Source organism: Lytechinus variegatus, chromosome 4 (assembly GCF_018143015.1).
Source record: "Lytechinus variegatus isolate NC3 chromosome 4, Lvar_3.0, whole genome shotgun sequence".
Classification (NCBI taxonomy): Eukaryota; Metazoa; Echinodermata; class Echinoidea; order Temnopleuroida; family Toxopneustidae; genus Lytechinus; species Lytechinus variegatus.
This window is the reverse complement of record NC_054743.1, coordinates 13,054,598-13,119,125: the sequence shown is the minus strand read 5'-3', so window position 1 is coordinate 13,119,125 and position 64,528 is coordinate 13,054,598. Positions and strand designations below refer to the sequence as shown.

General features: G+C 36.5%; 2 protein-coding genes across 3 annotated transcripts; both read left to right on the top strand.

Moving 5' to 3' along the window:
• The first annotated feature begins 2,764 nt into the window (after positions 1-2,764).
• On the top strand, positions 2,765-24,121 carry LOC121412809 (transient receptor potential cation channel subfamily A member 1 homolog). The gene is made up of 13 exons (XM_041605570.1): positions 2,765-3,052; positions 6,523-6,668; positions 8,089-8,237; positions 9,017-9,133; positions 11,630-11,697; positions 12,365-12,688; positions 14,336-14,470; positions 16,517-16,625; positions 18,970-19,061; positions 20,504-20,725; positions 21,149-21,217; positions 21,565-21,795; positions 23,891-24,121. Exons 1-13 carry the CDS (start codon positions 2,765-2,767, stop codon positions 24,014-24,016), a joined length of 2,076 nt encoding a protein of 691 aa, XP_041461504.1. The 3' UTR covers positions 24,017-24,121.
• Positions 24,122-33,409: 9,288 nt separating this feature from the next.
• Positions 33,410-64,147, top strand: LOC121413427 (transient receptor potential cation channel subfamily A member 1 homolog). Of its 2 annotated transcripts, XM_041606239.1 has the most exons (17): positions 33,410-33,611; positions 36,884-36,980; positions 38,792-38,948; positions 41,142-41,218; positions 42,340-42,485; positions 44,941-45,089; positions 46,400-46,516; positions 47,810-47,884; positions 48,734-48,831; positions 49,576-49,899; positions 56,358-56,492; positions 57,742-57,850; positions 60,564-60,655; positions 61,137-61,358; positions 61,835-61,903; positions 62,248-62,481; positions 64,007-64,147. In XM_041606239.1, exons 2-17 carry the CDS (start codon positions 36,909-36,911, stop codon positions 64,130-64,132), a joined length of 2,202 nt encoding a protein of 733 aa, XP_041462173.1. In that variant the 5' UTR covers positions 33,410-33,611; positions 36,884-36,908; the 3' UTR covers positions 64,133-64,147. The 2 variants fall into 2 exon arrangements, with proteins under 2 accessions (XP_041462173.1, XP_041462174.1); XM_041606240.1 differs by lacking the exon at positions 47,810-47,884 and having other exon boundaries at positions 33,411-33,611.
• The last annotated feature ends 381 nt before the right edge of the window (positions 64,148-64,528 follow it).

Sequence of the window (64,528 nt, the reverse complement as noted above, 5' to 3'; positions counted from 1 at the left end):
AATACTCAAATGTGAAGAGATAAAATATATTTTTTCAATACCCTCTTAATGCTTAAACTGTAATAACGTTTTACATTCGATAACATTACTTGGGAGGGAATTCCATATAATAGGTAAACTATGACGGACAGACTTCTGAGACAGTGTATTCTGAACTTTCCACAAATGTATCGAATTACTACGAGTATTATAAATATGTATTTGATAATTGAGAGAGAAATATGAAGATATAGAATTTGGAAGAAGACCCTGAGAGTGCATAAAACCAATCAATGCAGTATGATATTCATGGAGATAATATATATTCAATGTTTTCAACTTGTAAAATAGGGGGGCTAATTGAGAAAGAAAGTGACTGCCTGTGCAAATGCGTACACATTTCTTTTGAACTTTATGCAGAGAATCTAATTTAGTATGGCTGCTGTTACTCCGAAGTACAATACAATATGAAAGATGTGATAATATTAAAGCATTATACAAAGTGAATAATATAGATAAAGGGAGATAAAATCTTAACCTGTACATAATGCCTCAGAATTTGGAAACTTTAGACAAAATATTATCAATATGTACATCCCAGCGTAAAGTACTATGTATATAAACTCCAAGAAAATTTGCCACATCTACTTTATCAATAACAACAGAATTAATCTTTAATGAAATATTTGAGAAAGATATATCAAATGCCTTAGTATGAAAAAAAATATAAAATGTGTTTTGCTCAAGTTTACAATTAATCTGTTGGCCTTAAACCAGTTCGAAAGATGGGATATTTCAATATTAATATTTCGTTCTAGATCTGCAATTTCAGGCTGAGTATGAAATAAGGTAGTGTAACCAGCATACATGATGAATTCATACTTATTTGATGAATGTATTATGTCGTTGATAGATATTAAATACAATAACGGGTCCAGTATGGAACCCTGTGGAACACCTCTAGTTACGACAAAATAATCTGACGAGAAACAGTCATAAACAGTATATTGAAACCTATTTGATAAATAATTAACAAACCATTGTAAAAGAATCCCATGGATACCATAATATTTTAGTTTAGAAAGGAGTATTTTGTGATCAACGATGTCGAATGCCTTAGAAAGATCAATCAATATACAAATCCCAAAATTGTTATCAATCATTGCAGAAATGATCTTACTTTGCAAATCAATAACAGCATGGGACGTTGAATGGTTACACCTAAAGTCATATTGGCTATCTGTAAGAATTTAATGTTGTAAAAGAAATGAATAAACACGACTATATACACATTTTTCAAGCAACTTGGATAAACTAGTCAAGATTGAAATTGGCCTGTAATTTCTAATTATATGTGGGTCGCCCTTTTTAAACACTGTAATTATTTTCGCAATCTTGAAATTATCAGGGACAATACCAGTGGACAATGATATATTAAAAATGTAAACTAACGGCTTAACAATAGAATGAATGATTTTCTTAAGAAGAGTGCTACTTGCACCATCATGACCACATGCTCTGCTGTTATTCAAAGATTTTGAAATTTCAAGTATTTCACTCTCAGTAATTGTCTTAAAGAATACTGAATTTGGATATAAATCTTTAAGGTAATCAGAATGTGAATTGGGGGCTACAAAAGAATCGCCCATAGATGATTCGGTACAATATTAAGAAAAGTGCGAACTAAAATCTTGTACAATATGTTCAGAATTTTCAATCCTCTCATCGTCCAGAAAATACTGAGGTAAAGATTTTTTTTGGTTTATTCAAATTAATAACAGACCATGTACCTTTCGGATCGTTTTTCGTTTGCTTAAATTTATGACAATAATAGTCTTTTAGCATTACGTAGCCAATTATTAACTTTATTTTGATATATTTTTAATTTCTTCTCTCTAGAAACAGAAGCATTACACGAAAATTTGTTATATAATCTATTTTTTCGTTTGATACATAGTAATAAAGAAGGTGATATCCAGGGTTTACGAATTTGTGGTCTATTTTTATTGTTTTTTTATCATAGTAAAGTGTTTGTCACACAGCCTTGTTAAAATATCAGTAAATATGTCATAAAATGAATTTGCATCATTTTTATTGTCATTATATAAAACAGACCAATCAGTTTGTAAAAGTTCAACTTGTAATGTTTTTATTCTATCCTTAATAATATTCCTATAAGTATTGCAATTGAGCTGAAAAAAAGACATTTTAATCATTCTCTTTATTTCTACATGATTTTATCAAGACGGTTTTCAAAAAAAGTATACAGTGATGTGCTACGAAGAAACACGTTAAGATTTATTGACTTTGTATGTCTATATCAATGATTTTAATCTTTTATACGATCTCGCTCTCTCCCCTTCTCTTTCCTCTTCTCTCTCTATATATAATATCCCGATGTCGTTAGTTTCCTCACCTGTTCACTGTAATATTTCTCATATATTTATTCACCAGACGTGAATATGATGGCTGGATCAAGCCTGGTTGCGACAGGACCGTCGGACGATGCAAGGACACAAGCTCACGCTGAGGTGACTATCATTCTTGAGAATATAATGGGTAAAATGATGACTCTGGCTAGATCAAGCCTGGTTGTGACAGCACCGTCGGACGATGCAAGGACACTAGCTTACTCTGGGGTGACTATCATTCTTGAGAATATATTGGGTAAAATGATGACTCTCTGGCTAGATCAAGCCTGGTTGTGACAGGACCGTCGGACGATGCAAGGACACTAGCTTACTCTGGGGTGACTATCATTCTTGAGAATATAATGAGTAAAATGATGACTCTGGCTAGATCAAGCCTGGTTGTGACAGCACCGTCGGACGATGCAAGGACACTAGCTTACTCTGGGGTGACTATCATTCTTGAGAATATAATGAGTAAAATGATGACTCTGGCTAGATCAAGCCTGGTTGTGACAGGACCGTCGGACGATGCAAGGACACAAGCTTACTCTGAGGTGACTATCATTCTTGACAATATAATGGGTAAAATGATGACTCTGGCTAGATCAAGCCTGTTTGTGACAGCACCGTCGGACGATGCAAGGACACTAGCTTACTCTGGGGTAACTGTCATTCTTGAGAATATATTGAGTAAAATGATGACTCTCTGGCTAGATCAAGCCTGGTTGTGACAGGACCGTCGGACGATGCAAGGACACAAGCTTACTCTGAGGTGACTATCATTCTTGAGAATATATTGAGTAAAATGATGACTCTCTGGCTAGATCAAGCCTGGTTGTGACAGGACCGTCGGACGATGCAAGGACACTAGCTTACTCTGGGGTGACTATCATTCTTGAGAATATAATGAGTAAAATGATGACTCTGGCTAGATCAAGCCTGGTTGTGACAGGACCGTCGGACGATGCAAGGACACAAGCTTACTCTGAGGTGACTATCATTCTTGAGAATATAATGGGTAAAATGATGACTCTCTGGCTAGATCAAGCCTGGTTGTGACAGCACCGTCGGACGATGCAAGGACACTAGCTTACTCTGGGGTGACTATCATTCTTGAGAATATATTGAGTAAAATGATGACTCTCTGGCTAGATCAAGCCTGGTTGTGACAGGACCGTCGGACGATGCAAGGACACTAGCTTACTCTGGGGTGACTATCATTCTTGAGAATATAATGAGTAAAATGATGACTCTGGCTAGATCAAGCCTGGTTGTGACAGGACCGTCGGACGATGCAAGGACACAAGCTTACTCTGAGGTGACTATCATTCTTGAGAATATAATGGGTAAAATGATGACTCTCTGGCTAGATCAAGCCTGGTTGTGACAACACCGTCGGACGATGCAAGGACACTAGCTTACTCTGGGGTGACTATCATTCTTGAGAATATATTGAGTAAAATGATGACTCTCTGGCTAGATCAAGCCTGGTTGTGACAGCACCGTCGGACGATGCAAGGACACTAGCTTACTCTGGGGTGACTATCATTCTTGAGAATATAATGAGTAAAATGATGACTCTGGCTAGATCAAGCCTGGTTGTGACAGCACCGTCGGACGATGCAAGGACACTAGCTTACTCTGGGGTGACTATCATTCTTGAGAATATATTGAGTAAAATGATGACTCTCTGGCTAGATCAAGCCTGGTTGTGACAGCACCGTCGGACGATGCAAGTACACAAGCTTACTCTGGGGTGACTATCATTCTTGAGAATATAATGAGTAAAATGATGACTCTGGCTAGATCAAGCCTGGTTGTGACAGCACCGTCGGACGATGCAAGGACACTAGCTTACTCTGGGGTGACTATCATTCTTGAGAATATAATGAGTAAAATGATGACTCTGGCTAGATCAAGCCTGGTTGTGACAGGACCGTCGGACGATGCAAGGACACTAGCTTACTCTGGGGTGACTATCATTCTTGAGAATATAATGAGTAAAATGATGACTCTGGCTAGATCAAGCCTGGTTGTGACAGGACCGTCGGACGATGCAAGGACACAAGCTTACTCTGAGGTGACTATCATTCTTGAGAATATAATGGGTAAAATGATGACTCTCTGGCTAGATCAAGCCTGGTTGTAACAGGACCGTCGGACGATGCAAGGACACAAGCTTACTCTGGGGTGACTATCATTCTTGAGAATATATTGAGTAAAATGATGACTCTCTGGCTAGATCAAGCCTGGTTGTGACAGGACCGTCGGACGATGCAAGGACACAAGCTTACTCTGGGGTGACTATCATTCTTGAGAATATAATGGGTAAAATGATGACTCTGGCTAGATCAAGTCTGTTTGTGACAGCACCGTCGCACGATGCAAGGACACTAGCTTACATGTACTCTGAGGTGACTATCATTCTTGAGAATATATTGAGTAAAATGATGACTCTCTGGCTAGATCAAGCCTGGTTGTGACAGGACCGTCGGACGATGCAAGGACACTAGCTTACTCTGGGGTGACTATCATTCTTGAGAATATAATGAGTAAAATGATGACTCTGGCTAGATCAAGCCTGGTTGTGACAGGACCGTCGGACGATGCAAGGACACAAGCTTACTCTGAGGTGACTATCATTCTTGAGAATATAATGGGTAAAATGATGACTCTCTGGCTAGATCAAGCCTGGTTGTGACAGCACCGTCGGACGATGCAAGGACACTAGCTTTCTCTGGGGTGACTATCATTCTTGAGAATATATTGAGTAAAATGATGACTCTCTGGCTAGATCAAGCCTGGTTGTGACAGGACCGTCGGACGATGCAAGGACACTAGCTTACTCTGGGGTGACTATCATTCTTGAGAATATGAGGAGTAAAATGATGACTCTGGCTAGATCAAGCCTGGTTGTGAAAGCACCGTCGGACGATGCAAGGACACTAGCTTACTCTGGGGTGACTATCATTCTTGAGAATATATTGGGTAAAATGATGACTCTCTGGCTAGATCAAGCCTGGTTGTGACAGCACCGTCGGACGATGCAAGGACACTAGCTTACTCTGGGGTGACTATCATTCTTGAGAATATATTGAGTAAAATGATGACTCTCTGGCTAGATCAAGCCTGGTTGTGACAGCACTGTCGGACGATGCAAGGACACTAGCTTACTCTGGGGTGACTATCATTCTTGTGAATATATTGAGTAAAATGATGACTCTGGAACTTTGAAATATCATGGTGTATGATTTCAGGTTTCTATAAATGCGCGTATCCTAGCAGACTGAATTTCGACAGATCCAGGGCCCCGTTGTAGAAAAGTTACTATTATGGTAACTTTGCCATCCGATGGTAACTACCGTGGCAATGCTGATTAACAGCCAATCACAATCAAGAATTCTATGCAAGTTATCATTGGATGGCAAAGTTAAGAGAGCGGTGTTGGCTCAGTCGGTAACGCGTCTGCCCGTCGAACCAAAGATCGGGCTCGAGTCCACCCCGGGCGATTGACTGAAGCCAGTGCCTTGTGTGTAAACGTCTCTCCCATTTTTCATAGGTGCAGGCTATGGAAATGGAAAACACTCCGTCCCTCGGATAGGACGTTAAACGGAGGCCCCGTGTAGAGGAGAGTCACCACCTTTGCACGTTAAGAACCCACTGCACTATTCGTATAAGAGTAGGGGGAAACCCCGGTATAGTGGTACACCTGCATTCCCCCCAATATCGGGAGGAGAGACCTGCGGGTCATAGTGATTCAATTCGCTTTTAGCCTCCCAGGCACAGGTGACGTCGAAACGAATAATAATGATAATAATTATATAATGGTATTTTTTATGTAAACGGGCCCAGATGGCCAGATCGAACAGGCCTATATTCTAAATCGTATCTAAAATGATGACATCTCCTTAAGGAGTGTTCCATTTTCGTCCAACAGGTTGTCAGATCTTAAAAATTTTCTTTGATTTGATTGGTTGAGAAGGACGGTTCCCATGGTCACTTCCAGATAAAACGTCTGAAAACTCCTTTCATAAAACACTCCCATGTCAGACCAATCGTAAAAAACGTAGTCTACATTATGCATTTTTATTTTCAGCAACATATTAATTCTGTACCCTTTTATCTGATGCAGTGTGCATTATCACCATTCCTTCTTGCCTGTCGACTCGGCCACCAGTCGATAGTCGAGTTCCTGTTTTACAACGGTGCTGATCTACGCCAGACCAGTGCCGATGATGATCTCAATTGCTTATCCTTGGCCATCATGTATAACCGGGAGTAAGTTCATTAATAAATTTAAAAAATCAGATCAATACCTTCATGACTTATTCTGATTCGTTGCCCCCTCCCTTCTGGGTCATGCTCACTAAAAAAACTTAATAGTGGCAAAATGCTCAATTTCTTTAACAAGTTTACATAAATCAGTCAGTACAATTCAACTTTTAACGACTATTGTAGTTTCATCATTATGAAATAATTTGTGAAACGGGACTCAGTTCTGGACTGAAGCCATGTGAAATGTCCTTTGAAACAAAAACAACAACAGTGACAATAAATTGAAAATAATGTTGATGGTGAAATATACACTCTCTTAAAAAGGTTGGGCAGTAAAGGCCAATTATTTTACCATCACTGAGCAACATAATGTCCACACAAGTATTGTTTAAGATCTGTCCGAATTGGGTAATAAAACACTAATTATTTTGGTAATAAAATTGCCCAATTGGATAATAATTGCCCAGAATATATACATCTTTTCACCAACATACATTACCCAACAGAGTAGACAGTATGTTGCCCAACGTTTTAAGTGTGCATGTAAGATGATAATATCAAATTCGAGGATTCTGAACGTTAAACGATATCAAATACTAGAACGAAATGGATAGGTTCCGAATTTTTCTTTATTCAGTGTTGATATTCAATATCATGACAGTACTATAAAATATGGTTGATATCTTTAATGTATTTTGAGGACATGCATAAGCTCTGATCATGCAGAAAACACAAAGTATAGATCCCTCACAGCTGGTATGTGTATGATGTAACAAAAGGGGAAGTAGCACTTTGCACAGCGATCATGTTCATGTTAAAACCACGTCCTCTTCGACTTCGATAAGTACTCCTTGTCGGTGTAGCATGTATAAATAAAGTAGAAATATCAATCTTTATTTACATACATTACAAAGATCTATCTGTCTTTCTGCTTAGTGCATCTATCTCTGATGTGTGCACACGACAAGACCCAATTACCTCTGGGTCTCCTTCTGTTACTAACATGAAAATGATGGATTGAAAACCAATACATATTCAAAAGCAACTCATCATGATACCAATTAGAGTTTAGTATCAATGTCTATTAAGGCATAATATTTCAAGCTGTTCTATTACGAAAAAAAACTTATGCAATGATCACGCCGCCATCTTTAATAGAGGCTGAGGCCATAGCATGCGTGATCTACAGCCGGTGCATCTTATTCATATATCCTCTGAGGGAGGGCGCTATGAGATTACGATATCATATGCGTATGAAGGTGCTTTCACAGTCGCTCTTGCGATCGCTTGCGATCATTTGGTTTTAGTACATGTTGCACACAATTGAAACGGTTGTAAGCAGTCTCATAACCAATTGTGAAAGGGGCTTAAGGTTTATCAATTCATCGAAATTGCTATAATCATTGTGTACCTCTTTTCATAGGGATATTTCGAAGTTTTTGGTGACGCATACCGATTTCGATACACTCTTGGTCCTTATGAAGACGAAATCACATGACCTCACTTTGGGCCCGGGACGTCGAGCACCCAAAACGTCCACGCCTATGAGACAGCTGATACAATACATGCCCGGTTTGTGAAAAAAGTTGCTACGGCAGTCTCTATTAACATTCTATAAGTTGAAATATGGTACAGATATTAAACATACATGCACCCGATTTTGCATATTTCGACAAGTTCAAAGGTTTGATGTACATGTAGTAAGTAACTCAGGAGTGTGCATTCGAAATGTGTTTAGGCAGGGGTGACCAATCCCTTTGATTTCTTAAGTAGTGAAAATGAAAATGGAAAGAAGCAGAAAAAAGATGACCGAAGAAAAAGAAGAAAGGAGAGCATGAAAGGAGAAATCTAGGCTGTATAACTCTTTGATACCCTCTATGATGTATTATGGGTCTTCATTTGGTATTCATTTGGGTCTTCTTGCGCCACCTTCGGACCAACTTTGAAGATTGTACAACAAACTAATCGTTCATATTTGTTTTTAAAGGAAGAACGAGTATTTCTATACTTTGTTATTATAAGTTTCCACAAAGAATGATAACTGAGAGGAAAACAAGAAAACTTCCGGTACAAGGTTCGTTCTCTGATTGACAAGAATTTATTTTTATTCCACACAAAGATCCTATGTATTCATGATTCGGTTTGTATGCTCGTTATACAAAATGAAATTATTGTAACTTATAATACTTATTCAATATCGGCTAAATAGAAAAACCATGGACACCGATAATGCGTATAATAAAAACACTACTTGACATGCACCAAAGTAATAAATATATGCCTTCAATTTGAAATTGTATTATTAATGCAGTCACATAAACATTGTCCGTCTATTAACTAAATGTAAATAGATGTAGCTGAGATTGTAATGGATAGATGCATCACATTAAATGAAAATGGCGATGAAGTCACGTGCTACCTGGAACTTCTCGATGACTACTTTTCTCTTTGGGCGCAGCAGAACAAAGGTATGTATAATTGTAATCGTGTTATTTTCATTGTTTTGTTTCTTTTATTCTATAGTGATTAAACTATGATAATGGCAATAATGTCATTAATGACGTTATTATTCAAACTATGATAATGACATTTTAAATATTATTAATAATAATAATCATTATTAATATTATTAATATTAAAATTATTATTATTGCTGTTATTTATTATTATTATAGGTTTTCCCGTCTAATTTCGTCAAAATTTCAACCGATTTAATGATGTAATAGTTCAATTTGCAACTAATTCGAATGACCTATGAGATAAACATTTAAATACCCAAATACTTTATTTGATTTAATCATATTGGCACGCGATTTCATGGTTATTTCATTTAAACAATTATAAAGATCAAGCAAATTCAAATAGCCGAAGAGATGTTTTCAAATTCGCAACGGTACCCTTCTTGCGAAGGTTTAGGAATTCAAAATCATTAATATGCGATCACTTATAGGATATGGACAGTGTTTTTCGTTTTTATTTTTATTTACTTCGTTTGAATGATTATGGAAATGGGTTTTACTTCTTAACTGGATGTTTACCATTATACTGAAATGTATCATCCATCTGAAAAACCATCATCGGAACAACAACTCGTTTTTCCACTTTCATTCAACTATAGAACGTGGTCAATACCATCCCTTCCCCACAACGATATAATTTACAATTATGTGAGATAAAAAAAAGAACAAGATGATGAAAAAATACCTACCATTGACATAGGTCATCCACCCACTCACTGGCGGATCCAGGGGGGGGGGGTGGTACACCCGGCTCGTGTCCGTGCCCCCCCTTGAGAGCCACAATTTAAAAAAAATCGTGGACCGTCCCTTATTCTTTGGTTAAAAACCTTTGGTTTTGCTCGTCAAATTCCTAGGGAAAATGCCCCCTTTTTTGGAAATCCTTGATCCGCCCCTGCACCCACTCATTAATCACTAAAAGAATAACCGTTCACAACCATATCCTATATCCTATAAGTGTTCCATGAATTACGTCTTTATCAAACATAATGGAATAAAATTATTCTAACTGAAAGATTAGAAAAAAAGGTAGGGTAAAGTTTGGAGAAAAAAAATTGTATAACGTTATAGAAGAAAAATGAACACAGAAACATGTTATCTTAATTTGGACGTTTAAAGTGCAAATATGTGTGCCGATTAATGAAATTGAAAATGGTATTTTGGGTGAAATTAAACGATCAGTTCGTCGTTGCGAAATTAAATGACGACTTTGGGCCATTAATTTGAACGAATATCCCTAAATTGAATTTCTACCAAATTCAAAGGAATGATATAGAACGGAATTAAATGATGAATAAATGAAAATAAACCATGTGTGCAGAGGGTTGACAAAATATTTCAAATTTGAAAGTCCTTTCATTAATTTAAATGCAACCCCGATAAACTTGGACGGGAATACCTATATTATTATTAATTATTAATGACATCATTGTTTAAACTATAATAATTACATTATTTGTCGCTAACCTCGATTAGCATCTTGCTATTATTTTAGCTCCAATTACCAAATGTTTTGTTTATACATGTATGTGATGTTCAATTCCATGTAATTGTACCTGACATTGATATATTTGGTATCTAATTCAATTCATTCAATTACTTTTCATTATTTTCATTCTCATTTTAGACTAGATTGCGTTCTTGTTGTTTCTATTTGTAAATGTATTACATTGTTGTAAAATTACATTTTCCTTTTATGTATTCCCCGCCTCTTTTACCCTTATAGATATTTCATTCGATTTATGTAACTTTCTTGTAGTATTTTGAAAACTGGTTCGTTTTTATTCGTATGTATAAGCGTGTTACTTCTATAAAAACATATAAAAACGGAATTTCTTTTATAGAATTTAATATTGTTTGCATTGCTTCGGTCAATGTTATTTTCACTCATACTTATAATAAAATCCCTCTGCTGTCTTCGCATCATAATCCTATATAAGTTTTCTTCCACTGATTGGTTATTTTCTTGGTAACTTATAGCTATTGCTTTCGACCATTCGGGTATATATACATGCGTAACAGTTAAAATATGAATAAAACAAGAGGTTTACTGTTGAAGCGGGAAAATTTCATTCACATTCTCTATTCATCGTGCTATCATTATGTATGTTATTAATGATATTGTATATTATCATCATCATAACCATCATTTTATTTTGTTTTGTTATCGTCGATAAAATAATGAAGCTACTATAGATATAATTGTTTTACTTCATCAATATTACGAATTTTGTCAGCATTATCATGTTTATTATCATAATTTTTATCTGAGAAGTAGTAGTAGTGGAAGTAGTTATAATAGTTAAGGTAGTAGTTGCAATATTCACATCGTTATCATTATGCAAAATTATAGTGGAAGTAGTAGTCGTTGTCGTAGTTATCATGGTTGTAGGTGGTAAGCGGTATCCCATCAGATTATTGTTCGATTTATTTATTTTATTGCAATAGACAACACTGACGTCTTTGACAACGTGGGAAAGTTACTAAGATATGGTAATCGCCCATTGGCCCTTATGGTAAGCATATACTCATCCCTAATTTTTAGCAATGAAAATATTACTAGGACGTATTTAAGACTATAATAATAATAATCTATTTATTCATTTATCTATTAGTGCATGTTTATTCAGGTACAGGATTTTTTTTCATCAATAACCCGATGAAAACATCACAAGGATAATACCAAAAATCATCATACATACATTTAAATAAAATCAATATGCAATATTATGCAGTTAAATATACTATCTCGGTCATATAAATCCCTATTGATCGTAAATATCAAACATTATATTTTTTGAGAGACGGTATTGCGTGATTTGGGAAATAACGTAATTCGAAAGAGACGACTCTGTGTTCACTTTTTCACTTTAATCAGGAGAGATACATGATCATCTTCAACAAACTCCTGTATATAATGTGGGATAACATTAACACAATAAATATAAGGGCCAGACCTGTGCCGAACCTGGGATGTGAGTCGGCCTTCGGTCCCCTCATACCCCATTTTGTTTTACTAATGAACTTATTAATAATGTAATTTTATACTATTGTCTGTTAGTGGTAACCTTTGCTTATTTATTATTTTTTAGTTATTTAAAAAAATCATTAGTCTAAATACATGTGTAGGATTAAAACCGTAACCAATCGTTTTTACGTTGACTTGAAAAATCTTTCTTCCAGCAAGAACAAGTGCGCCACGTCCATCTTCTGACCCATCCTCTCTCCATCAAGCTCATCGAACACAAATGGCGAGTCTTTGGATTCGCATTGAACTTGGTCTCGCTCCTTGTGTATATCATCTTTCTAATTTTTCTCACTGGATACGTGTTGGTGAATCCTCCTTCTTTCTACTTCACGTTCTACAATGAAACCTACGTCGATTGGTTCTACGATCCGAGCAAGCTGTTACCTGATGAAACGTATTCTGATGCTGCAAAGTATTTCTTTGGGAGTAACAGTGCTGCATTCCTGTTGACGTTGGTTGTCCTCAATGTTATCAAAGAGGTAATTGATCACGTTTCAGTCTTGGAAGTCTTGGAACAGTCTATACAGCCTTTAATAATTCTACGTTCCTATCATTCAGTATGAATCAGTGTTATTCTCCCAAAATTGCGCAAAAAATAATGCAGCTCTACACTCTGTTTATTGAATTCATTTCGATACAGAAAAAAGCTATATAAAACTTACCGCAAAATTATGCTGGCGCAAATATTTACTACTGAATGATACGCGCCGTATAAGCTAACACAGCAGCAACAGCAGTATCCTTTCTTATTAGAATGAGTATATCGATACAATTCATGAAGATAGAAGAGTTTCAAATCTCTATTCACCTGTTTCTGTCTTACATTCAACACACACCCTCACACCACATACGATTACTCACTCTCCCACACACACGTTGTCTGTCACCCTTTTCATATTGTTTCGATGATTATCATTCTTTTCAACCCGCATAGGAAAGGTCTATTTTGATAGACAGTACTCCTTCGGGTATCATGATCGCTGCGTGACAAAAATTTGACAGATATTGTTTTGATGTAACCTTCCAGAATGGTCGAGTTTTAGGTTAATGGTGATTTCAGTAGGGGAAGGCGGGGTAAGTTGAGCATAGGGGCAAAGTTGAGCCACCAGCCCCAGGCCAATAATGAATGAGTCAGACATTGTGGTGGTGTCATGTATTGATGACCCATAGCATAACCCCTAACCCCACCATATTGTTTTCAACTTTGAAACAAAAAGTAGTTTTTTAGAGGGAAAAATATGAATTTCAGCCAAAAAAGTAAAAAAATAGTGTGAAATAGATAAGTGCTTTATAAACACACATGTCTTTAAATATAATAAAGACATGATAACAACATTATTAGTCCAGGTATGGATCTTCATTCTTGTCATAGTCTTTTATGATGGATGCATAATTTAAATGTGTGGATACAAAATTATCGCACTAAGTTCGGACTGGGGTAAGTTGAGCCAAACAGCATGGGGCAAGTTGAGCCATGGTAATTCCTATGGTAATGTATCTTAAAAAACAAACAAACCATAAAAATCGATTGAAATGCTGGCTGAAAGGAGCAAATTTACATGACTGCTCTTTTCCTTTTAAAGGATGTTAGTATTTATAGAGAATTAGCAAGTGAAAAGACTTTAAACAAAAATTGACATGCTGGTTCTCCCCTCATACATTTTGTACATAGTTTTTGTGGCTCAACTTACCCCAGAAGGTGGCTCAAACTTACCCCATATATGGGGCAAGTTGAGCCATTTGACATCGTTTTTTTCAAAGGTCACGATGACGTTCAGTGTGGGGATAGAAAGTTATATATAGGTGGGAAATATTTCAGAAGAATTAAATTTCAAGGCAAGGTACTTATTTCGACAAGATTATTAATCTTATCAATTCTAACATGCAAAAAGCAAAAACTGTCACAACTTACCCCGCCTTCCCCTACTCATTGTATTATGTTCGAAATATGTGTATTGGAAATTTGTTCTATATATGTATAGGTAAGGTCCAGGATGAATCGGCAAAGAAGTGCATTTTCATTTTAGCAGTGAAAGTTGATAGGCAAATAAATTGCTTCAGATTTTCGCTTTGTTCAACATGTTCAAAGACATGTTAATGTTAATCTTTCGTGTATTTTCCTGTAGGTATTTCAGTTGTACAGCCAAGGACAGAGTTACTTTAATTACCAAAGTCTTTTAGAGTGGTCTATCTACGTGTTGACATTCTGTCTCGTAATACCAGTCAGTGAAGCCCGATACGAAGAATACGTGTTAAGACAGGTATAGTACAGTGCACTATATAATAGTTTTCTGGAGAATGTTTTGTTATCTTATTTATAGTTGCGATACGGTGACAAATATAGATGCTTAGAAATATTTATATTTCAATCAATAGAATAACAATTCACAGAACAAAGTGCTGAAAATTTAATCAAAATTGGATACTTTAACAAAATTTTTGAATTTTGAAGATTTGCATCATTCCGATGAAGCAGTTTTAGGCATGTCTTTATTAATTAAAGTGTTATAGTAGGAGGTAAACCTTTGTTTGTTAAAGAACTTTTTAGAGCTGGTTTATGGTACATCTCAGACTTATATGACAGTGAAGGTAAACTTATAGATTTCAATATATGGATGAAAAGAGGAGTGGAAAAGAAATTTTATATGAAATGGTGTTCAGTTGCTTCAGCCATTCCAAAAATATTGAAGTTAAGATGCCTTCATAATCAAGGAGAGTTAACAGTTCTAAAACTTGTATGTAATTTCAAAGGCAAAGATATAGACTTTAGGAAGTTGACAACACAGATTATCAATTTAATTTTAAAAGGCATACTTTTTGAGGATCCAACATCAGAAATTTACTGGAGCAATAAATATAATATAGAAAAATATAGATGGAAAACTATCTATAAAATGCCTTTTGTGTTTTTAACGGATACTAAGAGTAGAACTTTTCAATATAAAATAAACACAAGAACACTCCTCTTAAATAAAAGATTATATAAAATGAAAATTGTAGAATCTGAATTATGCACCTTTTGTAAACAAGAGGCGGAAACAACAGAGCATCTTTTTACAGAATGTCAGCATGCATGTACCTTTTGGGAAGAGTTTTTGAAATGGTGGTATACAAAATTTGATATCAATTTACAACTAAATGATGAAGATATTATTTTTGGTATATCTGATAGAAGACCACATAAATCACTTATGAATCAATGCTTAGTTGTAGCTAAACAAATGATATATGCATGCAGACACTTGAATATTTTACCGTCCTTTGATTTGTTCTTTGTAAAGCTTAAACGAATATACAAAATAGAAAAACAAATTGGCATTCAGAATAAACAATTATCAAAGTTTGAAAAGAAATGGAAAACTCTACAGCCCTCTTTCATGTAATAGTTTGGGCAGCTTGATGGAAAACGAAATCAAATGTGTCATCATAACCATTCATTCCTGAAATGTTTTCTTTTTTTCCTTTCTTTTTAATTTGTTTTGTATTTTATTTCATTTTGTATATAATATGTACAGTATAATGTATAATGATTATGTTTGTTATATGTATAAGAAGTTATGGATAATAAAAAAATCACTGAAAGAAAAAAAAATGTCTTTATTAATATTTATTTAGGTAGGCAGATTATGTATTGTATTTTATGCTATGAAATTAGGTTTATTCATTTTTTTTTCTAGTGCTAAAACGATTGACAACTGATTAAGCGCATTAGTTATTCATAGCTGCAACCGATTTCATCAAATGGAGACGTCTTATTTGCACATTCATGAAAAAAATGATGCAATTATGATTTCATGCAATAGCATAAGAAAAAGGAAAGTGGGGATATGACATCATCAACTCATCTTATGAATGTTTATGAAAACATGCCTAAAACTGTTTCAATTGAATAATGCAAATATCAAAAATTCAATTACTTAGATATTTGCTATCAATTTCTAATGATTTTTTTAAGCATTTTGCTCTGTGAATCTAACTCTATTTAGTTAGCTAGCTTAATAGCTTTAGGAGCTAGGAGATTTCTTTACTTTTTACACAAATTTGTATCTGCCTTTATTGACATATAAACGACGAAACAAGGTTTCAAACATCAAACGTGATTTTGTGAGCTAATATGAGGAGAGGAGTGCTGTTTGATAATTATTATCATATTCAAATTAAATATCACTGTTTTTATTGTAATGATATATTGTATTATGCATGGCCTGCTTTCCAACAACTTATGTGGCTTCTTTCTTTATATTAAGCGTTATGTTAAACTTAAATTAGGAAATCTTGTTATTAATCAAATAACTTTACTGCCACAGAAATGGCAATGGCAGTGTGGTGCATTGGCTATTTTTCTGGCATGGATCAACCTCACCCTCTACGTTCGACAAACATCAACCCTCGGTATCTACGTCATCATGTTTGAAGGTATTGCCCACTGAAATATGGTTGCACGTCTCTGACTGACCAGTTCAACTAATATCGTAGGATCCCGTGACCCAGCAATAATGGCGTAATATATACAGTACATATAGCACATAATATAAACATTTTAATTCTTTTCACGAAGGTAAAACATCATTAGTTATCTCAGATTCCTTATCGCCAAGTTGGGTACTCTGGGCTGCAGCCCTTACGGAGAAAAATAAAACCCGTTGTAAACATATCTTTAATATAATTATGAAAGTCATTGAATGGCCTATCAAATGGCAAAGCCTTGAATTATTATTATTAGCAATTTCATTTCCTGTGATCATATTAAAAATAAATCTCATTTGTAGATACTCATCTAGATAAACAGAAGTGTGCATCCCCATGTTGATCTTTATGTAAGAGGAATTCGTGCATGTAGATCTTAGAGCAAAGAGTTTCAGGATGACTGATGTTCAATGAAACAAGGAGTTCTGCATAAAAAACAAGATATGAAATACAAGGCATTTTTTATTTTGTTTTGGCGGATTTACAATGCGTTTCAGAAAAAAAGGTAATTCAAATCTAGAGGGCTGATATTCGAATCATATTTTGTTTTGTAAAATAACTGTTCATGTATTTAAACAGTTTAAACGAGAAACTTGTCAGCTTTCTATCGGTCCCTTATTTGTACCATAATGTGTCACGCATTAACGAATTAATTGACGTCAAAACAACTGGTGCAGATACCATATTTTCCAAGTTTTGGTAAAGGGGGTAAAATGTGAGCTTGATAAAATAAAATGTTTTCCGATGTCATTTTTGGAATGAAGAGTCAAGTCATTCCTATGAAATAAAGATTTAAAGTTCAATGTCTTACCTGTACTTCTTATTCACACACACGTTCAACATGTCTACTCTCCTTTGCACACATAGCTGACAGCGTGGAAGGATGTCTTGGACAGCTCGTCACACCATTGCCCAATCATTGCGCTAAGCATCCACCTCATGTCGAGTTCGGCCCTGAAAATCATCAAACATCTTGTTTTTTAAGTGTCCCCAAAGGAAATAATCACAGGGCGTGAGGTCAGGCGATCTTGGTGGCCATTCTACGTCATGGCTGAGGGCAAGTATTCGATGTTCAAAGAGTTCTCTATTTCGAACGAGGTTAGGACGATGGGCAGGAGCGCCATCCTGAATCCACCAAAGATGCATGTATACCACACGATCATGTCTCTCAAAATGTTGGTTCAACTGTGGTACGATTCCCTCGTCAATCATTTGCTGGTATATTTGACTATTTGCATCCCTTTGAAAGAAAAGTACCCATGCAATCACTTGGCCATTTCGCACAATCCGACCCACACAGTCTATTTTTTGTCGGCTCATTCGCGGATGTCGAGCCAATGCATACTCAACAATGTTATGATTATTCACCTTGCCATTCATGGCGAACGCAGCTTCATCGCTTACTACAAGATTCCTCAAGAGATTTGCATCTCTGTCTTGATGGCCTATGAGCCATTTAGAAAATGCTAGCCGCCTAGGAAAGTCTCCTAAGAGCTGAGGGCGCACATGCATCCGATATGGATGCATACGGAGGTTGTTTTTCCTGATCCTGTTAAATGTTTACGTAGACAGTCTGAATCCATTTCGTCTTGCTCTCGTATTACTTGGTTGTTCCGTTAGGTGTTGTCGTACAGGTGCGATGTTTTCTTCTGAACGTGCTGTGCGGGTTCTTCCAAAGTTTCCATTGTTTCTGTTGAGGCTGGTGCCATACTCCCGATATTTTTTTCAAGTTTGCCCATATTGTTGTGTGCTGGGGGATCTCTTTCAGGGAAAAGTTCTCTGAAAGCTTCCCGAATCCTCTGCAGGCTACCTGTCCGGTGAAAACTGGTCACCAAGACGATGAGCTTATGTCTGTTTCTCTCTACCCTTTTTCCAATAGTAGAGAGAAACAGACATAAGCTACTTGCCTGACTGGAAAAGGCAACCCTTTTAGTGTTGCATTCATTTCCAAAGTTAACAAAAAGCCATTCAAAGAAGCCATTTTAAAACCAAAAGATTGTTGCCAGCTCAGGCATCGACGAAAGTATTTACATCATTCAGCCTCTGCCTTTTCACCAAGTTCAAAAACTGAAAAAAAAAACGGTATCTGTACTTGTTGTGTTAATTCGGTCATGCGTGACACGAATGGTACAAATAAGTTATCAATGAAAAGCTGAGGAGTTCCTCTTCTATATCTAAGCAAAATCAATTTACAGAATAAAATGGGGTTGAATATTGGCCCCCTAGATTTGGGTTACCTTTTTCTGAAAAGCACTGCATGCCTATATGTATTTTTTTTCCAATTTCTATTCAGTTGTTCTTCTCAGTACTGTTCAATTTCTTGTCGTCATCTTGCTCTTGATTGTGGCATTTGCTTTGGCCTTCAACGCCTTACTTTTAAATCAGGTAAATGAGTTTCGTTAAAGCTTTACTCTTATTCTAAAGAATAACTAGGTTATAAGTACAGGTTTGTCATCTTCAATTTCGCGAACAAAGATATCTTCGATCCAGAATCCCTAACTCCAAAAAGGTAACAATTATTCATAAACAGAGAGGGGACAGAATAACGAGAGAGTTGGGATGAGGTAACAGATGTAAAAAATATGTTGGCAATATTTAGAAGGCACAGGGGATGAACTTAAGTTCTTACATTAAACAAACATAGAATAGGGTACCATAAACAGTGGAGGGGACATGATTTATGCTTTATATCGTTCTGTGACTCTGGGCAATCTGTTATTTCAGTATATTAAATCAAGAATGACACATCATCTTTGAATCTGAATCAGAATAAAGTAGATATCTTTCATGAATTATGCTCCTTTTATCCAGATTATAGCATAATAATTCTACATTTGAATTCGATACCCTTTTAACACTACAGTGTGTATCAAAATAAGTTTACACTTAGAAAAATCCTGTTAAAAATTATACATTTGTAATATCCTGATTTTTTTTCTCCACATTTAAACATCGGTACAGATCCATTCAAGGAAATGACGATATAACTGTCGAAAAATATTTCCGCTTGAGTGAGCACCACTTAGTTTTGAAAAGTTAGTGAAAAATGATTTGCTCAGAACTTTGAAAAAATTACGCGAATAAAAGTAAAACTTAATCATGAAGAACACGGTGAATTTAGCAGTAAACTTGATTTGAAGATATCTTTTACCTATTTAACTAATTTCCTTGCCCGAAACACTTCAAAGAGTGCACTGCGCCCCACACACCGAGGCCATCTTGACGATATTTGCTTTACACTGAGCTGTGATTTACCTGAAATGGCTTAGGCTTGATTTTCATTTTGTTAATCAATGTCAAGCTTGGAAAAGGTGTGGAGAAACAAGTATTAAATAAAGAATGACATGTAAACCCACTTTAAATTATACAAAAATGCTGGAGATGTCTCATATAAACTTGTGTTCAGATTTAGTGATGTCCTCAGATCCAGCTGGCACAAAAAGGGTAAAGGATGTGCTTACTACATGTAATTGTTGAAATTTCAATTCGGGTGGCAAAATTGAATGTATCTGTTTTATTTCAATTGACTAAATGTGCAAGGGAAATGTATGAGAAATGCTTCGAAGGGTAAATTCTATTTTGCCCTTTCCCCTTGACACAGCGTGAAAACATTTCTGCGAGTTTTACAAGAATGGACAGTGCTTACTCAAGTGCAACATTCTGTCAAAACTTTTACTTTCATTGGATAGATGAGACCCAAACCTAAGATTATATGTGAAAAAATTACCCACATGTTGTATATTTCTTAATTCCCAGGGCCTTTCCAAAGTGTAATTTTCTTGTGATACGCACTGTAGTACTTCTATTATCAATTTACCCATCTCCAGACTGATTTCCATTCGTTCGGGAACGCCTTTCTTCGAACGTTTGCCATGACGACAGGAGAGCTGGATTTCAGTCGGATGTTTCACTCTCAGAACTACCTTGGGACTACGAATGACAGCCCAGTCGAAGAGTACATTCTGACTGCTGTCTTCTCAAACACCATCACCAGCATCACCTTTGTTGTCTTTGTCATCACGATGCCCATCATTGCCATGAACTTGTTGGTAAGAAGAATTTGTATTTTAGTGTATCTTAGTCAGCAGACTTTGAATTGATACGTTTGCGGTTCGGTCATTTAATTCATGTTTCAATTCCGAGGATGAATTTGACATCATCGAATTTACCAGCACATTTCCTGTGCCACATCTATAACTTTATTGTCTCAATAGCGAATATTACATTAAAGTTCTTTAAATTAGGGAATCCGCAGCATAGCAGCAGGAGTAGTAGCAACATCTTTTGATTTGTTTTTATATAAGATTTTTTCGAAAGTGATAGTACCTGTAGAAATCTTGAATTAACTTCTTGGTTTTTTAAAATATTATAAACATGATATTCTTTATTTCTGTCCAAAACAAATAAGATAACAAATTTTAACTCTTTAATCTCGGGTGATAATGAATGAAGTTATTCAATGTTTTTCACAGGTTGGTGTGGCCGTTGAGGATATTCACCGCATAAGGCAGAAGGCAACATTCTATTACATGAAGTTAAAGGTGGGTTTTCATTCTTGTCTTATAGACGTCATATGTATCCTATATCTGTTCATTGCCTTTACACAATATAATTTTGTATATCGTCCATTAGACCTTCGCCTGATATTACAAAGTTATTCAAGGAAAAGGTTATGAAAAGTCATGTAAATTACGAAGTGTTTCCCTGTTCATTAGAGTCAAGTCAAGAAGCTTTTGATAGTTCCCAATTTGGTTTCTTTTGTGCCTTGTAATACGCCTAAACTTCGCTTGTCATTTCCATGTTGTGCTTTGAAATCATCTATGCTTAATTACATTAAAACGTTTTATGTAATAGCAAAGTTTATTTGTGGTATTGAATTTTTGCTCAGGTGGATCGTGTAATATCAGGAGAGAATATGGCTTTTGGTACCCCACTATGTAAATACGTCATAAGATGGCTTCCTATCACGGTCCAGTCAATGAACATGCGACTTTCACGTCAATCCAGAGCAGCAAGGTTTCGTTCTTGGTTTACTTCTGTCTTCGATTTTGAAAAGCTTCGAGAAAGCGTTCGAGAGGTCTGTTTGAAGAACCAGGAGAGAAAAGAACTTCGCGCAAAGGTAATTAATGTAGGAAGAATTTATCTAATACGCAAGTAGCAGATTGTGGTGGTGGTGGTTTAGAGTAAAATAAGACATTTTCACTACCTTGGGAGTTTCTGGAAGCACAAGCGAAGTCCATTGCACCAATTTCGGTACCCCTTTGACGCCTTACATACACACGCACACCCTCACACACACACACGCTCACACATCCCATACACTCACTCGCACGGTCATATCAAATACACACATGTACGCGGTTCCAAACAGCCACGAGACACACAAACTCACACCCCCACGAACCCGGCAAATTCACACACACACGCACACACACACTCCCACATACACCCTTCCGAAAACTGAAAAAAAAGGGAATGACGAAGACAAGAGATGACCTACCATAGTAGGATAAGACAAAGAATGTTGCCCGGGGGGGGGGGGGGGCCACTTCCATTTACGAGTGGATACCATGCGCGACCATGTGGTCTCGAAAAGCACCCTTAACACGTAATTTCCATATTCTGAAAATGCACCCCTTAACAAGTATTGGCGTGTGAAACCCTACCCTTAACAAGTAGTGGAAACAAAACGATACTCTTGGCAAATATTCCCTGAAATGAACCCCTAAACAAGTACAGGAATGATTTATTGTTATGGGTCCTTTGGTTGTCGGCTTTACCTTATTTGGTTTAGTACGACCCCACCTTCTACACCTCGCGCAAATATAGGACTCTAAACACGCAGTGTTGGGGCAAAAAAGGACATCCTTTATAAAAAAAATTAATTTTGTTTTATCATCCCCGCAAATTCGACCCTAAACACGTAATTTTCCTAGCGAAATAGATACCCTTTTTTTCATTATTTTTGTGTTTTTGACACCCTTTTCACGTTACGTACGTAACGTGCCCTATCGTGAAAAGGACATCCTTTTTACGTGTTTTTTGGCTGCGCATGGTATCCACTCGTCAATGTAAGTGGCCCCCCCCCCCGGGAATGTTGCCAAAGTGCTTCTGGTACTGAAGGTCAATTGATTGCGAATTTTACCCGAGTATAATGTTCAAAATGAAAGATAGCGAGATAACTCGATATGATGCTTTTTAGGAGATGGGATGTGTTGTTTTGAAGTTGAAAAAAGGCGTAGGAATTAATGTTGTATGAGTCGGATCACGCACAGCAAAAACTGTGGTGTTAAGCGGTGTACATAGAGGACCACACCAGTTATTTTACAACGGTGTTAAATTGACAGTGTTAGTTTAACACCTATAGGTGTCATTACAACACCTTCGGTTGTTAAATTTACACTCTTTGGTGTTATGTTCAATCTCTAGTACCCTTTTTACACAGGATTTTCTTAGCCCCGGACTATCGCTAACCCCGTTCTATCCTTAACCCCGTACTATTTTTTTTCCTTTTCACACATGCCAAATTGTTATTGCTAACCCCGGATAAGGAATGCTTGCTTTTCACACACGAACTAGTGGTTTTTGTCGACCATTCGTAGTACAAGTACTTCACTCGTACACTTTTTACACACGCTAAAATTTCCTTAACCCCGTACTATAGGTGGGGTTAAATTGCCATTTAGCACCACCTATAGTACGGGGTTAAGCTTAGCCCACTTTCGTTTTACACTAGCGATCTTAACCATGTTAACCCCGTACTATCGCTCTTAGCACCGCAATTGCTGGGATAACCCTGCTTTTTTGCAGGGCCAAATAATCCCGTACTAAAGGTGGGGTTAGCCCACTTTGCAAAAATGCTGTGTAAAAAGAAAGTGGGCTAAGCTTAACCCCGTACTATAGGTGGGGCTAAATGGCAATTTAGCCCCACCTAGTACGGGGTTAAGGAAATTTTAGCCTGTATAAAAAGGGTATGGGTGTGGTTTCAACACCTCAAATGTGGTCCTCTATTAGCACCAACTGGTGTCGGTTTTCACAACACAGTTTTTACAGTGCGCGATTAACGAATACTGTTTTATTCAAGGCGATGGTGGCTGAAACTAATAACATATATAACCGAAAATCGGACGAGGCTTTATTTTCCATTTACTACACTGCGTTAGCATGTCACCTTATCATTCATGTTTCTATGTTTCGTTTTTTCTGCACTGCAGAGTTCATCTAGCAGTCAGGGTGACCAGACCGATGGTGGAACTGACCAAACCGTACTTCAAAAGCTACGTCAACTGCGAGACGAAATCGATGGAATGATAGGTCAAGTTGAACATAGTACTGCCTAAATGTATAGGCAAAGTAAACAGAAACGGCGAGCGGAATTATGCACGTCTGTGCTAAATATTCATTCTACAGATGTCTTTCTCGAGTTTCCACTCCCTTTAATTGTTCATGTGTTCAATCTCGAATTTTACGTGCAAATTTCGATAATGCAAAATGTCTCAAGGCTTAGCTTCATTGTTTTTCTACAATAATTTATTTACCTTTTCCTGCGTAAAACCTTTTATATTGAAATGGACGTTAATCCCAATTTTCAATTTGAAATCACAACTCAATTCTCAATCTACCTTGATTTAGGTGGAGCGAGTGCAAGAAAAATATCTTATTTCCTGAAATGAACAATATGAATGACTTTTTTAGCTTTTATGTAGGGCCTATATTAGACTGCTTACATAACCAAAATCGCTCCGACCATCTTATGCATTATACATGTTATACACTGACAAGCTAACGGAATAAGAATAGACACTTTGTGTTATATAGTTAATCATAAACCGCGCTAAAAGCATACGGTACTCGAAACGATGTTCAGATTCAATCTTTTATTAGCATGCATCTCCGTAATTTCTTTTCCTTGAAAGGCAATCGTCGAGAGAGGAAAGAACCTGATCGAGGTGTTGTATTTCTTACTAAAACAATATGGATACCTTCTTGAAAATTCTATTGTCTATTTGATCATCAAAATGGCTGGTTTTCTAAATTGCGTTGCGCTTTCTGTCCTTTATATGACAACACAACACAACAATTCATTATATTATACGAGTTTGAATAAAAAAAAAATCAGATTAAGAAGATGGATGGCGCATGTTTGTGTGTGTAGGGAGGGGGGGGGGGGGTTGCATAATGCTTTCATTTATCTGCAAACTTTGTATAGCTTCTATCATGTGTACATCTTTTTCTTGAATTTTGCTTTATTCAGCCTGCTAACCGAACTTATTCACCGTACGACATAGAAGTAACATTAACGAGATGTTTTCGAATAATTGATGGTACAAGCGTACTATGATATTTCAGACAAATTATTACGATCTCATGATCACTGTATAATGGTACAGATAATGTAAATGAGACAATGTTTTCGTAAAGCACAAGTGATTAGTTATATCATTTCTGGATTAGATGTTATGTAAAAAATATGTCATTTTTGGCAGATTATTTTCCGATGATTAAATTGATTTTTAAATAAACAAAATAATGTAGAAATCAATCATGTGTACGTCTGTATTTCATTCCATTTTTAAGAACAGGAGTTCCGGAATGCATGCGAATAATTTATATAACATATATCAGGTTGATTATTTTATTTTTGCATTTTCTTTTCATGACATAAAAAGGCAAATAGATTAAACAGCTCAACATCAAACATAGAAAACGTCAATCGATATGAAAGAGGACAAAATAAATGAAATAAGTTAAGATGATCGGTTATGGAAAATAGAAGATAATTTTCCAGTAGAGCCTACTTTAATGCATTTCTAATGGGACTGAACATTCAAGGGTTGTGGAAATGACGTGTTAAACATAAGTAACAGTATACAATCATACAATACTTTTAATCAAAAGACAGTCAAAACAACCCATTGGTCGAAGTGTCGTATTCGTGATAAACTTGACAGACACTTAAAATATGACCTCCACCTTTTTAAATTGATTTTTAATAAATCTTGATCCAGTTAGGTTGCTGAATCGACAGAAAAACTGATGAATACATGGAATTATGGATTTACTCCTATAGGCCTAGTAAGGTTTATGTTGTTATGTGCAGCTCGCTTATACTTTGGTCACATTTACTCTACGGCAGCCGTACGGCGAATCGAAAACAGCCGTTTTAAAATTGTTTGTACCAACTACATATAGGTAGTTTGAATTAAATTAATAAAACGTCTGTTTTCGACTCGCCGTACGGCCGCCGTAGAGCAAATGTGACCAAGGTATTAGCTAATGAATTGTGAAATATAATTTCAAAGCAAATACAAAAAATACAAATGTGCGTGATAATCTAGGCAAAGGCATCCACCCTTGTTTCTTCTCAAAGTGCACACCCGAAGAATCAAAAGTATTTTAAAATGACTTTTTGTGGTCATATTGTAAAGGGTAAGTATTACTAATCAGATATATAACTCCACTTTTTGAAATAGTGATTAGATTTTGCAGAAATCAGCTCTCAAAAATGACTTATTTTCATGGCATATTTCTGCCTTTCTGCCTTTATTCCGTCCTCCGGCGAGCTGCTCCAGTAACGTCACATCGAAAGCAGTGAGCAGCTGAGCTGACAGCAGCCCATTGACGAGGATCTTTCCAATCAGCGTTTTTTTGCTCTTAAAATTGTTGTTCCTCAAAATATTGGTCTTATTATATAGATAAAAGTTTGAATTTTCTGAACAGTTAAATGAAATGCACATTTAACATATGTTGGTCACCGATATTTAGCTTAGATTTTTTTTTAAAGATATATGTGTGAATAAACAAAGCATATTTTCACTTAGAAATCACGCTTGCGCCACATTGATATTATAATCAATACAAAGCATAGACATTCTTCTTCACGACTGAACAAAACTTATAAAATTTCATTACGTAGCAAAGTCAGGAACCACAAAAAAAAACATGGCAATATCCATCGCGAAATGATTGGAATTGAAGTTGAATTGCCGAAGCATTATGAAGCAACAGCGGCGAACGGGCTTTGTTTCATATATCATTATAAACCCGTACGAGGATGAGAAACAACCTGTGGCCAAATCTGTAGGAACGTTGATTCAGTGGGTGCGGGGATCCAGGTTCGTACTTCTGATTTTTTTTTTGTTCGAGGATTATTTTTTTTATTATATTCCTTCCCGTTCCTACCCAGCTTTTTTTCCTCTTTTTATTTTCATGTGACATTCTATTCAGACCTGCATTTCTAAATCTTACTTCTTAAATGCTGCTTTTGATTTTCAAGGTTTTGATTAGATTCGACACTTATTTGGGCAGGATGGGAGGAGTAGAGGATGAGCTGAATGTCAAGTCCACATCAACTAAAAATTATTTGAATAGAGTAATTTCCCTGTTTTTTTTTTTTTTTTACTAAAAACTGGTATATACACAAAACAATGATATGAAAATTAGAGTTGATTATGTCACATTTCATTTTTATTGCATTTTATTTTTTAATCAAAGTTTTTATGAAATTTTCTTCACTATTTTATTATTTTTCTTTAAAGGGGAATGAAATCTTTGGAACAAGTAGGCTTGTGTCAAAACAAAAAAATCAAAGAATAAGAACAAAGTTTGAGAAAAATCGGACAAATAATAAGAAAGTTATGAGCATTTGAATATTGCAATCAAAAATCATATGGCACTACAAAACTAAACCCCATATACATACTCCAAAAAAAGGCTTTACGTATGTGTTCCTCCCACTACCTAGCTCCGTCACGCCCTTTATTTTTGAGATTAAACACCTTGACAGTTTTGATGTTCATAAAATTCAAATTGCAATTCTAATGTACTACGTAAATCACAACTTAGCACCCCTTAATAATATGATTAATCTATTTGAATACAATAAAGACTACCATTAATACAATACCCTTTTCCACTCTAAATTCCATTATCCTGTAGCATTTAATCAGTCAACCCTTTATTCATTTAAATCCACTGATCCTTAAATATGGAATTCCCTCCCTTCCAATGTAATTTCAAGCACAAATGTTACTTCATTTAAAAACAAAACTTAAAAGTTCACTTGTAATTATGTATGCCAATTAATTACAGAATTTATTTCCACACCCTTCCCCTGACCCCCCCCCTCTCCCCTGTACACTGTAAAAACTGCGGTGTTAAAACTGACACCAATTGGTGTTAATAGAGGACCACACCCTGAGGTGTTAAATTTACACACTAGAGATTAAACATAACACCAAAGAGTGTAAATGTAACAAAAAAACGTGTGGTAAGAACACCTATAGGTGTAAAACTAACACCACCAATTTAACACCGGTGTAAAATAACTGGTCTGGTCCTCTATGTACACCGGTTAACACCACAGTTTTTGCTGTGTGAGTTTACCGTCTTATTTTCTTATGTATTGTTTGTGTTTATTATTGTTACCTTTTCACTTTTATGTACGTTTATATGTGTATTGGGTGTCCCACTCATCAAGCTTTTGCTTTTAGGGGCACCCTAATCATTTTAACTATACTGTGCATTCATGTATGATTTTGTATATATTTTTGGTTTGTATATTGATTTTTTAAATGATTGAATAAAATGAATTGAAATTGAAATATTCAAATACCGTTTAAAAGTACAACCTTTCGAGAAAAAAATGTGACGATATATACACGACACTTAACTTTCAGCAATCAGCACGATAGATACAGAGATGCTAACAAAACATAACTATGGGGCATTGTAAGGAACTTAAGTTCAAAGCGTAGGTCTAAAATTCAAATTCAAGCGTAATGAGGTCGAGTTGCACGTGCAATTCAAATATATGTTTGTGTTTAATCAAAACTTACCCTTGATTTGGGACGTGTGATTGAGTAGAAAATATCTCATAAAATGCCCTAGTTACATTGAAATTGTTCTTTCGTTTTAAATTGTGTGTTCTTGTTTTTGACAAGCTGTATTCCTGTCCAATTCAATGTTATAATCCTCTCCAAAATTGCTCTAAATTGTTTCCATGATCAATAAAGATAAATTTCCTGTTGTATCGTTATAAGTCCAAAACTTGCGAACCGTAGCTCCAGGAAAGCAGAGTGACGAAAAAAATGGCTACATGTCCAAATGAGTAAAAGGACATGATGGAATCTCCCAGATTGTAGAGACCAGAGTCAGCAAGTGTGCAGATCTGTATGTAGAAGAGAGAAACATGTAAGAGAAATAGTCTTAAATAATCAAATCAAAGTACGAAATTTATTACGTTGATGATTATGAAGGACTACAAGAAATACTATCTGCAACATCCACAATATTTTTGAACAAAATGGTTAATACTTGTACTACAGGCTACGGTAGGAAGTATATACACAAGTAGGAAGCCTACCAGACATTTTTATTTTGACTTTAATCAGTTTATATTCTAGTTTTGGTGCACAGATTGTCATCATCATCTGATACAGGAATAAGTCGGTGCAGTGGCATGTAATTTCCGGTCGGCGACAAATAATAGTAGGTTTAGACTGGGAAAAGTTCCACTCAGAGTACCAGTGCTCTACGTCAAGTGATGTACATGTAGGCTCCACTCCACTTCCGCTACACTACCATGACTACATGTACGCTACCTGGGTTGGTGTAGCGTAGTGTAGCGGTAGTGAAGTGGAGCCTGCACGAACATCACTTGAGCTGTGCTCTCTGGGACATTACAAAGAGTGCATTTATCTTCATTGTTGAAAGAAACACCAGACTATAATTTCGATTAGGAATCAGCTAGGTAACCGCTGCTAAAATTTTGTCTGGCTTCATGACATCCTAATTCAGAGTACAATGAAACATATAGCTTAAATTAAACATTCCTCGGAACAGCAACTTTTTTCAGTCTAAAAAGCCAAGCCATTGCCTAGCCAGTTTATTAAGAAATCTGACTGAAGGAAAAATCTGCCGCAACCCCCCCCCCCGGGGGGGGGGGGGCACTTCCATTCACGAGTGGATACCATGCGCGACCATGGGGTCTCGAAAAGCACCCTAAACACGTAATTTCCATATTCTCTGAAAATGCACCCCTTAACAGGTACTGGCGTGTGATACTCTACCCTTAACAAGTATTGGAAACAAAACGATACTCTTGGCAAATATTACCTGAAATGAATCCCTTAAAAAGTACAGGAATGTTTTATTGTTACGGGTCCTTCGGTCGTCGGCTTTACCTTATTTGGTTTAGTACGACCCGTACGACCCCACGTCCTTCTACACCTCGCGCAAATCGGACTCTAAACACGAAGTGTTGGGGCAAAAAGGACATCCTTTATAAAACATTTTAATTTTGTTTTATCATCCCCGCAAATTCGACCCTAAACACGTAATCTTCCTAGCGAAATAGATACCCTTTTTTCATTATTTTTGTGTTTTTGACACCCTTATCACGTTACGTACGTATCGTGCCCTATCGTGAAAAAGACATCCCTTTTACGTGTGTTTTTTTTGGTCGCGCATGGTATCCACTCGTCAATGTAAGACTTTACGTAGTCATGGATGGTAGTACAGCATGAAATAATCAATGCATGATTCTAAAATTATATTAGATCTATATCTATTATCTGACCTGAATGCATCGTCAGTCAGACGCCAGAACAAGTACAGTTTCCAAACATGCTTACCTTGACGCCTTTTGTGAATGGATCAAACAGCGAAACGTGCAGCATCGGCTCCCGGGCAGTGCCCCAGCGGCAAGCAGTGAATGGCCCGCTACTCAGCTTGGAGTTTTTCAATTTAACGCTGACTCACTGACTTGGAGAGGAGCAACACAACGACGACTGTCCAGTAGACAAAATCGGTCTTTACGGCTCATAATTCAATAAAAACGGGCAAAGTAACACAGTTCTGGTTCACTTTTGGTCTGAAGTTGTCGAAAACAGACATGGGATATCACATTACATGAAGAAAACGGTAATTTCAAAAGATATTGAACAGGTCAGTAAGGTGATAAGTGCATGTATAATACATGTATGCACAGAGAGATGATGAGCTCGTCAATTGTGTGACGTCATTCTCGACTGTTATCGACTGCGTGATTGTCCGTCTGGGGGGCTGAGAAGGGTCTCTAATTTCTTGCATTTCCACGACATCTGTAAGACTTTTTAGTGACATATTTGTGTATAAAAAGACAATACCTTTCCATCCATATACAATTTGTCTATTATCATCACTTTCGTGAATTTTCTTCGTGTGTGTTCTTCAATATGGCAAACCTTTAACCTCAAATACATGGCATATCAAATATAATATTTGATGTACAAACAAATAGTATGACGAGATTACTGTTACTAATGAAGGAAAATCCAGAAACATGTTTATCCAGAAATCTGTTTAGTTTTAATAATGATACATGTATCTGCCATTTTTTCTTTTAAATCAAATCTGTTTATTAAAAGTGGTCCTCCGTGCTGGAAATAATATGATTCGAACAAAGTGAGAAATACTAGACAAACAATACACTGAAAGTTTGATCTAAATTAGACATAAAATAAAGTTATGACATTTGAAATATTTGAATTATTTGGGTGAAACATTTCTATTAATGCATTCATAAATATTCATTGAGCAAATCGATGTTGTCATATCCTCACCTCGGTCTTTTATAATTACAGTTTGTCCAATAATTATATAAATTTGTATTAACAACTGATTGACTGCATTAGATATTCATTAATGCAACTTCTGTTATTACAAGTAAGACCTAGGGGATGTTGCAAGAAAAATTTATGTTGGAATTTTGCAATCAATATAACAATTTTAGCTGTAACGAATCATATTACACTTCTTGTTTCAAGAAGCAGTTCTAACATATGGTTAATTTTGTGACCGAAAATAGACTTGTAATTGATCACATGTTTCTTGCAACGCCCCACTAATCATACAAAAATATCGGTACAATTACGATTACAAGTAATACCGTAAGAAATTGGAGAGTGGGGACATGACATCGGTTTACCCATTGCGTATTCATGAAGACGTGCATATAAATGTCTAAAAATATTGCTAAAATTCATTCATTTTGTTATTTGTTATCAGATTTCGATGAAATATTTATCATTATGCTCAATGATTTTTACTCCATTTATTTAGATGTAATTATTTTTAGCCTGGAGCACCCCTTTAACACCACACTCCAAAGTTTCGTATTATGTGGGCTGTATTTGACATGTTAAATCGGCCATTATGTAGGCATTAAAACATTCAATATCAAATTCAATTAAATTAAAGCATTTATTTTCTTCCATTTCATTACATTTTTCGTAAACATGAATTCATACATAAATATTTTTTTTATAAAAATATGTACATATTGGGTTTACGAAAGAAGGCGTATACCCTAAAACTGAGGCTTGTGGCGGGATACGCCTGTAGACAAAAAACCCCAATACAATACAATAGAATAAACAATACAATGAAAAGGGCAGAGAAAAGAAAAGGGAACAAGAGAGGGAGAGCAGGGAGGCGGGCATGAATTACTAAATAAAATAAACAAAATATCAGTGGAGGCAAAATATAAATGCCGCAACAACAATTTGTTCTTGCGGCAACAAATCGTTTAATGTGTGAAGAAAAACAACTTTAAAAATAAATCGTTATACAAGAACTTCTATTAAGCTTGTTTGTCGTGTCTTTGTATATATGATCCTTTTGTTAGCTCTTGTAGAATAATTCAAATTCCTGTCCTAAAACCCCCTGGCGAACTGCGTAAGGGCATTCAGTATGGGGGGGGGGGGCCGGGGCTGGTGTTAACGGCCCACTTACTGCGTTTTTGAATGTTGTAACCAATAGGTAGTGCACATATGCCTGACGGGATTTATTCAACCATGATAAGAATTTAATACTGACTCCACCGGTGCATTTCTATCAGAAACATGATTTATGGAATTGCTCAGTTACTCCCACACCTTCATGTAATTTAGGATCATATGTAATCTATCTTTAAAACGCTTAGGCACGTCGTTCCGATGTAGTAAGTGCTGTATAAAAGCGGAATATTATTATTTTACGATAAGAGAAAAGGTGTAGAATGAACGTGTAAATAATTACCATGCTCACTTAATTATTTTATTATAACCCAATGGTTATAAATCCAGTAGCGGACCGTGACCCGGAGGAGACAAAGCATTGGGGGGGGGGCACTGCATTGTGAACAATGCCGTGCCCCCCCCCCCCAATGCTTTGTCTTCTCGGGGTCACGGTCCGCCACTGTAAATAGCTCAGAACTCCGCTTGCAGACGTTGAATGAGACTAATTTTTATTTCAAGTTTTAAAACCATTAAAAGGAAGATGTGTCCAGAGCTAAGCAATGTCATAACATCGTTATATTCTCTTACATAGGCCTAAATTAATGTTCACAAATCTTAAGGCTTACTAATCCAATTTTCAAGGTTTCCACAAAAGAAGAATGAAGAATCATCAAATTACACCAAACGCCTACATACTTGTGACGATGCGCACATACAAACATGCGGGTTCCATCAATTCCTCAAACCATAGAGCTATTAACAGAGCTAAAGCTATTATCCGTAATAGCTCCATGCTCAAACACTGGAGTAGGGTTTCATCAGTTCTTCCAACGCTTCAGTAAAAATATATTGAATGCAGTAGAGAGCGTACAAGTTCAATATCACATAATTTCTATTGTGACGCTCGGTTGTATTATATTTCGTGCTATTCAATATTGAAGAATGGCATGCAGGTCCACATAGTCGTGTGTAGGCCTAGTGATCGATGGGTTCTCATGTGAGGAAAACCTCAACAAACAAGTCAAAGAAAGCCGTAATTATTTCCAGTAGCTCGTGTTCATTTTCCGTGTTGTCATTCGTCGTGTCTATGTGCGGTATAATCATATGAGTATTACATACATCGATCGTGCTAACAACTGAAGCCATATACATGGGCAGTGTCACATGCGTACTGAAGGTGAGTAGATTCTACAACCATGGAGCTAACAGAGAATAGCTCTATGCTACAACTTTGAATTCAACTGTATTGTGAACATATATTATTCGTCGTATAGTTTAGTCACACAATGTAAGGAATTTAAATAAACATTTTCAAAGGGAATGCAATGCATGTGTATGCGTAGGTGAGTTGGAAGAGGGGGAGTGTGGGCCCGAGAGTGGGCAATGACCAGGGGGGGGGGCACTTCTATTAACGAGTGGTCTTAATCATTTAGATTTGCATTAGAATAAATACATCGCGAACGTTGTATGGATTGTGTTAAAGCAAACGGTATTATTGCATGCAACCTTCCTCTCTGTCAAATGATCAACCTTTGTCCTCACAAAATTGTAAAAGCCATCGATTTCGACTTCGAATTTGAATATACGATATGCGAACCGTGCCTTATAAGTTTACTCTACAGTGTGCAATATCTACATCTGAAATTTATGCAGCCTTTATAAAATATAAATACAAGTACTCTACATACACTCTCGTTTATTTCGCAGTGGAGTATCTGCGCCGCTGGCGCGTTTCCGTTTTACACCCTGGCGAAGGCATTTTCCGGAAAAGTAGCCAAAAAGCGACTAGTGAAGAGTCTACGTTTGTTTACATTATCTATATCAGATAGGCGCGCGATCCAAAGTCCGCACCGAAGTTATCCGCAGAACATACCGTACTTTCAAATGCAGCTGAGCTAATACTTTCCAGGTTCAATACGAATGTTTGCCTTGATCATTTGCCTTGCCGATTTGCTGATGTCTGACTTTCTCTGTATCTGTCTATATATCTATCTCTCAAATTCTATCTCTATCTATTTATGTAACTGCAGTATCTATCTAATAAATTTCTCTGTCTCTCTCATTCTTTATCTAACATCTATCTATCTCAAATTCTCTATCTCTCTCTATCTATCCATCCATCTGTCTGTCTTTCTCTATTTCTCTCTCTCTACCTACCTATGTAACTACAGTATCTATCTGTTAATTTGTCGCTCTTCTCTCTCATTCTTGATCTATCTGACATCTATCTATCTCTCTATCTATCCATCTGTCTGTCTTTCTCTATTTCTCTCTATTTATCTATTTTTTAACTTATCTATCTGTCTGTTAATTTGTTGATAATCTTTGTCTCTCTCCCTCTTTATCTATCTAACATCTATCTATCTCTATCTATACATCTGTCTGTCTTTCTCTATTTCTCTCTATCTATATATCTATCTATGTATCTATCTATCTGTTAATTTGTCTATCTTCTCTGTCTCTCTCATTCTTTATTTTTCTATCTATCTAACATCTATCTACCTGTCTCTCAAATTCTCTATCTCTCTCCCTCTCTAGCATCTGTCTGTCTTTTTTCTCTCTCTCTCTTTGTCCGTCCATATTTTTATCTACAACATCTCTCTCCCTCTCTATCTATCCTCTCTCTCTTTCTCTCTCTCCCCCTCTCCCTCTATATATCGACCTCTGTCTCTCCCCCTCTCTCTATGATCTATCTATCCATCCATCTCTCCCTCTTTCTCTCTCTTTCTATCTATCTATCCACCTCTTTCTCTCTCTCTCTTTCTATCTATCTATCTATCTGTCTATCTTGTCTCTATCTATATATTTATCAGTCTTCTATATCTATCTTTCGGCAGCTTCTAAGTGTATCAATCCATCAAACTTCAGTTTGTCTTTCCATTATAAGTATCTGTTTATTTTTATTTTGCCTGTCATTCTATTCATTTAGTTAATAATTTATTTTTAGAAAAAAAACTATCATAAACAACGCGACTGCAAAAGCATGATCGGATTTCACTCCTGACTGCCGCTCTCTCTGTACATGAAGTGCCGAGGAACTCTGTGCTCTGATCAGTAACTGTGCAAATTGCATGCGGTGGTGGACTAGCCTGTGTAGCACGCTGCATGCAACCAGCGACGTGTGTAGACTCTTCACTAGTCGCTTTTTGGCTACTTTTCCGGAAAATGCCTTCGCCAGGGTGTAAAACGGAAACGCGCCCCCCGCTGTTAGCCATGGTGGAGGTATGTGTAGTTGACATTGACTTTAGTGTTTCCACGGTAACTGAAGGAAAGGCAAAATGATGAATTTGATCTTTGCAAACCGGTGCTTCATCAACATGGTAATTGGAATGACTAGCGAATTAACATGTAACGGGTAATAGGCCTATTCCATGCTACAGCGTAGGTGTCAAAAGAACTTGACCTTAGTATCATTTGACTTCCTGTAAATTTTCACATTTTCGAATTCCGCATGCACTAACATTGTGTTGTTGAAGTCGATACCGGTACTGCGTCTTAATATTCACTGTGTATATGTATATATTTTCCATTCATGCCACCCTGTTTAGAAGGAGGATGATGTTAGTTTCAATACTATTAAGAAGATTGTCATTACTTCCGCCATGAATTTCATCAAATTGATTTCCGTAACCATCGCCATTCACCATCATCACGAGATGTTCTCTTTGATTGTGAGGAAAATGATCATCATCGTGACTGCCTTGGTTTGTACCAACACCATGCACCACTCCTGGTCCACCGCCACCACTCTAATGACCACCACCATCAACATAATTACTCTAAATAAATTCTCCTCAATCTGATCGCTTACGTCATTAATGGATCATTTTAATGTACTTAACACATACGCTTGTAATTGCTGCCAATACGGGTACAGTGCAAACCCAAACACACTCGGTATAATACGCAAGTGGCGACACACACGTATGCGTCATGCACATGGTCATGCATGTGAGGACGTTTTGTTTGTGTATGACCAACTGGGGACGTCTGCAAAGCATACATTTTTGTTTATTTTTCTAGACAAGTTCTTTGCTGCCATGTGCCTTTGATTTCCCGCCATTTGAGAAGCAACGGCGAACGTCCTGGCTTAACACACACACACACACACCCACCCTCACCCACAGAAATACCCTCCAATAAAAACACACATATAAACGCACAAATTAATAAATAAGTTGTTCCCATACATTTTATTGACACGACAGAAGACTTCCTACCTACTCACGCGTGGAAACGTACATTATAGGCATTATTTCATGTAATGATGAGCATTGGAGATAAAATCGTCACTTTTCAAATACTACAAAAAAAAATGGAATAATGTTTACACAGGATTAAAAAAAAATATGTTGGTATATAATCAAACGTCATTATTTTCATTTGTAGATTTACCCTCTCATCTCTTTCCTTATATATGTTATAATTTGTCTTGGTTTATGCTCTTAGGTTTGACGTTGATGTTCAAGTAAGAATGGAAATGAAGCAAACTGCTGCAACAAGCGACACAGATCGGGAGAATGCGACGACTAACCGCATCTTTACTGTAAGTAAATATTACTACCACTCTCACTTACTTCCACTCTCACGTACTACCACTCTCACTTACTACCACTCTCACTTACTACCACTCTCACTTACTACCACTCTCACTTACTACCACTCTCACTTACTACCACTCTCACTTACTACCACTCTCACGTACTACCACTCTCACTTACTACCACTCTCACTTACTACCACTCTCACTTACTACCACTCTCACTTACTACCACTCTCACTTACTACCACTCTCACTTACTACCACTCTCACTTACTACCACTCTCACTTACTACCACTCCCACTTACTACCACTCTCACTTACTATCATTCTCACTTACTACCACTCTCACTTACTACCACTCTCACTCAGGGGCGTCGATCCATTTTTCAGATTGGGGGGGGCAAAATCATTAACGTTCCACAAGCGCTGGATCGTACAAGACACTCACACATACACACGCACACACACACATATATATGTATAATATATATGTACACACACGCACACCCACACACACACATACACACACACACACACATACACACACACACACAAATATATATATATATATGACTTATGAGACACAGTCACGTACCTCACCAATAAATTAATGCGAGCGCGAAGCGCGAGCTGATTTGTTTTTACTATACTGGCAGGAAAAGCGTGCCTGTTTAGAACTGTTTGTAGTAACTCATGATGAGAATATATCACTACACAGATAGTACGAGTGCCGAGAGTGAGCTAAAAAAAAAATTATATTCTGACCTGAAAGCTTGATATTCTAAGCATTTTTGGTACCAATGATTAAAATTGGTATCTAAAAGAAGAATAGATGCGAGCGCGCAGCGCGAGCTGAAAATTTTTATTTTTCGATCTGAAAAAAAATTACAGTTTACTGGACGTTTTTGATAAAGAACAAGATATATATCCAAGAAAAGATGATTGAAAATCGAAGCAGGAGGTCTTTTGAGGCTTTAAAGTGAAAACAGGACATTTGCATTCACCTATTTTATCATGAAAAGTATATGTTTTTGTTACATAAATGATGCGAGCGCGAAGCGCGAGCTGAAAATTTTTATATTTCAATCAGAAAAGCGGGAATTTTGAGCACGATTTTAATTAAAGAACGAGTTGTTTATCTCATTCTCGCTTGCTGAACATTAAAATCTTGTTTTTTTTTGCCATATCCGGAATTATTGGGGGGGGGGGCAAAATGATATGTTTGCCCCCCAATATTTTCATTGGTGGGGCGATCGCCCCCCCTGCCCCCCCCAGGATCGACGCCTCTGCTCTCACTTACTTCCACTCTCACGTACTACCACTCTCACGTACTACCACTCTCACGTACTACCACTCTCACGTACTACCACTCTCACTTACTACCACTCTCACTACCACTCTCACGTACTACCACTCTCACTTACTACCACTCTCACGTACTACCACTCTCACTTACTACCACTCTCACTTACTACCACTCTCACGTACTACCACTCTCACTTACTACCACTCTCACTTACTACCACTCTCATTTAGTACCACTCTACCGTACTACCACTCTCATTTACTACCACTCTCACTTACTACCACTCTCACTAACTACCACCTCATAAAACACACATGCACCACTTCCTCAACTTACGTGGGTAAGAATAGTCATGGGTGGATCTTTGACTGCAAATCAAAATGCCCATCTTCAGTCACAATCGAGAGACCAGCTCTATGCTATTCATGTTATATTATTATCATTATTCTTCAATCGATGTATCATGTAATTTTCATGGTCTCTCCTTTGTGTAACAAAATAATATAGGCAGCAAAATCTGGCAATTTGGATGAATTGCGAGACCATTTGGACGCGGATTCCAGTAGGATTAACGCTACAAACAGCAATGGATTGTCACCGCTCTATTTAGCCGTGAAAGGGGGCAGTCTGTCATGTGTTAAACTTCTCGTCTCGAAAAACGCAGGTGAGCATGAAAAAAAATGGTCGCGTTTGAAAAAAAAAATAAATTTCTTCCGATCACATATTTAAGAGAATGCTGGGCGATATCTCCATTATAACAGCAGTAAAAGTTCCGGGTCAGACGGAACCTGACAAGAGTCCACTGTGACCACACTCACGGATTACTAATTTTGATGCAGAAAAGGTTCAGGTCAATGTGATCAGTGAAACTTCTTCTATTTGGTTTTGTTTCTATATTATTTATTCATTCATTTATTTGTTTATTTTTTTTAGTATTTATGAATATTTTCATGTTAGGTTATCAGTGTTATTATTATAGCTATTATTATTTTATTATTATTATTATTATTATAATTATTATTATCATTTTCCTCAACATTATTCTTATATATCATCAGTACTTTTTGTTTGAGGTAAAGTGCTTTTACTTTTATATGAGACAGTACAATATAATTAGAGCGTGACCAATATGTTTTGTATAAATTCTTAAGATAGTCTGTAGGTGTATTGTATTGCTTAGATTTTAATCTATAAGAGGATTGGTTATTCGTGGTTCAATATTCATTTTTTTTTAATTTGATGAATACCATGTCATTGATTTTTCTAACCTATTGCATCCGCCTTTGAAATAGAAAATGAATCAATGCGGACTATTCAAACATTGGGTTTATTTGCACATATTCTGTATGTACTCTGTCGACAATGAGGTCATCCAATCATCATATTGCACACGTACTAAAACGCAGCAGACTGTATTACAATTGTTATATCGACAACTATGATAAAAACAAAATGTTACTGACTACCGAACCGGATTTCATATAATGAGACAAAAGTAATTACTGCTTCATGATTAAAAACATTAAAACAAAATAGTATCGGTTGAGATGATAAGCAACGTTATGGGGAAGGGCTTCTGGAGTTTGGTGAATGAAAATAGTAAACAAAGAACTAATCTTTGTGAGACGAATTATATCAATATTTGATGTAAGTTAGGAGAGAATACAACAAATTACAGCTAGGAAACCTTAGCCTGAACGCTGAAAATATCATGAATTTAATTACAAACTTCAACTTCCACCTTTTCACAGACTGATTAATTTTTGCTCGTGTGTATAAAATGAGCTGAAAAAAGACATAGTAATCATTCTCTCTATTTATACATGATTTATCAAGATGGTTTTCAAAAAGTATGCAATGTTCGTCGAAGAAACACGATCAGATTTATTGGCTTTGTAGGTCTATAAATGTTTTGAATCATTTAAACGATCTCGCTCTCTCTCCTTCTCTTTCTTCTTCTCTCTCTATATACAGTGAGTCCCAGAAAAAACGAAACCGAAATTGAGCGATTATTTATCATAACTTAATCACAAATATAATAGACAAATGACCTACCAATGTAAAGCTTAGAATCCCATCTTTCATCTGATATTGATATTACTTAAGTTATTCGTCATTCACGCATGAGTGAGAAAAACAGTTTGAAGAAAGGATACCAAAAACTCATTTGGCGGGAGGTATCTGATTTCAAAAAGAAAATCACATGCCTAAAAAGTTCAATATCTGCTCTTTAATTTGATACCTTAGTCACAAAACGGTCAAGAAGTAAAAAACTAAGTTCCCTCGAAACAATGCTTGTATTTCCATAATTTCATTAAATAAACGTGTTTTCACCGGTTTCCCACAGAAGCTATCGCATGGTTAGCAAAAGACTTAATGCAAGGCTGATCGTCAACAAAAAGGAGTGTCAAGTGAGTTTGAACGGTAGCCTGTAGAACCTTTTCATTTTATGAAATTATTGAAATTCAAGCCTTATTTCAAATAACCAGAACATGGTTATTTTGAGACCATTTCCTATAATTGAGGTATCAAATTAAAGAGCAGATATTGAACTTTTTAGAAATGTGGTTTTCTTTTTGAAACCCAAATACAGCCCGCCAAATGACTTTTTGGTATCCCCTCTTCAAATTGTTTTTGTTTACTCATGCGTGAATGAGAATTAATCTAAGTAATTTCAGATGAACGAGGGGATCCTAAGCTTTACAAAGGTCATTTGTCTATTGTATTTGTGATTAAGTTTTGATAAATCATTGATAAATCTCGGTTTCGTTTTTGTGAGACGTACTGTATGATATCCCGATTTATCTCGTTAGTTTTCTCACCTGTTTCACTGTAATATTTATCATGTCTTCCCCAGATGTGAATATGATGGCTAGATCAAGCCTGGTTGTGACAGGACCGTCGGAGGATGCGTGGACGTTAGCTTACTCTGAGGTGACAATCATTCCTGAGAATATAATGAGTAAAATGATGACTCTGGAACTTTGAAATATCATGGTGTATGATTTCAGGTTTCTATAAATGCACATATCCTATAGCAGACTGAATTTCAACAGAACCAGGGCCCCAATGCATAAAAGATAGTATTATGGTAACTTTGCCATCCGATGGTCATTACCATGGCAACGCTGATGAACAGCCAATCACAATCAAGAGTTCCATTTAAGCTATCATTGGATGGCAAAGTTACGGTAATGGCCCGGGGGGGGGGGGGCACTTACATTGACGAGTGGATACCATGCGCGACCAAAATAACACTTAAAAAGGATGTCCCTTTCATGATAGGGCACGTTACGTACGTAACTTGATAACGGTGTCAAACACACAAAAATAATGAAAAAGGGTATTTATTTCGCTAGGAAAATTACGTGTTTAGGGTCGAATTTGCGGGGATGCTAAAGCAAAATTAATTTTTTTTTTATAAAGGATGTCCTTTTTGCCCAACACTCCGTGTTTAGAGTCCGATTGGCGCGAGGTGTAAAAGATGGGGTCGTACTAAACCAAATAAGGTAAGCCGACGACCGAAGGACCCGTAACAATAAAACACTCCTGTACTTGTTTATAAGGGTTCATTACGGGGAACATTTGCCAAGAGTATCGTTTTGTTTCCAATACTTGTTAAGGGTAGGGTTTCACACGTCAATACTTGTTAAGGGTTGCACTTTCAGAATATGGAAATTACGTGCTTTTCGAGACCCCATGGTCGCGCATGGTATCCACTCGTGGATGGAAGTGGCCCCCGGGGTTAATGGTAACTTTTATGTAAAGGGGCACAGATCGTACAGGCTTATAATCTAAATCGTGTCTAAAATGGTGACATCTCCTTGAAGAGTGTTCCATTTTTCGTCCAACTGGTTGCCAGATCTTAATCTTAAAAACCTTCCTTGATTTGATTGGCTTGGAAGGACAGTTTCCTATGGTAACTTCCGGATAAAACATCTGAAAAATCATTTCATGAAACACCCCCAGGTCAGGCCAATGGCAAAGACGTAGTCTACATTATGCATTTCCATTTTCAGCAACATATTAATTATGTACCCTTTTATCTGATGCAGTGTGCATTATCACCATTCCTTCTTGCCTGTCGACTCGGCCACCAGTCTGTAGTCGAGTTCCTGTTCTACAACGGTGCTGATCTACGCCAGACCAGTGCCGATGATGATCGCAATTGCTTATCCTTGGCCATCATGTATAACCGGGAGTAAGTTATTTGATAAAACTAAAAATCAGATCAATATTAATATCAAAGTCGAAACGTCGAGATTGGGTGTTCCTTTTCATGACAAACACTTGCCCAAGAAAGATACATTGTGTACCGTGAAACCTACTGCACAGGTCAATATCGTCATGACGTATTCGAGTTTGGTCCTCCCCCTTCTGGGTCATGTTCAATAACTAATTTAATTGTGGCAAAATGCACAATTTCTGTAACAAGTTTACGTAAATCAGGCAGTACAATTCAATGATTGCAGCAACTTTGTACTACTCTTGTAGTCAGGCGCGCCGGAACACTTTCAGTTTTTGGGAGGCAAAATCCCGAAGGGGGCACAATATTTTTGACAGCGTGAGATACCGAAGCGATCGAGCGGGAGAGGGCGTGGGACGCCCCCCCCCCACGGTCAGGACTTTGTGTAATAATTGAGTTTAAAAGTTACGTTTCTAAGAGAATTCAAAAATAAATTTCTTGAGAATTAAACATAGAATTCACTACGAAAGACTATACTCAGAGTTTATGAGAACCTACGCGCAAAACGATCGCATAATTCGGAATGTGGTTTTCGTGTCTGATCAATTAAATTACGTAATACGCTGATATTGACTCAAAATACCAGAAATTACATTTTTCATGCAATATCCTTTCAGAAATATTTATGTACATTTACATACACGGACGACGCGAGAGAGCACAATTATCATAAGTTTCAAGGAGTGTATTAAGCAAAAGAAGCGTAACAACAGAACCAAAATACACTCTAATGAATGTCTTTTTAAATTCAAAATGTCAAACTGTTCTGACGTGGCAGACGACGATAAGCGCTTAAATCCCCATTCTATTTAAATCATTTCTGACCTCAGCATTGGAGAGAGTCCCTGATTATCCATGCATAGGCAAAACGTTTCATATTTTGTAACTGGAGGAAAAAGAAATATGACCTGCTTAATTATTGTCCCACAATTTAAAACTTTTCTGAAAATTTAAAACATTACTCGATTTATGTGTTTCCTTTGGCATGTTTTGTATGGGAAGCATTTTTGGATTGCCCCTTCAAAATCTTCTTTTTTCTTTACATATTTTCTGGGGAAAATGTGACCATAACTAGGAAATGATGAATATCAAATTCCAGGAAATATTCATTTGTAAATAATCATGAACAACAAACTACGGCAGTTCATAATGTACATTATGTAATATTTAGAAGAAAACAATTACATTCCAACAGCGGATGTGGTTGACGGTACACCATGTGGAGTTTTCGAAAAAAGTGGATAGAGGAAGAAGTGAAATTGATAGGAGGAAGTAGACAGTTGATAGTCGAGTAATTTTTTGTTCAAACGAGCGTAGTCCTGATAAAGACAGTAAACCAGAAAAGGCTGAAGAAGAGGTTTGATTAGTTGATAGATGAGTACTCCTGTTCTGCACTCCATTCGCCGACTCAAGCTAACATCTTCTCATTTATCCAATAAGCAACTACTCAATCCTTTATAACTCTTTAGACTTTTCTTCGGTTTTACAGCTATTTTCAGATTCCATATATTGCTCGAGTAACTAGCGTTCACGCGCGTTGGTGATATCGGGTCCGGGGAGATTGTATAGTAATCTATTTCATGCGAATCGCTATTACGTGATTATGCTAATTTATGCGTAATTAGTATGCGAAATCATACTTTTTCCTGTAACTCCTTAAATAAAGCTCCAAATGTACTAATTTTTGGTATAGAAACTCTTTGTGGTGTTCTGTGGTGTACATGAAAAAAAAATGCGATATCAAATCATTTTCTTATGGATTTTATTGTTTTTGCAATTTCTTATGTATTTCTTTGTTTTTTGACCTTTTGTTTTTCATTGTTTCTTCAATGAAATTTGTTGGGGACTCTTCTAAGATCATAAAAAGCATAAAATAAATACATTTAGACCAGCAAAACTAAAAATAATCATACATTTATGAATTTTGGTTTAAAACACAATTTGCATTGACTTTGTACACCAAATCACGTTTTCGAGCAATTTTCGGTCTGACATGCACGTACATAATGTTGCGTAATTTCGCAACCACGTACCCAGGTGATTCAAAGTTGGTCTCAAAAGTTGCGCAAGACGTGAAAGTAAAAAGTCAGCGAGTGGCGCGGTCAAAAAATTTCGCGCGGCGAAAATATTGAGCGATTCGTTGAGGGGAGGGGGCTCCGAGGCCCCCCCACCGGCCTAGATAGGGTTAAGGCCTAATATTTCAAGCTGACTATTACGAAAAAAAATTATGCAATGATCACGCCGCCATCTTATAGGCTGAAGCAATAGCATGCGTTGGTGCATGATCTGCAGCTGGCGCATTTTATTCATATATCCTCTGAGGGAGGGCGCTATAAGATTACGATGTCATATGCTTAAGGTTCACTACTTCATCGAAATTGCTGTAATCGTAGTTTACCTCTTTTCATAGGGATACTTCGAAGTTTTTGGTGACGCATACCGATTTCGATACACTCTTGGTCCTTATGAAGACGAAGTCACATGACCTCACTTTGGGCCTGGGACGTCGAGCATTCAAAACGTCTACGCCTATGAGACAGCTGATACAATACATGCCTGGTTTGTGAAAAAAAAGTTGCTATGGCAGTCTCTATTAACATATTAATTGAAAAAATGGTATAGATACACAGCAAAAACTGTGGTGTTAAGCGGTGTACATAGATGACCACACCAGTACACCGGTGTTAAATAAGTGGTGTTAGTTTTACACCTATAGGTGTTATTATAACACCTTTTGTTGTTACATTTACACTCTTTGGTGTTTAATCTCTAGGGTGTAATTTTAACACCTCAGTGTGTGGTCCTCTATTAACACCAATTGGTGTCAGTTATAACATCGCAGCTTTTACAGTGTAACATACATGCACCCGATTTTGCATATTTCGACAAGTTCAAAGGTTTGATGTAGTGAGTAACTCAGGGTTGTGCATTCGACATGTGTTTAGGCAGGGGTGACATATCCCTTCTATTTTTGAAGTAGTGAAAATGAAAATGGAAAGAGGAGGAAAAAACGAATAAGGATAAAGAAGACATTGCATAAAGTGAGAAATCAGGAACCCGTCTTAAAAAAGTTTCCATTGATGCGATCAATCGTAACTCTATGGAAATCCATCAGTGTCATATTTGTTTCTACATGAAATTTGCCCTTTGTAAACAAAGAGAAGCACAGTGAATTTTCTAGAAATCAATGAAAACATGAATGTAAATCATAGAAAATATTTTGAAAAACATGCATAATAGATGTTGATGTTCCTGGCCGTCCATAGTTGTGATTGATCAGCTCAATCGCAACTCTTTGTTAGACGGGTCCATGGGCTGCATAACTCTATGATACCCTCTATGATTTATTATGAATTTATATATTGGTTTTCTTGCCCCGTCCCCTGTCATGAGACCGCCCCTTTATTTGGAAGACTCAGTGTCATTTCATAACTTCGGGCCAGCTTTGAATATTGTACAACAAACAAATCGTTCGTATTTGTTTTTAAATTTGTCTTTACTTAATTATAATACATGTAGTTTTCCACAAAGTATGATCAAAAGAGGAAAATCAGTAAATTTCCAGTACAAAGTTGCTCTCTGATGGGCAAGAATTTAGTTTTATTTCGCACACAGGGAACACTTGATACTGCACAAATATCCCATGTATTCATGATTCAGTTTGTATGCTCGTTATACAAAATGAAATGATTCTAACTAATTACACTTATTCAATATCGGCTAAATAGAAAAACATAGACACTGATAATGCGTATAATAAAAACACTACTTGACATACACCAAAGTAATAAATATATGCCTGTAATTTGAAATTGTATTATTAATGCAGTCACATAAATATTGTCCATCTATTAACTAATTGTCAATAGATGTAGCTGAGATCGTAATGGATAGATGCATCACATTAAATGAAAATGGCGATGAAGTCAAGTGCTACCTGGAACTTCTCGATGATTACTTTTCTCCTTGGGCACAGCAGAACAAATGTAAGTATATAATTGCAATCGTGTTATATTTAGTTTTGTTTCTTTATTCTATAATGATTACTCTTCATTATTTTCAATTTTATTTTAGACTATTTTGCGTTGTTGTATGTGTTTCTATTTTATGTATTATATTGTTGTCAACTTACATTTTCAAGCTACTTTCTGTAACGTCTCGTGTCTCATTTCTTTTATATATCCCCCGCCTCCTTTGCCCTTTTAGATATTCGAATTATGTAACTTTATTGTATTTTGAAAGCCGGTTCGTTTGTATTGGTATGTATAAGCGTGTTACTAGTATAAAACATGTCAAAATGGGTTTTATTTCATAAACTCCTCAAAAAAGTTTGGAGATCTTAGTTTGGCCATTAATTCCTCTCAACTCCCAATGTTACACAATGCATATTTCATATCATTAAAAGATAATTTAATTATCTTTCAATCAGTACACTACATGATATGAATATGGTTCACGTGGAGGTGCAGTGCCTTGAAATGTGGGACATGGTCGCAATTCAAAAGTTGCAAAATGACACAATTATGAAAGTCACTGCTTTTTTCGTGGTGATGAGTGAGTTTCTCAGCGGTTTCTTTTGTCTTCATGCACCTTAACATCAACATTAACATGGAATCAAACACACCTCTGCAAAAGCAAACACATAACAAAAAAACATGCATGGATATTTCAAACCACGACTCAAACTGGCATGTTATCTCACAGATCTCCATGTTAATCTTGATGTTAAGGTGCATGAAAACAAAATGAACCGCTGAGAAACACACTCATCACCACAGAAAAAAGGAAAAGTTATTTTCACTGTGTGTCATTTTGCAACTTTTGACTTTTGACCCTCCCCACATTTCAAGGCACTGTGCAAAAAGGGGAACCATAATCATATCATGTAGGGTATCATTAAAACAAAATGAAATGATCTTTCATTGCTATCAATCACATTAATATGCACTAAAATCAAGGTAGAGATTATCGATCGAAATCAGATCTCCAAACTTCTTGAGGGGTTTAGAATATAATATGGTTTGCATTGCTTCGGGCACTGTTATTTTCACCCATAATTATCATAAAATCCCTTTGTTGTCTTCGCATCATAATCCTGTATAAATTTTCTTCGACTTATTGGCTTTTTTCTTGGTAGCTTATAGCTATTGCTTTCGACCATTCGGGTATATATACATGCGTAACAGTTAAAATACGAATAGAACAAGATGCTTACTGTTGAAACGGGAAAAACATAATTTATGGGGTTACTATTGTTGTTATTTAAACCCTTCTAATAGATACCAATGATGTCTTTGATGACGATGGAAACTTACTAGTGAATGCTCAACCAAATCGTACTCACATAGAAAATGGTCAGCATATACATTCATTGGCCTTTGATTAAATTTTTCATTTTGAGAGTATTGATATAATAATAATTGTTACAGCAACCACTAATTTCACATTCTCTATTCATCGTGATATATTATTATGTATGTTATTATTGATATTGTATATTATCATCATCATCATAACCATCACTTTATTTTGTTTTGTTATCGTTGATAAAATAATGCAGCTACTATAGATATAATTTTTCACTTCATCATCAATATTACGAATTTTTAAAGCATTATCGTCATTATTATCATAATTTTCATTTTCGAGGTAGTAGTAGCAGAAGTAGTTATAATAGTTAAAGGTGTTGTTTAACTTTGTGAGCAGCCGATTTAAAAAACCAAGATGAAACATGTGTACAGGTGCATGTATTAGAACTAATAAACCCTGAAAACAACCATTATTGAGAATGAAAAGCTAAAACTACAAGGCAAACCCTGATTTGGTAATTAGGCGTCTTATAGACACCTAAATAGTACACATAAGTGTATGGGATGAAATTAAGATGGTGTTTCCGGTCACTTTATATTTCAATTTTTGAAGCACTAAATAATCATTTTCGTACGCAATTTTTTCAGGGCTTCATTTTTTGGAACATATCACAGACACAGGTGATAAGTGTGACCTTCTAGCTCAGATTTTTAAAAAGTCAAACCAATGTTAACCAATCACTTTAAGGTAGTAGTTGCAATATTCACATCGTTATCATTATGCAGAATTATAGTGGAAGTAGTAGTTATCATGATAGTAAGTGGTACAATGACTATATATTTAAGCCGTGTCCAATTAGGCTATTGTTCGATTTATTTATTTCATTACAATAGACAATACTGATGTCTTTGACGACGACGGAAAGCTATGCGTGGACATTGAACAGAATCATACTAAAATAAGAAATGGTAATCACCCCTTGGCCCTTATGGTAAGCATTTACTCCAATCCATCATTTCTAGAAATGAAAATATTATTAGGACGTATAAAACACTAATAAAGTTTCAATCAAAAGAAATATTTTATTTATTTATTAACCGATTGATTTATTTATTAGAATATGTTTATTCAGTTACAAGAGATAAGCTTAAAACTGTTTTTCATCACCAACCTGATGAAAACATAGTAAAGATAACAAAACTAATCATATCATACATGAAAATAAAATATAATATAAAATAAATATCATATTTCGGTCATATAAATCCATACTGATCCTATTTATCAAATATTATATCTTTTGAGAGACAATATTGTAAATATGATGATAATGAAAGTAATACATAAACCTTTATTTGTTATGTTACCCCTGTGTGACTTGGGTAATAAGGTAATTCGAAAGAGACAACTCTGTGTTTACGTCTTTCACTGTAATCAGAATAGATACATGAACATCTTCAAAAACTCCTTCTGTAAGTAATGTGGGAACACAATTAGGGTCAGACCAGGTGCCGATCCTGGGATGTAAGTCGGCCTTCGGTCCCCTCAGACCCCATTTTGATTTTGTTCTACTAATTAGCTTATTAATTGATGTATTTTTATACTATTGTCTGTTAGTGGTAACCTTTGATTATGTATTATTTTTTTTTTATTCTTGAAATCATTAGTCTATAAAATACTGGATTAAAATCGTAACCAATGGTATTTACGTTAATATGAAATTTTTTTCTTCCAGCAAGAACAGGTGCGCCACGTCCATCTTCTGACCCATCCTCTCTCAATCAAGCTCATCGAACACAAATGGCGAGTCTTTGGATTCGCATTGAATTTGGTCTCTCTCCTTGTGTATCTCATCTTTCTAATTTTTCTCACTGGATACGTGTTGGTGAATCCTCCTTCTTTCTACTTCACGTTCTACAATGACACCCACGTCGATTGGGTCTACGATCCGAGCAAGCTGTTACCTGATGAAACGTATTCTGATGCTGCAAAGTATTTCTTTGGGAGTAACAGTGCTGGATTCCTGTTGACGTTGGTTGTCCTCAATGTTATCAAAGAGGTAATTGATTAGGTTTCACATAAGCTCTTGGAATATTCGATATTTATTTATTTCCGTTTTCGTTAGACAGGGTGGTCTCTTCAGTACATAAAAACTGCTTTTCGAGAGAGCCCTGTACATATGAAAATACTTAAAACAATTATAATAAAATACATAATACAGAATTAATTCAAAAGAAAAAAACTGCAGACAATATAAAAGAATAAAATGAAAGCATACATATCAAATTGAAAATACACAATAGATACACAGAGTGGTCGAAATGTAACAATAAAAATACATTAAAATAAAATGAAATAGCGATAATGATCATGCTACTGGCTTGAACAATTTAAAAAATATATGAAAACTGAGAAATAAACAATCAGATTATAGTACAATTTATTAGTATGATAGAATAACAATTAAATAAAACGAAACGATTCTCTAATTGCACAGGACCCCCTCCCCCTTTGTGGAAATTTTGGCAGTATTCATAAAAAAAGGAAAAATAACTTGATAAAAAGGTCTGTTATACATGATTTAAACTAACTATATTCATTTTTGTCTCGCCCACCAGAGGTAAAGGCGAGACTTAGTCATCCAAATGTCGTCCGTCCGTCACAAAACAACGCTCGGGTGGTGTGACCATGCCTTAAAGCCCGAGCGTTGTTGGAGCGGTCGTGGAGTGGAGAGAAAAAATCATCACCGCTCGCTACCGTTCACCATTTTCGATTTCGATTGTTTTTGTTTTGTTTTTTATTTTTGTTTTCGATTTTTCCCCCGATTTTGTGAGCGAAATTCGGCCCTCTTTCCCTACCGCCCGAGCGTTGTTGGAGCGGTCGTGGGGCGGAGAGAAAAAACTCATCACCGCTCGCTACTGTTCACCATTTTCGATTTCGATAGTTTTTTTTTTTCGATTTATGTTTTCGATATTTTCCCCATTTTTGTGAGCGAAATTCGGCCCTCTTTCCCTACCGCTCCACGACCGCTCCAACAACGCTCGGGCGGTGTGACCATGCCTTAAGATGTATTCTGAAATTTCAAGAAGGCAAGAGTTGGTTGAGTGGAAAGGCCGGAAACCAGAAGTACTGTCAGTCAACAGGCAATGATCGTTGAGATACTCATTTAGCTGTTTATGGGCTGCCTTTTTAAAAAAATTTACTTACAATTGATAAGAGAGAAATGGGTCTGTAGTTCATCGGTTGTCTTTTATATATGGGTATTATTTTTTATAGCTTAAAATAATTGGGTACACTACCTCTTTTAAGTGAACAGTTGTATGTACATGTAACTGGTTTGAAAATAATTATTTCAGCAACCTTTAACAAGTCATCGAGACCATAGGCTTTGCGGGTGTCAATACCATTCAGTTCTTTCAATACAAACTCCTCTTTAATTTCAGAAAAAAAAAGAGGGCACTCTCTGAGGATGGTACATTATTCATATAACTATAATCAGTATCCAAATAATTTTGTATTTGCGTACCGGAGCTCTTTATTTTATCTGCAATAGAATTAAAATATTTCATTAAATAAATTACCAATGTCTACATTGTTTTCAATCATTATAGGATCTTATTCAAATCTGGATAACTCTTTTGTCAAATTCCTTGTACAGATGTGAACTGTATCCCTTGGTATTCTGTTGTCATGGTAGGTTGCCTGGCATTTCAATAGGCATGTTACCCATAGTAACTAAACTATAGGCATGATAGGTTGCCTGGTATTCCAGCAGGCTGGGTTGTCATAATAAGTAGACAATAGCTTAATAGGTGTGTAGGATTACAGACTCTTTGTGTTACATATTTCTGTTTGATGTGCTGGCAAGAAAAGCCAAGCCAGCTCACTCTGACTTTTGATTTTGGAGAAGGTCTCCGATTTGGGGTGTTTTCCGAACCAAGGAAAAGGGCGAATGCCACTCGACCCAGTGCAGGCAGGTTCCTCTCTTAATGCCGAATTGTAAGTAAAGTTTGGTTTATAATTATGTTTTTAATGTTTATGCCATTCTTATGCTTAATATGGCATGTTTGTTTCCAGATAGAAAGATAAATTTTACATATATATATATATATATATTCTGCTCATTTTGTCACCAAATGACATATTTCTTATCTTACTCCATTCTTCAAAGAGTATGTAATTATCCTTACGAAAATGAACCAAGTTGTATTTTGCTATTTAAAGTCATACAATTCTGTGTCGTTTAAAGAAACCTTTTTTTAATATATTCTTCGTCGTTCATCGGCATATTTTTTCTTCGTCATAATCGTCCCATCTTCGTAGTCGTCGTGGTTTGTCGATCTCTCCTGTTTTCGAACTCCACATTTACCCGATTGAGGTTTGATCAAGCAATTGATAAACTTTCCAAGACTTTCGGTGACATGATTTAAAGGCCTTTTTTCAGATCGATCTCCTCCCATAAACTTGGGACAATCAATGATGATTATACTCCTTCTCTTATGCAAGTACGCCATTTTATGATTTCTATATGCAAAGATTAATTGAGTATCCATTTGGCAATATACTTATGTTCTCAACGATTCGATGTTAATGACATATATTTTGTGACATTAAATTGATAACTTCATTTATATCTTGAATATCCTTCGGTCTTTTATTCAAGGTGGTTAAGTAGCCTGTAGATTAATAAGTTAATTAGAGCAGTTTCGCTCGTGACAATCGTCATACCTTCATGTTCTATCTTAGAGTCGTTTTGAGACTCCAACTTATTGGCTAGGAGGAGTTCTTTTATTACGTTCCATTTTTGTTTTAGATCGTTTCTTGAAAAATCTTTGAACTCATTACAAGAATATTCCCGTTTCAGTTTTTTGTTCATGCTATTTATTTTATTTCGTGTGCATTTATATTTTTCCAGACGTGTTCAATTTGACTTACATCAGATAAATGTTTACACTATACAAATTTTGCTCTTGAAAATAATAAATATTCATCTGTAAACCATGGTGCTGGTTTTGACTTTTTACGTATAGTGATGTATGGCGCATACTTATCACATAGTTCAATAAACTTTGCTTTAAAGAGTATCCACATTTTGTCCACATTGTTTATATCGGTAAATAAATAGCTCCAGTCCACACTAGACAGATCTTTCAAGAACAATTCATAGTCCAATTTACGGAGAGACTAGCCTGGGTCGTTTTGGGGAGTGAAAGTTATATACTGTACGTATGGTCACTCCCCACTAACGCCTGGGAGCCCTACCTATATTTCCACACATACGGGTACAAGACCAGAAACTTTCGCCCCCGAGAATTCTACTTTCCCTCTAAAAGATCTAGCCCTAAAACATGTACATGGGGTCCAACTTCATTTCCAACATTTCTGCGATATTGATTTCATTTTTAAAGAAGAATTCATTAAAAAAAACGAGAGATTTGTTTTGAAAAGATGGAGAGAGCTTACTTCCGTGGTTACGTCGCCATCTAGATTTCTTTGTCTTCCGCTTGGCGACAGCACGCAAATCCCGCGATTTGCGTGCTTGTACCCGTATGTGTGGAAATATAGGTAGGGCTCCCAGACGTTAGTGGGGAGTGACCATACGTACAGTATATAACTTTCACTCCCCAAAACGCCCCAGGCTAGGAGAGACCGCATTTACGAGATCTTTGGCTTATATTTCACACTATTCTCTTTTAAGACAGCATAGATTAAAGAATGGTCACTTAAACCAATAGACTGAACTCCAGACCTTAATGGACCAAAAACATGGGAAACAAAAAGATCAATTAATGTTTTACTACATGTATATGGTGTAATACGAGTGGGATTTGAAATCATTTAAGTTCAAATGTTTCACACATTTGTAATACTCTTTGTGACAAGTTATTACAGGTTAGCACATTGCAGTTTCATATCCCCTGTAATTAATACTCTATCTGTTAATAATTACCAACATTTTCTATATCAAGTTCAGTATTTTCAAATTCATTAATCGTTGCCTTAGGTTGTCGGTATACTATTCCAAGAAGGTATGGTCTATGACTTTTTCAATTGAAATTCAATCCACATCAGTTCTGAGTTGTCTTCAAGGTCTTGTCTTCTCTTATAGACTACATGTATGTTTGTCTTTATATAACACCCTACGCCTCATCCGCTACTACCCTCTCTATTTTTTCTCTCAAAAAAATATGTAAATAGCCGGTTGGGAAATCACGATCAAGCCAAGTCTCAGATAGCGCAAAGATGTATGGATTTGCATTGAGAAAAAAATTGTATATCATCTTTTTTTTATTTCGTAGACTGCGAACATTTAAATGGCCTATTTTCATGCTTCTGGAAAGACATATATATCCAAATCATTGTCCTCTAGGGCAAAAGATTCAGAATTTTCTGGATGGGTTGTATATTTTTTCAGGGGAGTTGATTCATATAATAAAGGTTACATATCCAATCTTGCGTTGGGTAAAATAGATCGTCTGTCACATTTCCACATTTAACATGTGACCAATTGGAATATTTCACACATAAAATCGATTTCTTATCGTACACTTTTAGAACAATAGATACATGTAAAAGCAATGTTCATCGATGGACTAGGTAGAATGTACAGACTGTGCTTACGTGTGAGCATGTTGACTGAAGTTAAAGTCTGTCGAGATCTGCTAGGTTACGTATGGTGACGATCTCGCCTCTCTTTCTTTGTGATGACGCGGATCCTGCCTTCTATCTTCCAGGCTTTCGTAATAGCGTCACTTTTCAGAGCTTGTCTGACGATTTCTTGTCGGATCGAAGTTAAGTCTTCACGGATGAAAACCTTCATATTTGTCAGTGATCTCAGTTTGGTTCTTGCAGCGTAGACCTTTTGCCTCATGTTGTATCTTGCGAATTTTTATGATCATCGCTCTTGAGTTCCGAGATGATTCGGTTCGTCTTCTTGGCGTTACACGATGGCTCCTATTGATGTCATTTTTCATGACGCTGGTGACCAATTTGAGCTTGCTTGGTGTTGATGGGGTCAATGATGAGAGCATCGGTGTCTTCATTTGCTACCTCAATCATCCCATACGCACGTCTCGGCATTTTTCTTCGTCGTTGTGGTCATACTGACATTTACTTCATTTTTTTTCTTTCTAGTGGTCACTTCTCACTTTTCTTCTTTCCAGTTGCAACACTTTCTTCTCCAGTCATAGTGAGGTTGTTGGGAGATATCTGTCCGTGTTGCAAGAAAATTATCAGATTTCTAAGGTAGATTTCCAGAGTAGGTTACTTTTATACGGTGCATGACTACATATACATTCACATTGCTGTATTCTATTCTTGAAGTTTGTAGTTTTGCCAATCTCGTCTACTTCTGTCGAGCCTTCTACGACAGTTGTCCAAAACTTGTTTCTTTCTATTCTTGTTGATACCGAATGCAGCGTTTTGATGTCCCTGGTCTTGTCTTGCTGTACAATAATAATTTAATAATTCTACGTTCCTTTCCTTCTGTATGACCTCAATGTTATTCTCCCAAAATTGCGCAAAAAATAATGCAGCTCTATACACCCTCTGTTAATTGAACTGGATTAACATATAGATAAAAGCTATATAAAAATTACCGCAAAATTATGCTTGCGGCAATATTCACAGCTGAATTACACGTGCTGTATAATGACTATATTCAATTAAATTCAATTTATTTTCCACATATTGAATAAAAACATACAATGTCATTGCAATCGAATACATACATAGATGATAACAAAACAAGTATAAATAGTTACAATATATTACATAAAAAAGACATAGAAGATCAAAACTTGGAGGGGATTGACAAAGGCCATATTGATCTATCAAGGTCAATCCCCAAATGAATGAAAAAAAATGGAATACATAAATTACATTAGAAAAAATAGATCCTTAACCTCAAAACCCCAGACAAAGCAAAAGAAAGTAAAATACGAATAAAGGGAAAGGAGAGGCAAATATATAACCACCTTAAGAGGGAAGAAGGTAAAATTTATTTTCCGTTTGAAAGATCGATGCAAGTCATGAAGATAGAAGAATTTCAACTCCCTCTTCAGCCTGCTTCTATCTTACTTTCAATACACACCATCACACTCACAACCTCACACACACATCTCCCACACATACGATTTCTGTCACCCATTTCATATTCTTTCAATGATAATCGTTCTTTTCAACCCGGATAGGAAAGGTCTAGTTTGGTAAACAGTACCATTTCCTTATTATGGCCGGGTATCATGATCGATGCGTGACGAAAATGTGACAAACAATGTTTTGATGTAACCTGTCAAAATGGTCTAGTTTTATATAGGTTAATGGTGATTTCAGTACACCTTGCATCTTGTTCAAAACATGTGTATTGGAAATTTGTTCTATATAGATAAGGTCCAGATTGAATCGGCAAAGAAGTGCATTTTCATTTCAGCAGTGAAACTTGGTAGGCCAATATATTCAGATCCTCGCTTTGCTCAAAGAGATGTTAATGTTAATCTTCCATGTATTTTCCTGTAGGTATTTCAGTTGTACAGCCAAGGACAGAGTTACTTTAATTACCAAAGTCTTTTAGAGTGGTCTATCTACGTGTTGACATTCTGTCTCGTAATACCAGTCAGTGAAGCCCGATACGAAGAATATGTGTTAAGACAGGTATAGTACAGTGCACTATATAATAGTTTTCTGGAGAATGTTTCGTTTTATTTGTTGTTATTTTCTTTATAGTTACGATGCATTGACAAATGTAGATGCTTAGAAATATTTATATTCAATCAGAGTAAAGTTCATAGAGCAAAATGCTGAAAATTTAATCAAAATCGGATATTTCAACGAAATTATTGAATTTTAAAGATTTTCATTATTCCGGTGAAACAGTTCTTGGCATGTCTCCATGAATATTCATTAGGTGGGCAGATGATGTCACATCCCCAGTTCTTTTGTATTTTGTTATATCAAACTAGGATTATTCAAAAAATTCTACCAAGAGCTAAAACGATTGGTTTGGATTGACAACTAATGAAGTGCATTAGTTATTTATTGCTGCAACCAATTTCATCATAATGGAGACATATCATCTGCACATTCATGACAAAATTATGATTTCATGCAATAACATAAGAAAAAGGAAAGTTGGGATGTGACATCATCAGCCTATTCATGAAAACATGGCTAAAACTATTTCAATTGAATAATGCAATTATTCAAAATTCAATAACTTTGTTATTTGTTATCCAATTTTAATGATTTTTTAGCATTTTGCTCTGTAAATTTTACTCTAATTGGTTAGCTAGCTTTAGGAGCTAGCAGATTTTTTACTTCTTACACAAATTTGTACGTGCCTTTCTTGAATTATAAACGACGAAACAAGGTTTACGGCATCAAACGTGTGTTTATGCTTTTGTGAGCTAATATGAGGAGAGGAGTGCTGTTTGATAATTATTACCATATTCAAATGAAATATCACTGTTTTGATTGTAATGATATATTGTATTATCCTTATAAAGCAATCCCAATAACTTTTATGGCTTCTCTGTCTGGGTGTATAAAACTTTTTTAAATTCAGATTTTGATATAATTTTATTAATAAAATAACTTCATTGGAATAATTAAACCAGTATTTTAGTAAACAAACATGAATTGATAGACTGATTTTGAATGTGTGTTTATTGTATGATTCGTTCATTCATTCATAAAAAAGTAATCTTTCATTTTCACAAAATAGTCTTTTGATGTCTTGCGAATTTCCCGATCCAAGGAGATGTATCGCTCATCTCGTGTCTATATTTAGTATATATATTTTTTTTTCATTAGGACGTGTTCGGCAAACTATTATAGCATTGATATAGCTTTCATTGTATTCATGTTCATAATAAATTCATAATATTTTGTATATCGTGTACAGAAATGGCAATGGCAGTGTGGTGCATTGGCTATCTTTCTGGCATGGATCAACCTCACCCTCTACGTTCGACAAACATCAAGCCTCGGTATCTACGTCATCATGTTTGAAGGTATGGCCCACTGAAATATGGCTGCACGTCTCTAATTGACCAGGGGTCCATTGCAGAAAGAGTTGCGTTTAAAAGCAAGTCAAAAAATCGATTGCAAGTCCCAAATGCGCGCTGTTGATTGGTCGGAAATCAAGTTGCGCGTGATTTTTAGAGTTGCGATTGATCGCAACTCTTTCTGCACTGGCCACAGTTCCACTAATATCGTAGGATCCCGCGACCCCGCAATATATACAGTACATAAAGCAAATTATATAAACATTTTGATTCTTTTTCATGAAGATAAATTGGGACATCATTAGTTCTCTGAGATTCCTTATCGCCAAATTGGGGGTACTCTCGGCTGCATCCCTTACAAACATATCTTCAATATAATAATGAAAGTTCATGAATTGCCTAACATATGGCAAAGGTTTGAATTATAAATATTAGCAATTTCATTTCTTGTGATTATATCGAAAACATATCTCATTTGTAGATACTCATCTAGATAAACAGAAGTGTGCGTCCCTATGTTGATCTTTGTTAGAGGGCTTCGTGCATGTAGATCTTAGAGCAAAGAGTTTCAGGGTGACTGATGTTTAATGAAACAAGGAGTCTTTCATTTAAAAAACAAGATATGAAATACAAGGCATTCGTTTTTATTTCGTTTTTGAGGATATACAGTGCGTTTCAGAAAAAAAGGTAGTCCAAATCTAGAGGGCTGATATTCGAATCATGGTTTTATTTTGTGAAATAATTCTTCATGGATTTAAAAAGGAAACTAGTCAGCTTTCCATCGCTACCCTACTTGTACCATTTGTGTCACGCATGAACGAATTAATTGATGTCTAAGACAACAGGTGCAGATTCCATATTTTCCAAGTTTGGTAAAGCAGGTACAATGTGCGCTTGATAAAATAAAATGTCTTTCAAGGTAATTTTTGGAATGAAGAGTCAAGTCATTCCTACGAAATGAAGATTTAAAGTTGAATGTCTTACCTGTACTTCTTATTCACCCACACGTTCAACATGTCCTCTCATTTGCACACATAGCTGACAACGTGGAAGGATACATTGGCGGCGGAAGCCAAAAAATTTAGGGGGTGTCCACCTGAAATTTTGGGATGGACACAGGTAAAAAAATGGACAAGCGCCCCCCAAAAAGGTTATCAACATAAATTTTAGGAGTTGGTAACCAAACATTTTTGACAAGCAAAAAAAAAAAAAAAAAAAGTTCATCAACCTAAATTTTAGGGGGGGGGGTCCACGTGAATTTAGGGGGGACGCAGGAAAAAAAATTGACAAGCAAAAAAAAAAAAAATTAGGGGGACCGTCCCCCCGCTTCCGCCGCCTATGGATGAATATCTTGGACAGCTCGTCTCACCATTGCCCAATCATTGCGCTAAGCATCCACCTCATGTCGAGTTCGGCCCTGAAAATCATCAAACATCTTGTTTTTTAAGTGTCCCCAAAGGAAGTAATCACAGGGCGTAAGGTCAGGCGATCTTGTTGCCCATTCTCCGTCATGGGTGAGGGCAATTACATGCACTCTATGTCCAAAGAGTTCTTGAGTCTATCTCAAACGAGGTTAGAACGATGGGCAGGAGCGCCATCCTGAATCCACCAGAGATGCATGTACACCACACGACCCTGTCTCTCAAAATGTTGGTCCAACTGTTGTACGATCCCCTCGTTATTCGTCTGCTGGTACATTTTACTATTTTTACTCCTTTGGAAGAAAAAGGACCCATGCACTCACTTGGCCATTTCGCGCCATTTCGCACAATCCGACCCACACACTCTATTTTTGTCGGCTCACTAACGGATGTCGGGCCAAGGCATACTCATGTCATGGTGGCCTGTGAGCCATCTAGAAAAGCTAGCCTCCTCGGAAAGTGTCCTTCTAAGAGCTGATGGCGCGCATGCATCCGATATGGATGCATACGGAGGTCCCTTTTCGTGATCCTGTTAAATGTTTCCATAGACAGTCCGACTCCATTTCGTCTTGCTCTCGTATCCCTTGGTTGTTCCATTAGACGTTGTCGTACAGCCGCAATGTTTTCTACTGAACGTGCTGTGCGGGTTCTTCTAGAGTTTCCATTGTTTCTGTTGACATGGTTGAGGCTGGTGCCATGTTCCCGATATTTCTTCCCGCTTGCCTAGATTGTTTTGTTTGGTGGATGATCTCTTTCATGGAAATGTTCTCTGAAACTTCCCAAGTCATGGGCATGCTACCTGTTCGGTGAAAACTGGTCACCAAGAAGATTCGTTTTTCAATCGTAAATTGAACCATTTTCCAAAGGTAGAAAGAAACAAACATAAGCTACTTGCCTGATTGAAGAAGGCAACTCTTTTGTTGTTGCGTTTATTTCCGAGACTAGCAAAAAGCCATTCAAAGAAGCCATTTCAAAACCAAAAGATTGTTGCCAGCTCAGGCATAGATGAAAGTATTAAATCAGCCTCTGCCCTCTCACCAACTTTTCAAAAACTTGGAAAAGGCGGTATCGGCTTTTGTTGTGTTCAACATCAATTTATTCGGTCATGCATGACACAAAATATGGTACAAATAGGATATAAATGGAAAGCTGAGGAGTTCCTCTCTTATATCCAAGGAAAATGAATTTTCATGATTAAATGGGCTTTGAATATTGGCGCCCTAGACTTGGGATTACTTTTTTTTTCTGAAACGCACTGTATGCCTATATATATTTTTTTGGTTCCAATTTCTATTCAGATGTCCTTCTCAGTACTGTTCAATTTCTTGCCGTCATCTTGCTCTTCATCGTGGCATTCGCTTTAGCCTTCAACACCTTACTTTTAAATCAGGTAAATGACTGTCGTTAAAGCTTGAATCTTCACCCAAAGAATGTCTAGATTGTAAGTAAGTTTGTCATCTTCATAATCATGAACAAGGATATTTCCGATCCAGATTACCGAACCCCCCCCGAAAAAAAAAAATTATTCATAAATAGAGAGAGCGGGGGGGGGGGGGGTGAGCAGAATAAAAAGAGAGTTAGGATGAGTAAACGGATGAAAAAAAATGTTGGCAGTTGTTAGAAGGCATAGGGGATGAATATTAGTTCTTACATTAAACAAACATAGAAAAGGGTATATGAATAGTGGAGTGGATTTTATGCTTTATATCGCTTTGTAACATTAAATCAAGAATGACACAATTTAGTTAATCTTTGGATCTAAATCAGAACAAAGTAGATATCTTTCATTCGCTACTCTACTGGATTCCAGCATTGGCCTACATATGAATTCGATACCATATTACTTCCATTATAAATTTACCCATCTCCAGACTGATTTCCATTCCTTCGGGGATGCCTTTCTTCGAACGTTTGCCATGACGACAGGAGAGCTGGACTTTAGTCGGATGTTTCACTCTCAGAACTACCTTGGGACTAAGAACGAGAGCCCAGTGGAAGACTACATTCTGACTGCTGTCTTCTCAGACATCATTACCAGCATCACCTTTGTCGTCTTTGTCATCACGATGCCCATCATTGCCATGAACTTGTTGGTAAGAAGAATTTGGTTGTGTTTTGTATATCAGTCAGCAGACCTTAAATTGATTTGTTTGTGGTTCAGTCATTTAATTCGTGATTCATTTTTCCCCTCCGTAATCCCTCCATTCCTCTGCGCCTCAGAATAGTTTACGAGATAGATGCTGTGTTTATTATTATTATCATTATATATTCGAAGTTGTGCTACCAGCATATTTCGTGTACCACATCTATAACTTGTCTCAATAGCAAATATTACACTAAAGGTAGGAAATCCGCGGCGCAGCTGCAGGAGCAGTAGCAAGATCTTCAGATTTCCTTTTTTTGTACAATTTTTTTCCGAAAGACATAGTACCAGTAGAAATCATGAATTGTTTTTTGAAAAAAATTGTAAGCATGATATTCTGTATTTCTTTCCAAAAACAAACAAGATAAAAAGTTTTAACTCTACTCTTGGGTGATGATGAATTAAGGTATTCAATGTTTTTCACAGGTTGGTGTGGCCGTTGAGGACATTCATCGCATTAGACAGAAGGCAACATTCTATTACATGAAGTTAAAGGTGGGTTTTCATTTTTGTCTTATAGACGTCATACGTATCCTGTATCTGTTCATTACCTTACACAATTTCATTTTGTATATCGTCCATCAGACCTATGCCTGATATTACAAAGTTTCTCAAGGAAAATGTTATGAAAAGTCATGTAGATTACGAAATATTTCCCTGTTCATTAGAGTCAAGTCAAGTAGGTTTTGATTGTTGCCCAATTTGGTTTCTTTTGTGCATTGTAATACGCCTAAACGTCGCTTGTCATTTCCTTGTGCTTCGAAATCATCTATGCTAAATTACATTAAAACGTTTTGTGTAATAACTAAAGTTATTTGTGGTATTGAAACTTTGCTCAGGTGGATCGTGTGATATCAGGAGAGAATATGGCTTTTGGTACCCCACTACGTAAATACGTCATAAGATGGCTTCCTATGATCACGGTCCAGTCAATGAACATGCGACTTTCACGTCAATCCAGAGCAGCAAGGTTTCGATCTTGGTTTACTTCTGTCTTTGATTTTGAAAAGCTTCGAGAAAGCGTTCGAGAGGTCTGTTTGAAGAACCAGGAGAGAAAAGAACTTCGCGCAAAGGTAATTAATGTAGGAAGAATTTATCTTACGCAAGTAGCAGATTGTGGTGATGGTGGTGGTGTTTTAGAGTAAAATAAGACATTTTCACTACCTTGGGAGTTTCTGGAAGCACAAGCGACGTCCATGGTACCAATTTCGATACCCCTTTGACGCCTTACATACACACACACACACGCACACACTCACACACACACACGCTCACACATCCCATACACTCACTCGCACGGTCATATCAAATACACACATGTACGCGGTTCCAAACAGCCACGAGACACACAAACTCACACCCCCACGAACCCGGCAAATTCACTCGCACACACTCCCACACACACCCTTCCGAAAACTATAAAAAAGGGAATGACGAAGACAGATGACGTACCATGGTAGCATAAGACAAAGAATGTTGCCAAAGTGCTTCTGGTACTGAAGGTCAATTGATTGCGAATTTTACCCGAGTATAATGTTCGAAATGAAAGAAAGCGAGATAACTCGATATGATGCTTTTCAGGAGATGGGATGTGTTGTTTTGAAGTTGAAAAAAGGCGTACGAATTAATGTTGTATGAGTCGGATCACGCACAGCAAAAAATTGAGGGGTTAACTGATGTACATGTACATGTACATAGAGGACCACACCAGTTATTTTACACCGGTGTTAAATTGACAGTTTCAGTTTAACACCTATCGGTGTTATTACAACACCTTCGGTTGTTACATTTACACTCTTTGGTGTTATGTTCAATCTCTAATACCCTTTATACACAGGATTTTCTTAGCCCCGGACTATTGCTAACCCCGTTCTATCCTTTACCCCGTACTATTTTTTTTTCCTTTTCACACATGCCAAATTGTTATTGCTAACCCCGGATAAGGAATGCTTGCTTTTCACACACGAAACTCGCTAACCCCGGACTAGTGGTTTTTGTCGATCATTCGTAGTACAAGTACTTCACTGGTACCCTTTTTATACACGCTAAAATTTCCTTAACCCCGTACTATAGGTGGGGCTAAATTGCCATTTAGCCCCACCTATAGTACGGGGTTAAGCTTAGCCCACTTTCGTTTTACACTAGCGATCTTAACCCCGTACTATCGCTCTTAGCACCGCAATAGCTGGGATAACCCTGCTTTTTTGCAGGGCCAAATAATCCCGTACTAAAGGTGGGGTTAGCCCACTTTGCAAAAATGCTGTGTAAAAAGAAAGTGGGCTAAGCTTAACCCCGTACTATAGGTGGGGCTAAATGGCAATTTAGCCCCACCTATAGTACGGGGTTAAGGAAATTTTAGCCTGTGTAAAAAGGGTATGGGTGTGGTTTCAACACCTCAAATGTGGTCCTCTATTAACACCAACACAGTTTTTACAGTGCACGATCAACGAATACTGTTTTATTCAAGGCGATGGAGGCTGAAACTAATGACATATATAACCGAAAATCGGACGAGGCTTTATTTTCCATTTACTTACACTGCGTTAGCATGTCACCTTATCATTCATGTTTCTATGTTTCGTTTTTTCTGCACTGCAGAGTTCATCTAGCAGTCAGGGTGACCAGACCGATGGTGGAACTGACCAAACTGTACTTCAAAAGCTACGTCAAATGCGAGACGAAATCGATGGAATGATAGGTCAGGTCGAACATAGTTCTGCCTAAATGTATAGGCAAAGTAAACAGAAACGGCGAGCGGAATTATGCACGTCTGTGCTAAATATTCATTCTACAGATGTCTTTCTCGAGTTTCCACTCCCTTTAATTGTTCATGTGTTCAATCTCGAATTTTACGTGCAAATTTCGATAATGCAAAACGTCTCGAGGCTTAGCTTCATTGTTTTTCTACAATAATTTCTTTACCTTTTCCTGCGTAAAACCTTTTATATTGAAATGGGCGTTAATCCCGATTTTTAATTTGAAATCACAACTCAATTCTCAATCTACCTTGATTTAGGTGGAGCGAGTGCAAGAAAAATATCTTATTTCCTGAAATGAACAATATGAATGACTTTTTTAGCTTTTATGTAGGGCCTATATTAGACTGCTTACATAACCAAA

What these genes read in the sequence shown, in the direction of transcription:
- LOC121412809 (XM_041605570.1), top strand. Translation starts at nt 2,765, where the DNA reads ATGACTCTGGCTAGATCAAGCCTGGTTGTGACAGCACCGTCGGACGAT. An exon ending in AAGAATACGTGTTAAGACAG is followed by an intron (nt 14,471 to 16,516) that starts GTATAGTACAGT and finishes TTACTGCCACAG; the next exon opens with AAATGGCAATGGCAGTGTGG. An exon ending in GAAAAGAACTTCGCGCAAAG is followed by an intron (nt 21,796 to 23,890) that starts GTAATTAATGTA and finishes TCTGCACTGCAG; the next exon opens with AGTTCATCTAGCAGTCAGGG.
- LOC121413427 (XM_041606239.1), top strand. Translation starts at nt 36,909, where the DNA reads ATGGAAATGAAGCAAACTGCTGCAACAAGCGACACAGATCGGGAGAAT. An exon ending in GGACGTTAGCTTACTCTGAG is followed by an intron (nt 41,219 to 42,339) that starts GTGACAATCATT and finishes TATCTGATGCAG; the next exon opens with TGTGCATTATCACCATTCCT. An exon ending in TCCTCAATGTTATCAAAGAG is followed by an intron (nt 49,900 to 56,357) that starts GTAATTGATTAG and finishes ATTTTCCTGTAG; the next exon opens with GTATTTCAGTTGTACAGCCA.